Source organism: Thalassophryne amazonica, chromosome 9, assembly GCF_902500255.1.
Source record: "Thalassophryne amazonica chromosome 9, fThaAma1.1, whole genome shotgun sequence".
Lineage (NCBI taxonomy): Eukaryota > Metazoa > Chordata > Actinopteri > Batrachoidiformes > Batrachoididae > Thalassophryne > Thalassophryne amazonica.
Window position 1 is genome coordinate 112,444,931 of NC_047111.1, and position 72,089 is coordinate 112,517,019.

General features: G+C 42.7%; 1 long non-coding RNA gene across 1 annotated transcript; it reads left to right on the forward strand.

The window, feature by feature from the left end:
• Window positions 1–5,367: 5,367 nt before the first annotated feature.
• On the forward strand, window positions 5,368–31,052 carry LOC117517847. Its single transcript, XR_004562869.1, has 4 exons — window positions 5,368–5,476; window positions 5,678–5,682; window positions 28,402–28,405; window positions 31,042–31,052. It is a non-coding gene; the product is annotated as an uncharacterized LOC117517847 (long non-coding RNA).
• The last annotated feature ends 41,037 nt before the right edge of the window (window positions 31,053–72,089 follow it).

Below are 72,089 nucleotides of genomic sequence, written 5' to 3' on the forward strand. Positions count from 1 at the left end.
TGAAAAATTTGGAGAAGATCTGTATGGAGGAGTGGACCAAAATCCCTGCTGCAGTGTGTGAAAACCTGGTGAAAAACTACAGGAAACGTTTGACCTCTGTAATGGCAGACAAATGCTTCTGTACCAGTTGTTAAGCTCTGTTTTGCTAGGGGGTCAAATACTTATTTTATGCAATAAAATGCAAATTAATTATTTAAAAAACATACAATGTGATTTTCTGGATTTTTTTCTTTAGATTCTGTCTCTCACAGTTGAAGTGCACCTACGATAAAAATTACAGACCTCTACATTCTTTGTAGGTGGGAAAACCTGCAAAGTTGACAGGGGGTCAAATACTTATTTTCCCCACTGTATATCATTAACATTTTAAATAAATATGTGAATGAAAGCTGATTCAAAAGCATAAAGCACAAAGTATTTTTATGATGGACAAACAATATCATGTTGTCATTTTTAATATTTTGTGTGACTACTGTAGAATCCCCTCAGCAGTGAGGAAGTGACAATGTCTTCTAGATATCAATATGGAGACATGCCACTATGATAATGTGATGTGAGATTTCCTCACAATTACTTATCACCTCATTAACAAAACACAGATTACTGATGATGCTTATTCATAAATACAAGTGGTGCATTGCAGCGTGCAGAGGAGACGTGCTGACATGAATGGAAGAAGGTGCTTCACTTTATACAGACACAAACTCAATACAGAATGCAAGCAATCAAATCAAATCAATTTTATTTATATAGCGCCAAATCACAACAAACAGTTGCCCCAAGGCGCTTTATATTGTAAGGCAAAGCCATACAATAATTACGGAAAAACCCCAACTGTCAAAACGACCCCCTGTGAGCAAGCACTTGGCGACAGTGGGAAGGAAAATGAATGAAAGCCAGCTACACCTCAACCTATTTCAGACTACAGTATATTACGCTGCACACACTGGAAGCGACAAATCAGCAGAATAAATGTTGCAAACTGGTTTCTTTCATTTCATGCCACATATGATTGAATTCATGGTGAAATTAATGACTGCAGACCTGCACAGCACTTTCTTACTAAGCTCAAACATGAAAAATGTACTTCAACAAAACCCATCCGGACAAAGTAAATGCCAGCAGATCAAAAGAAATCACACTACACCCCATCTGACAGCTGAGACTATGAACTGAACCAGTGTCTTATTGGTCTTGCCAGTGTCTCAAGAGGCAGCGTGGTTATAGCCACGCTCTTTTCGTGCATACGGTAAGATCTGTGACTTTACAAGGAGACATTTACATGGAGATTCACCTGAGTTTCAGAATCAAGACAATTATTCTGCTCTGTGTTACGGGATGCACAGGACAATTTCTACTGAAAACAAAAACATGCACACCCACACATTCAATGCAGATTCAAAGACAAATGTGAGGAATTACTTATTCCTTATTATAGGGCATTGTAATTAAATCATTTTCATTTTTTGTCAAGAAGTTTTCAAAATAATTTTAACAAACTGGCATCACAGCTTGAACAAAAGTCCACTGGTAACAGTTCTGGCTGTAACACCTCGACACCAAATGTAGACAACAAAAATGGCTGACTGGGCATTATCACCGTTATGAACCATGTGTTTGCGAAGAAATTGGTTTTATGCAGTTAGCGGATTTATGTATATTGGCTCCATATTGTCTCGACAGAGGTCTTTGATGATGCCAGTACCTTTGAAAGAGAACCAAAGGCCAAGTCTTTAATGTCCTGGGGCTGCCCGTCTAACTGTATGATGGTGAGTGTCAGGGATGTGGCCCGGTCAGGGCGCTGAGACCATGGTTCCCCCCTTTCTGTTGTTCTTTTCTGCTTTATTTTCATCATGATTTATTCTGTTATGTTTTTCTTATCACTTTGTTGTTTTTTGTTATGATTTACTTTTGTTCTAGTTTCTGCAGCCAGTTGTGCTTTCATTAATTAATCACTTGTTTGTCTGGTTCTTTTTATTTGTTGTATTGTATATCTGGATTTGTTTTCTGTTTCACTTTGTTTTTTTTATACTTTAGTCACTGTCCAGTTCCGTTCTAGTTTTGTTCTGCCAGATTGTGTTTACATTACTGATCATTATTTATGACTTGTTTATTTTGCTTTTCTTATTTGTGTTATCAATTATGCTTTATACCGTGGTTTTGCTTTCTGTTTTCATGTAGTTTGTTTTTTCTTATAGTTCGTTCGTCACCTTGTTTTCCTAGTTTAGTTTTGCTCTCGTATTTATGTTTCCGATCAGTTCTCATGTTCTTGCCTGCTTCCAGTCATATTATGTTCTGTTCATAGTTAACTAGTTTTCCTCACGCCCCTCTGAGTTCTGTTTCACTCCGCGCCCTGCACCTGCTCTGTTTTCATCCCTCTTGCATCTCCGTCTGTGTTGTCATGTCACTCCACTAGCTCTGTGTCCTCCTCTCACACTCTCAGGCCACTTTGTTTTCATGTACTCACGCTCTTGACATCGGTTCACATATCTTTGTCTATTACATCACTCCGCTTTGTGCACTCCCTTCCTCACCATCTTGCACAGTGTTTATTCTTTCTTCACTAGCCAGGTCTTGTCCCTTGCCAGATTGTTGTCGCTTCCAGCACTCTCCAGCCTTCTTGTTTTCAGTCCTGATTAGTCTTGCCATGTACCAATACCTTGCTCAGTGTTTCTTGACCGCGCCTTTTTGCTTCAGCCTATATGCCAGTGTTTGCTCGTGCCTCAGACCCCTGCCTGGAGATGACTGTGTTTTTGCCTCACCCTGCTTGTACCTCTGCTCCGTTTTCTGACAACCTGTGTACCGAACCTCTGCCTGAAATAAACTCGACAACAATTTGTACCTCAAGGCCTGGTTTGGGAGTTTGTATTGTGGGTCCACCCGCTCCGGGTGACGGGCTCCCGCCCGATCTGACAGTGAGACTTTCACACTAACCAGGGATCAAACACAACAACTAGATGTGTTTGGTACAAAGCTTCTTCAGAGGATCCTTGGGCACCACTGGAATGACTTTGTGTCACCAACCTGTTACTTAAACCCCATTTCCACAGGAATGGGGTCTGTGCAGTGGTCCTTGTGCGGTCATGCAATCGTGTTGAACACTGCCTGACACCAAAGCAGTGCTTAGTTGCTGCCAGGACCTTACAAAGTCCTCTTACTTGACTCAACTCAACCTTTATTTATATCACCGAAAGCGTGTCACATCAGACACATTAATCTGCACCTTGTTTACTGCTATGATGACAACCTGGAGCTCTAACTAAAAACCTGTCACCACAGAAAACAAAACCAGCTAAATATTAAATGAATCCTTTTTTCCACATTTCTGTATGTGCACATTTAGTTTGTAGTATGTGTGTGTGTGTGTGTGTGTGTGTGTTTTTGGTTTTTTTTTACCACTGCCTTGCACTGGTTAGCATCTAGTAAATGTAAACACCTCCTGTGGAAAGTTTTAATAGTAGGTACATTAAGTTCATTGTGGACTCACCACAGTTTTGTTCCATGAAGTGTATAATCCAGAGTTTAACTCACATAATGCCAAGAAAACAAAAGAGAATAGAATAGTCTTTATTGTCACTGTGCAGGGGGTACCACAAAAGTGGTGGTGCTCCGCCAGAGCTATTGGTCACCACAAAAATGACAAAAAATAAGGTATTGTCTTAAAACAGAGCTATGAAGAGTGAAGGTATAATATACACTGTGAGGTGCAACGTGCACAAACTGAAATATGTACTGCATTTTGGGGGGTTATGGGAATAAGTCTGTAGGTGAGTGTGTGTGTGTGTGTCCACGGGTGGTGTTTGCAGTACGTATGGCCCAGGGGAAGCAGCTGTTTCTAAGCCTGCTGGTATGGGACTTTGTTGACCTGTAGCATCTCCCAGAGGGCAACAGATCAAACAGGTGATAGGGGTGTGACAGTTTCCATCTGTTCTCCATTGATGAGAGGGGGGAGTGGTCCTATCTGTTCTTCCTGAAGTCCATGATGAACATTCCATTCATTCAGGGTTAGGTTGTTCTCTGGGCACCAGAGCGACAGTTCCTCAACCTCAGCCCTGTACACTCTCGTCCCCGTCACATATGAGTCCAACCACTGTAGTATCATGTGCATATTTTATAATGTGGCTGGTTGGGTGGGTTGGAGAGCAGTCGTAGGTGTACAGGGCGTATAGTAGAGGGCTCAGAACACAGACTTGAGAAGAATCAGTGCTGAGTGTGAGTGTGAGGGAGTGGTGGAGGCCGAGTCTCACGGACTATGGGTGGCTCCTCAGAAAGTTTTTAACCCAGTTACAGATGGGGAGGGGGATTTGTAATTTCAGCAGTTTAATGTCAGGTATGATGGTGTTAAACGCTGAGCTGTAGTCCATCAAGAGCATCCTCACATAGCTCTTCTTGTTCTCCAGGTGGCTCAGTGCTGTGTGGAGAGTAAGGGTGATGCTGTCCTCCATAGACTGGTTTGCCCTGTAAGCAAACTGGTGGGGGTTGAGGGAGGGAGGGAGGGCAGTCTCTGATGTGCCCGAAGATTGGCACAGACTGGGACTGGGTTTGTAATCACAGTCCAGACTTCCTTTGCCATCCAGTGCTTCCTGTTTGGAAAGACCAGGATGCATCTGATGTTTTGTACACAGCACCTGATGTAGAAGAGGACAAACTTGGTGTGTGTGTGTGTGTGTGTGTGTGTGTGTGTGTGTGTGTGTGTGTGTGTGTGTGTGTGTGTGTGTGTGTGTCCAGGCCCTGATCTTCAAAAAAATGCTCCACTCTGTGCAGGCAAAGCAGTCCTGCAGCTGGGCGATGGCATTTCCATGACAGGCTTTGATGGTCTGGGTGGCTGGTTTTATTTACCTCCTGAAGGGGGTGTGGTCTGGAAAGAGGAGCAGAGAGAGGTGGTCTGATTGTCCAAGGTGGGGGAGGGGGCATGTCATAGAGTTACATATATGAAAGTTAGAGTGAGGACTCACACCTGGTCATGTGCTGGCAAGGAGCATGCTGTGCCATTACCAGAGGACAAACAGTTGTGTCTGTGTTGGGTTTTTATTTTTATTTCTTTGTTGTTTTTGTTTTCTTTCTGTCCTAGACAACATGATCTGACACGAGATCAAAAGTGTGTTTTCTGAAGAGGACAACAGTGACAGAAACAACAACTTTTTTCAGTCTTTTGTTTTCCAGCCATAGAAAGTCCAGTGAAAGGTGTTATTTGTCCAGTGACGCTGCCTGTGAAAGACGGAGAAATGCACACACACATGCATACACACAAGATAAATCCAAACTGATGTGCACGAAAAATGAACTCTTTAATATTCAGCTCATTCTGTCCGCTCTCTCCGTCTGTCGCTCTCTCACTCTGTGTGCACACAGTGAGGAGGAATGACGGCAAACCACTTAAAATACAGCATATATGTCAAAAAAGTGGCAGATCTACGTGGAAATGTGATGTCATCTGTAGTGCACAAACTCAACGGGAGACAACAAGGATGCACAAGTTACACAGAAAGATATTTTCACATCACCTCTGCGGATCAGACGCATTTTAAGCCACAGAACAGACTCACAACTGCCACCGTCCTGTCTCAAGGGGGCCTTAAGCCCCGTTTACACATAGACGGTAAGAGCTCCCGGAAGCATCCCGGAAGAATTTTTGGCCGTCTTAAGGATCAAACGCCGTTGTTAACGCCGGCACTAGGGGGCGTGGCTTAGTTCCGGCTTTACCGGGAATCGTCGAAAAATTATTCAACATGTCGAATAATTACAGGAGCGCTCCCAGAGAATTCACGTGATGATGGAGACAACGCAAACAACGGCGTTTGATACTTTTTAATCGCCGTTTCATCCTGACCCTTCCTGTAATGCCGCAGTTTACACCAACGTAATTGGCGGCCGGCGTTGTATCCCTAATAAACGGCATGTAAAACAGCGATAGAGCCCACATCGGCGTCCTCAAGGGTGTTTTAACCGGCGACAGAGACAGACAAAACGGCAGCACTAGTGGACAGTATGCCATTCTAAACGCCACCTCCTGGTTATTAACCGTGTTCCAAACGGCCGATAGGCGGAGGTCAGTATAAAAACGCTAGCGCGCTGCATGCAGGCCTCTCACTCGCTGCCAGCTCCAGATATTTTTGCAAAGAAGCTCCAGTATGCCTCCTAAAAGAAAATTGGCAGCGGCAAGGACTTACCAAGAGGTCTGGTTCAGCAGCAGAGGGGAGGTGGAGACGGAGCAACACGTTGAGGAGGTGGAAAAGGAAAAGAAAAGGCTGAGTATGATCTCCCTCCCCCGGCAGTGACAGAGGCATGTATTCCTGCTGTTTCAGCCTATTATACTCTGGGGGCGGTGCCTATATGCAAAAGTTCCTGGAGTAACGCAGGATTTGCCTGGATGAAACCAGTGGTACACAGGGCATTATTGGCGGCAGCAGAACACCGCCGTTTTCACACATGTGTTAACCTGCGATTGTAAAGGATAGAACTGGGTATTAACCCCCATTGCCTGATGTGTGCCGGATGCTACGGCGTCAAAACGCCGCTTTATTCGGTGGATTTAGCGGCGTTTTATCCGCGTATTTGCGGCTAGTATGGTGGTCAAAACGCCGGCGAAATGCTCCGCCCCTTTCCACCATGAAAACAGCCGGAACTACCGCGAACTTCGGTCTACGTACTACCCGCCGACAAATCCGTCTGTGTAAACGGGGCTTAAGGAAGACAGACAAGAAGTACAGAATGTAGAGGCCCACCAGCGGCCTCTTCTAATGGCACCGTTTAAGATCATGGGCTGTTATGGACTGACGTGGATACCAGAGGACTTGTAATCATTGCTGGGTGTTTTGAGAAACAGAATTGTTGGCTGACTATCTGATTCCACTTCATAGGTTCATGAGCTCTACTGCTTGTTCATGAGCTCTACTGCCTCTACTGGTGGTTGGCTCTCACTGCGGTATTGTATCACTTCCTGTTCCGGAGCACAGCAGTGTTTTGCTGTATCTGTTAGCTGTTTAATCTGCGCAGTTAGATTGATCTAGTTAACTAGATAACGATTTGTTTCACAGTGTAATCTTCACGTGCCTTAACTAAAGCACTCCCTCTGCTGAATCACCTCTAAATTATTTACACATTATTCACTTTGTATGTTTTTAGGAATCCGCTAGCTTAGCGCAGCTACTAGCTCTTAGCCAATTTAGGATGGCGGCTTGTCCTGTCTCTCCTGCACTTTTCTGCTCTGGGTGTGAAATGTTTAGTTATTCCTCGGCCTCCTTTAGCAGTAATGGTACTTGTAATAAGTGTAGCTTATTCGTAGCTTTGGAGGCCAGGCTGGGCGAATCGGAGACTCGGCTCCGCACCGTGGAAAATTCTACAGCTAGCCAGGCCCTTGTAGTCGGTGCGGACCAAGGTAGCTTAGCCGCCGTTAGTTCCCTTCCAGCAGATCCCGAACAGCCGGGAAAGCAGGCCGACTGGGTGACTGTGAGGAAGAAGCGTAGTTCTAAACAGAAGCCCCGTGTACACCGCCAACCCGTTCACATTTCTAACCGTTATTCCCCACTCGGCGACACACCCACCGAGGATCAAACTCTGGTTATTGGCGACTCTGTTTTGAGAAATGTGAAGTTAGCGACACCAGCAACCATAGTCAATTGCCTTCCGGGGGCCAGAGCAGGCGACATTGAAGGAAATTTGAAACTGCTGGCTAAGGCTAAGCGTAAATTTGGTAAGACTGTAATTCACGTCGGCAGTAATGACACCCGGTTACGCCAATTGGAGGTCACTAAAATTAACATTGAATCGGTGTGTAACTTTGCAAAAACAATGTCGGACTCTGTAGTTTTCTCTGGGCCCCTCCCCAATCGGACCGGGAGTGACATGTTTAGCCGCATGTTCTCCTTGAATTGCTGGCTGTCTAAGTGGTGTCCAAAAAATGAGGTGGGCTTCATAGATAATTGGCAAAGCTTCTGGGGAAAACCTGGTCTTGTTAGGAGAGACGGCATCCATCCCACTTTGGATGGAGCAGCTCTCATTTCTAGAAATCTGGCCAATTTTCTTAAATCCTCCAAACCGTGACTATCCAGGGTTGGGACCAGGAAGCAGAGTTGTAGTCTTACACACCTCTCTGCAGCTTCTCTCCCCCTGCCCTCCCCTCATTACCCCATCCCCGTAGAGATGGTGCCAGCTCCCAGGACCACCATAACCAGCAAAAATCTATTTAAGCATAAAAATTCAAAAAGAAAAAATAATATAGCACCTTCAATTGCACCACAGACTAAAACAGTTAAATGTGGTCTATTAAACATTAGGTCTCTCTCTTCTAAGTCCCTGTTAGTAAATGATATAATAATTGATCAACATATTGATTTATTCTGCCTTACAGAAACCTGGTTACAGCAGGATCAATATGGTAGTTTAAATGAGTCAACACCCCCGAGTCACACTAATGCCAGAATGCTCGTTAGCATGGGCCGAGGAGGAGGAATTAGCAGCAATCTTCCATTCCAGCTTATTAATTAATCAAAAATCCAGACAGAGCTTTAATTCATTTGAAAGCTGACTCTTAGTCTTGTCCATCCAAATTGGAAGTCCCAAAAACCAGTTTTATTGTTATTATCTATCGTCCACCTGGTCGTTACTGTGAGTTTCTCTGTGAATTTTCAGACCTTTTGTTTGACTTAGTGCTTAGCTCAGATAAGATAATTATAGTGGGCGATTTTAACATCCACACAGATGCTGAGAATGACAGCCTCAACACTGCATTTAATCTATTATTAGACTCAATGGCTTTGCTCAAATGTAAATGAGTCCACCCACCACTTTAATCATCTCTAGATCTTGTTCTGACTTATGGTATGGAAATTGAAGACTTAACAGTATTCCCTGCAAACTCCCTTCTGTCTGATCATTCTTAATAACATTTACATTTACTCTGATGGACTATCCAGCAGTGGGGAATAAGTTTCATTACACTAGAAGTCTTCAGAAAGCGCTGTAACTAGGTTTAAGGATATGATTCCTTCTTTATGTTCTCTAATGCCATATACCAACACAGTGCAGAGTAGCTACCTAAACTCTGTAAGTGAGATAGAGTATCTCGTCAATAGTTTTACATCCTCATTGAAGACAACTTTGGATGCTGTAGCTCCTCTGAAAAGAGAGCTTTAAATCAGAAGTGCCTGACTCGTGGTATAACTCACAAACTCGCAGCTTAAAGCAGATAACCCGTAAGTTGGAGAGGAAATGGCGTCTCACTAATTTAGAAGATCTTCACTTAGCCTGGAAAAAGAGTCTGTTGCTTTATAAAAAGCCCTCCGTAAAGCTAGGACATCTTACTACTCATCACTAATGAAGAAAATCAGAACAACCCCAGGTTTCTTTTCAGCACTGTAGCCAGGCTGACAAAGAGTCAGAGCTCTATTGAGCCGAGTATCCTTTAACTTTAACTAGTAATGACTTCATGACTTTCTCTGCTAATAAAATTTAACTATTAGAGAAAAAATTACTCATAACCATCCCAAAGACGTATCGTTATCTTTGGCTGCTTTCAGTGATGCCGGTATTTGGTTAGACTCTTTTTCTCCGATTGTTCTGTCTGAGTTATTTTCATTAGTTACTTCCTCCAAACCATCAACATGTCTATTAGACCCCATTCCTACCAGGCTGCTCAAGGAAGCCCTACCATTAATTAATGCTTCGATCTTAAATATGATCAATCTATCTTTATTAGTTGGCTATGTACCACAGGCTTTTAAGGTGGCAGTAATTAAACCATTACTTAAAAAGCCATCACTTGACCCAGCTATCTTAGCTAATTATAGGCCAATCTCCAACCTTCCTTTTCTCTCAAAAATTCTTGAAAGGGTAGTTGTAAAACAGCTAACTGATCATCTGCAGAGGAATGGTCTATTTGAAGAGTTTCAGTCAGGTTTTAGAATTCATCATAGTACAGAAACAGCATTAGTGAAGGTTACAAATGATCTTCTTATGGCCTCAGACAGTGGACTCATCTCTGTGCTTGTTCTGTTAGACCTCAGTGCTGCTTTTGATACTGTTGACCATAAAATTTTATTACAGAGATTAGAGCATGCCACAGGTATTAAAGGCACTGTGTTGCGGTGGTTTGAATCATATTTATCTAATAGATTACAATTTGTTCATGTAAATGGGGAATCTTCTTCACAGACTAAGGTTAATTATGGAGTTCCACAAGGTTCTGTGCTAGGACCAATTTTATTCACTTTATACATGTTTCCCTTAGGCAGTATTATTAGACGGCACTGCTTAAATTTTCATTGTTACGCAGATGATACCCAGCTTTATCTATCCATGAAGCCAGAGGACACACACCAATTAGCTAAACTGCAGGATTGTCTTACAGACATAAAGACATGGATGACCTCTAATTTCCTGCTTTTAAACTCAGATAAAACTGAAGTTATTGTACTTGGCCCCACAAATCTTAGAAACACGGTGTCTAACCAGATCCTTACTCTGGATGGCATTACCCTGACCTCTAGTAATACTGTGAGAAATCTTGGAGTCATTTTTGATCAGGATATGTCATTCAATGCGCATATTAAACAAATATGTAGGACTGCTTTTTTGCATTTGCGCAATATCTCTAAAATTAGAAAGGTCTTGTCTCAGAGTGATGCTGAAAAACTAATTCATGCATGTATTTCCTCTAGGCTGGACTATTGTAATTCATTATTATCAGGTTGTCCTAAAAGTTCCTTGAAAAGCCTTCAGTTAATTCAAAATGCTGCAGCTAGAGTACTGACAGGGACTAGAAGGAGAGAGTATATCTCACCCATATTGGCCTCTCTTCATTGGCTTCCTGTTAATTCTAGAATAGAATTTAAATTTATTCTTCTTACTTATAAGGTTTTGAATAATCAGGTCCCATCTTATCTTAGGGACCTCATAGTACCATATCACCCCAATAGAGCGCTTCACTCTCAGACTGCAGGCTTACTTGTAGTTCCAAGGGTTTGTAAGAGTAGAATGGGAGGCAGAGCCTTCAGCTTTCAGGCTCCTCTCCTGTGGAACCAGCTCCCAATTCAGATCAGGGAGACAGACACCCTCTCTACTTTTAAGATTAGGCTTAAAACTTTCCTTTTTGCTAAAGCTTATAGTTAGGGCTGGATCAGGTGACCCTGAACCATCCCTTAGTTATGCTGCTATAGACTTAGACTGCTGGGGGGTTCCCATGATGCACTGAGTGTTTCTTTCTGTTTTTGCTCTGTATGCACCACTCTGCATTTAATCTTTAGTGATTGATCTCTGCTCTCTTCCACAACATGTCTTTTTCCTGGTTTTCTCCCTCAGCCCCAACCAGTCCCAGCAGAAGACTGCCCCTCCTTGAGCCTGGTTCTGCTGGAGGTTTCTTCCTGTTAAAAGGGAGTTTTTCATTCCCACTGTTGCCAAGTGCTTGCTCACAGGGGTCGTTTTGACTGTTGGGGTTTTTCCGTAATTATTGTATGGCCTTGCCTTACAATATAAGGCGCCTTGGGGCAACTGTTTGTTGTGATTTGGCGCTATATAAATAAAATTGATTTGATTTGTTTGGACTACTGGTCTCTACGACCACTGAACTTCACAAGTACCTGGAGTCTTTCATGTGTGACAATTTTTTCTTGTGCTTAGTTTGATCTTTTTGTTTTATTTTTTGTTACTGGTAGTATGGTCAAAGCAGCTGCTCACCCCTCTGTGTCTGGTCTGCTTGTGATTTCTTTCTTCTTTCAGAGTTCTCTCCTTACCACTGTTGTCTATGTGTTTGCATGGGGGAGGAATTGCCTTGGGGGTGACTTATGTTGTGATTTGGAGCTATACTGTATAAATAAACTTAACTGAGTGAAATTTTCATGTTATTTAATTTGTATGTTAGCACTGTTAGTAAGCATCTGTAGATTTGTGATTTTAGCGTCCTGCTCAGGTCATGCACAGACTTGCCCGTGTTCCACCTCTTTATCCATTTATGATACACTATTTGAGCTTAAAAACTGCTCTTCAGAACACCTATGGGTGACATCATGGAGGTTTTGTCTAGTGTATAGACACACACACACACACACACACACACACACACACACACACACACACACACACACACACACACACACACACACACACACACACACAGCTGATGGATAAACCCAAGCACATGGCTATGCGCCAGCGTTTCCTAACAGCTTATACAGAAAAGTGCACTCTGACACATTCCAAATGGGACTGCACCCTCTGCATACCGTAAGTCCTTTTTGCATTCACTGTCAAAATAGGGCCCATCATGCTTTCAAACAGGAGGGTTGGAGTCATTTATCTGTGCACTCGCTGCATTTCACAGGGATTTCACATGTCAAAAGGATTATCCAAAAGCTTGAAATAAACACCTGTTGATTCACAAACTTCTTCATGTCTACAGCTGTTCAATAGCTTAACTCAGTGTTTTTCAACCTTTTTTGAGTCGCGGCACCCTTTTTATATTTACAAAATCCTGCGGCACACCACCAACTAAAATAATATTATAATGCTATTACCTCTGGTTTTGCGCAAAACCCAATTATCGCAATAGAAAATCGATACAGAAAACATCGTATTTCAAAAATCCTCAAGCATTTTGCGCTCTGATCTCAAGTAGGGCTGTCACGATTAGGAATTTCTGGAGACGATTAATTGTCAGACAAATAATTGCGATTGACGAATATATTGTCTATTTTTTTTTCTTTTTTTCCCCTTCTTTATATTCTACTATTGTAGTATAATTACACAACTCTGGAAGAACGTTTGGCTTCTGTGAGTGGAGAAACTGGGAATGGTGCAACATTTTTATTTTTATCTTCATTTTACATACAGTCCCAACTTTTTCTGATTTGTGGTTGTTTCTGTTGCATTTCTGAAATTGTTTCTCCTCATCAGTCACGTTTTGTGCTTAAACACTGCATTAAGCTCAAGACTGAACAAATAAATACCTTTGGAAAATAACAGCTGTTAAAGTTCAGAGTTCTCACCTGCTTTTTGTGATCTGTGCGTCTGAACATTTTTTTTTTTTGTGTGTATCTCAGTTCATTCATATATTCTCATTTTTTAAATATGTTTTTAAAGATATTTGACCGTTTATTTCATCTCATGGTCTCATAAATTCAGCATACGACGCGCACATGGTGTGAACAGGACGGTAACGGCAGAATCACACCTTTAGAGAAAGTTCAGAGAGAAGTAAAAGCTTCACGTTTTCGTTTTGTTAACATCAATCAATCAATCAATCAATTTTTTTATATAGCGCCAAATCACAACAAACAGTTGCCCCAAGGCGCTTTATATTGTAAGGCAAGGCCATACAATAATTATGTAAAACCCCAACAGTCAAAACGACCCCCTGTGAGCAAGCACTTGGCTACAGTGGGAAGGAAAAACTCCCTTTTAACAGGAAGAAACCTCCAGCAGAACCAGGCTCAGGGAGGGGCAGTCTTCTGCTGGGACTGGTTGGGGCTGGGGGAGAGAACCAGGAAAAAGACATGCTGTGGAGGGGAGCAGAGATCGATCACTAATGATTAAATGCAGAGTGGTGCATACAGAGCAAAAAGAGAAAGAAACAGTGCATCATGGGAACCCCCCAGCAGTCTACGTCTATAGCAGCATAACTAAGGGATGGTTCAGGGTCACCTGATCCAGCCCTAACTATAAGCTTTAGCAAAAAGGAAAGTTTTAAGCCTAATCTTAAAAGTAGAGAGGGTGTCTGTCTCCCTGATCTGAATTGGGAGCTGGTTCCACAGGAGAGGAGCCTGAAAGCTGAAGGCTCTGCCTCCCATTCTACTCTTACAAACCCTAGGAACTACAAGTAAGCCTGCAGTCTGAGAGCGAAGCGCTCTATTGGGGTGATATGGTACTACGAGGTCCCTAAGATAAGATGGGACCTGATTATTCAAAACCTTATAAGTAAGAAGAAGAATTTTAAATTCTATTCTAGAATTAACAGGAAGCCAATGAAGAGAGGCCAATATGGGTGAGATATGCTCTCTCCTTCTAGTCCCTGTCAGTACTCTAGCTGCAGCATTTTGAATTAACTGAAGGCTTTTTAGGGAACTTTTAGGACAACCTGATAATAATGAATTACAATAGTCCAGCCTAGAGGAAATACATGCATGAATTAGTTTTTCAGCATCACTCTGAGACAAGACCTTTCTGATTTTAGAGATATTGCGTAAATGCAAAAAAGCAGTCCTACATATTTGTTTAATATGCGCTTTGAATGACATATCCTGATCAAAAATGACTCCAAGATTTCTCACAGTATTACTAGAGGTCAGGGTAATGCCATCCAGAGTAAGGATCTGGTTAGACACCATGTTTCTAAGATTTGTGGGGCCAAGTACAATAACTTCAGTTTTATCTGAGTTTAAAAGCAGGAAATTAGAGGTCATCCATGTCTTTATGTCTATAAGACAATCCTGCAGTTTAGCTAATTGGTGTGTGTCCTCTGGCTTCATGGATAGATAAAGCTGGGTATCATCTGCGTAACAATGAAAATTTAAGCAATACCGTCTAATAATACTGCCTAAGGGAAGCATGTATAAAGTGAATAAAATTGGTCCTAGCACAGAACCTTGTGGAACTCCATAATTAACTTTAGTCTGTGAAGAAGATTCCCCATTTACATGAACAAATTGTAATCTATTAGACAAATATGATTCAAACCACCGCAGCGCAGTGCCTTTAATACCTATGGCATGCTCTAATCTCTGTAATAAAATTTTATGGTCAACAGTATCAAAAGCAGCACTGAGGTCTAACAGAACAAGCACAGAGATGAGTCCACTGTCCGAGGCCATAAGAAGATCATTTGTAACCTTCACTAATGCTGTTTCTGTACTATGATGAATTCTAAAACCTGACTGAAACTCTTCAAATAGACCATTCCTCTGCAGATGATCAGTTAGCTGTTTTACAACTACCCTTTCAAGAATTTTTGAGAGAAAAGGAAGGTTGGAGATTGGCCTATAATTAGCTAAGATAGCTGGGTCAAGTGATGGCTTTTTAAGTAATGGTTTAATTACTGCCACCTTAAAAGCCTGTGGTACATAGCCAACTAACAAAGATAGATTGATCATATTTAAGATCGAAGCATTAAATAATGGTAAGGCTTCCTTGAACAGCCTGGTAGGAATGGGGTCTAATAAACATGTTGATGGTTTGGATGAAGTAACTAATGAGAATAACTCAGACAGAACAATCGGAGAGAAAGAGTCTAACCAAATACCGGCATCACTGAAAGCAGCCAAAGATAACGATACGTCTTTGGGATGGTTATGAGTAATTTTTTCTCTAATAGTTAAAATTTTGTTAGCAAAGAAAGTCATGAAGTCATTACTAGTTAAAGTTAATGGAATACTCAGCTCAATAGAGCTCTGACTCTTTGTCAGCCTGGCTACAGTGCTGAAAAGAAACCTGGGGTTGTTCTTATTTTCTTCAATTAGTGATGAGTAGAAAGATGTCCTAGCTTTACGGAGGGCTTTTTTATAGAGCAACAGACTCTTTTTCCAGGCTAAGTGAAGATCTTCTAAATTAGTGAGACGCCATTTCCTCTCCAACTTACGGGTTATCTGCTTTAAGCTACGAGTTTGTGAGTTATACCACGGAGTCAGACACTTCTGATTTAAAGCTCTCTTTTTCAGAGGAGCTACAGCATCCAAAGTTGTCTTCAATGAGGATGTAAAACTATTGACGAGATACTCTATCTCCCTTACAGAGTTTAGGTAGCTACTCTGCACTGTGTTGGTATATGGCATTAGAGAACATAAAGAAGGAATCATATCCTTAAACCTAGTTACAGCGCTTTCTGAAAGACTTCTAGTGTAATGAAACTTATTCCCCACTGCTGGGTAGTCCATCAGAGTAAATGTAAATGTTATTAAGAAATGATCAGACAGAAGGGAGTTTTCAGGGAATACTGTTGTCTTCTATTTCCATACCATAAGTCAGAACAAGATCTAAGATATGATTAAAGTGGTGGGTGGACTCATTTACTTTTTGAGCAAAGCCATAGAGGTCTAATAATAGATTAAATGCAGTGTTGAGGCTGTCATTCTCAGCATCTGTGTGGATGTTAAAATCGCCCACTATAATTATCTTATCTGAGCTAAGCACTAAGTCAGACAAAAGGTCTGAAAATTCACAGAGAAACTCACAGTAACGACCAGGTGGACGATAGATAATAACAAATAAAACTGGTTTTTGGGACTTCCAATTTGGATGGACAAGACTAAGAGACAAGCTTTCAAATGAATTAAAGCTCTGTCTGGGTTTTGGATTAATTAATAAGCTGGAATGGAAGATTGCTGCTAATCCTCCACCCCGGCCCGTGCTACGAGCATTCTGACAGTTAGTGTGACTCGGGGGTGTTGCCTCATTTAAACTAACATATTCATCCTGCTGTAACCAGGTTTCTGTTAGGCAGAATAAATCAATATGTTGATCAATTATTATATCATTTACCAACAGGGACTTAGAAGAGAGAGACCTAATGTTTAATAGACCACATTTAACTGTTTTAGTCTGTGGTGCAGTTGAAGGTGCTATATTATTTTTTCTTTTTGAATTTTTATGCTTAAATAGATTTTTGCTGGTTATTGGTAGTCTGGGAGCAGGCACCGTCTCTACGGGGATGGGGTAATGAGGGGATGGCAGGGGGAGAGAAGCTGCAGAGAGGTGTGTAAGACTACAACTCTGCTTCCTGGTCCCAACCCTGGATAGTCACGGTTCACTCCATTTAAAATCCTCTCTGCTCCGCGCTCGATGCGCACTGAACGTGTCGCGCCTGCATTCAGGAATCTCCCTCACCCACCCCCTCCCCTCCCCTCCCTCACCCCCTCCCCTCCCTGACCCACCCCCTCCCCTCCCCTCCCTCACCCACCCCCTCCCTGACCCACCCCCTCCCCTCCCTGACTCACCCCCTCCCCTCCCTCACCCCCTCCCCTCCCTGACTCACCCCCTCCCCTCCCTCACCCCCTCCCCTCCCTCGCAGTCTGCAGCCTGTTAACTCCGCGCGCGTGCACACACAGGCACAGACACACACACCGACAGCTCCGCATTTTAGACGGCTTTTGAAGGAGACGGTACTGTTTTAATCGGCCGTCAGCCTCCTTGTTATTGTCCCGCCTTAAGACGAGAGCGAGGCTGCAGAACAATGACGTCAGATTCTGAGTCGTTTTATGCTTTGTGGATAAAATAAATAATTCACGGTAATCGCAAATATGAAAAATAATCGCGAATATGAAAAATACCCACGGCACCCCTGACGATCAATCACGGCACCCTAGGGTGCCGCGGCACCCCGGTTGAGAATCACTGGCTTAACTGATGATTGTGATATGACAAACGTAATGATAAACTGATGTGCAGTAAGTAAAAACAAATATTTCAGTGCTTTGCCTGCAGTGTTAATATTCTAGGCAGCAAAGAAACATCTTTACTAAGAACCAACTACAGTGTTTCAGGCAGTCAGCACCTCGTTAGAAAACAATGAAGTAAATACAGTTTAACTAAAACTGAATGTCACTTGCAGCCTCATAGCCACATTTAATAACATCACATTATATCTGTAAATCGACGGCCATCTCATCTGCCTCGATATCAAACTGCAGCTTTTCACTGAGCCCACAGATTGATCCTGATTCTCCGGCTGCCTTTTTCCATCATGTTTCATCTCGCTCAAATGGAGGACAGTGCACATTAAGTGAAAAGAGAGAAGCGGCTGGAAAACCCTGCAGGGACGGCGGCTGATGGTCTCTGATGGATAACCGAGTGATCGTCGCGGGGGGGCTTGCATTTGCATTTTTGTGCACGTACGCACACGTCACCACACAAACATTTGGCTGCGTTTTGTGAATAAATACACATGCACATTAGAATGAGCTTTTTTCCCTCCGCACATGTTCCTCCTGTTGTGTGTGATTATCATGTGTGAGCCTCGTGCACGCCACCTTCAGGGCCTGTGGACGCGCTGTGAGCACAGTCATCAAGTGTCAACTGTGATCATGAAAATTCTTCATGTGAACACTGAAGAATGAGTATTTTTAGAGACAACAACAGATGTACATTGACACATGGGTATCTGAAATGCCTCTTCAGAATCACTGATACTCCATCACACGTGGAGCTGAAAGAAAAGCCTTCAACGCAGTGCCATCTTCAAATGATATGTGAATATGGGCGCGACTGCCATGACCTGGGCAGCTCGAATGAAGTCTGAATACACCCACCAATCCTGAACTTACCTAACTAGCTAAAGCAAACAGCGTAGGTCACCGAAATTCAGATAATTAACGCACAATGTTGCCATATTAACCAATGGTTATTGTAATGGGTATGTATTAAAAAAAGATGACTGGCGTATTGCTTCTATAACCTGAGCACTATCACTGTGGCTAACGCCACTAACTTATTTAAACCTGCTAATCGGTGATAATGACAACAACATACAAGTTACAGTAGTGTTCACAGTAATAGTAGCATCTGCTGTTGACGCTACAAACTCAAAACTATTATATTCAAACTGCTTTTTTATCAATCCTCTGAATCACTAAACTAGCATTTAGTTGTATAACCACAGTTTTTCATGATTTCTTCACATCTGCAAGGCATTAATTTTGTTGGTTTGGAACCACGATTTTGCTCGTTTACTAGTGTGCTTGGGGTCATTGTCTTGTTGAAACACCCATTTCAAGGGCATGTCCTCTTCAGCAAAAGGCAACATGACCTCTTCAAGTATTTTGACATATCCAAACTGATCCATGATACCTGGTATGTGATATATAGGCCCAACACCATAGTAGGAGAAACATGCCCATATCATGATGCCTGCACCACCATGCTTCACTGTCTTCACTGTGAACTGTGGCTTGAATTCAGAGTTTGGGGGTCGTCTCACAAACTGTCTGCACCCCTTGGACCCAAAAATAACAATTTTACTCTCATCAGTCCACAAAATATTCCTCCATTTCTCTTTAGGCCAGTTGATGTGTTCTTTGGCAAATTGTAACCTCTTCTGCACATGTCTTTTATTTAACAGAGGGACTTTGTGGGGGATTCTTGCAAATAAATTAGCTTCACACAGGCATCTTCTGTCACAGCACTTACAGGTAACTCCAGACTGTCTTTGATCATCCTGGAGCTGATCAATGGGTGAGCCTTTGCCATTCTGGTTATTCTTCTATCCATTTTGATGGTTGTTTTCCGCTTTCTTCCACGCGTCTCTGGTTTTTTGTCCATTTTAAAGCATTAGCCCATACTTTTTTGCACCTGCGTATAAGTTTTCCCCTCTCCAATCAACTTTTTGTCAGGACGGGAGGGAGTCCGTCACCAGGAGTGGCTGGACCCGCAATGCAAACCCCCAGACAAGGCTTTGGTGTGGGAGAAATCATGGTCTTTATTCCAGGCTTGGTTTTGGTACACATGTAATCAGTCAGCGTGGCAGAGGTACAAGCAGGATAAGGCTGAGACGCAGTCACAAACGAGCAGGGTTCAGAGGCAAACTCAGACATCCGAGATGAAGCAAAAGGCATGTTCGAGGTACAGAGCAAAGTTCAGAACATGGCAAGACAAAAACAGGACTGTGAGGGGCGCTGGAAAGAGTACAAAGACTACAATCTGGCGAAGAAGTGAAGGACTGTGGAGTTTAAATACTTGTGAACTAATTAGGGAGAAGTGAGGGACAGGTGGTGTAGAGGTGCACGTGAGGAACAATCTAGAAGGGGTGTGGCTTCTGGCTAAAGAGTAAGACAGGGCAAAAGTGTGAGGAAGGGAGTGAGCAAAGTGGCGTGATGTAAAAGACAAAGACACGGGAGCAGGTGCAAGAGTGTGAGCGAACAGAAACAAACAGCAAAAGCAGAACAGAGTAAAATGGAAATCAGGGTCAGAATGAAATACAACAACAGGAACCAAAATCAAACATGAGCATAAATACAAGAGCCACTAGAACTGATCAGAAAATCAATACAAAAGCAGAATCAAACAGGAACAGACTAATCAACAGAAATCAAAACCCGATATAAAAGTATAACAGAAAACATATACAGATGAAAGCTAAATGAAAAACAATGAAAACACAAACTGGCTGAACAAAACTAGAACAGAACTTGACAAAGGCTAAAGTATAGAAAGTAACAAAGTGATAGGAAAAACATAACGGAATAACTCATGATGAAAATCATTACTGATAAACAGAAATTGCAATACATAACAAATAGAACATAATCAGATAAAAAACACTGACGATAAATAATAACAAAACCCTGTGACTAAAGCATAATATAATAAATGTGATAAACAATTAAACTAAGACTAAAGTAACTAAGGGACCAAGAGTGAAAGCAAATAATAAACAATAAAGCAAAACAAAATATGTGGCAAAGAAAAGATACACAGAGAATAAATGAAACAAAAGCAAACATAACATGAACATGACAATGATAATAAGACATGGCATAGAGGCTCAGAACATGGAAAAAAGGGCCAAAATCAGCTGGCCCCAAGAGGGCCAGACCATGACACTTTTTAATCAAACTACGCTGTTCTTCTGAACAATGTCTTGAACGTCCTGTTTTCCTCAGGCTTTCAAAGAGAAAAGCATGTTTAACAGGTGCTGGCTTCATCCTTAAATAGGGGACACCTGATTCACACCTGTTTGTTCCACAAAATTGATGAACTCACTGACTGAATGTCACACTACTATTATTGTGAACACCCCCTTTTCTACTTTTTTTTTACTAATAGCCCAATTTCATAGCCTTAAGAGTGTGCATATCATGAATGCTTGGTCTTGTTGGATTTGTGAGAATCTACTGAATCTACTGGTACCTTGTTTCCCATGTAACAATAAGAAATATACTCAAAACCTGGATTCATCTTTTTAGTCACATAGCACTACTATTATTCTGAACACTACTGTATATAGTACTAAAATTTCACTAAGTGGAAATACTGGAACACAAACTTTTCAGATAGCTCGTTAGTACAATTACCACATACTAAACCATATTATCTCAGATATAATATTATATAACACCTAAAAAGATCCTTGTCATTTCATTGGTGTTTAGTAGGTCACGTGATATTGATCACTCATCCGATTTGTCATTGTGTTCCATTTACCATGCAAATTTGGTTCTATTGGTTTTGTACCACTATTTGTGTTTCTTTCTCTTTTTGCTCTGTATGCACCACTCTGCATTTAATCATTAGTGATCGATCTCTGCTCCCCTCCACAGCATGTCTTTTCCCTGATTCTCTCCCTCAGCCCCAACCAGTCCCAGCAGAAGACTGCCCCTCCCTGAGCCTGGTTCTGCTGGAGGTTTCTTCCTGTTAAAAGGGAGTTTTTTCTTCCCACTGTCGCCAAGTGCTTGCTCACAGGGGGTCGTTTTGACCGTTGGGGTTTTTCCGTAATTATTGTATGGCTTTGCCTTACAATATAAAGCGCCTTGGGGCAACTGTTTGTTGTGATTTGGCGCTATATAAATAAAATTGATTTGATTTGATTATTGCCGCCATGCAGTTACACTGGCAGTGACGGCGCTTAGCTTAAAAACAAACATGACAAGAGCTTATTGATGGTGCTCATTCTTTTAACACACACACACACACAAAACAAATCCAGTATGCCGTAACCCATCTGGAGGCATTTGCAGTATTCACTGGGACGTCCCCCGCTGAAGTGGAACTGCTGTGGGATGAAGAACTGCACAAATTTCTGTCCCAATTTTTCACTGGACTGAGGAAAGCAGACGGGAGTATGTACACAAAGAAGTCAATGCACGGCATCAGGTACACATTACATCGCCAGGATTGTTTTTGAACTATCTAACTGTTTTTGCAAGTTGACAGTGTTGAATAAAACAAATAATGACTTTTTTTTTAATTTGTGCAATGGTAAATAAACTAACAACATTTATACAGCGCTTTCCCATCTGCATCAGACGCTCAAAGCGCCTTACAATTATGCCCTATTGCTCCCTGTGTGTAGTGAGCGCCTTGTCTGGCAGCACCCTGACATTGGGGTGAATATGAGGCATAATTGTAAAGCGCTTTGAGCGTCTGATGCAGATGGAAAAGCGCTATATAAATTTAGTCCATTTACCATTTATGCATCATATTCACCCATTCGCACAAACACACTCGCACACCGATGTCAGCCTGCTGCCATGCAAGGCGCTCACTGGGAGCAACTTGGGGATTAAGGACCTTGCCCAAGGTCCCTTAGTGATTTTCTGGTCAGGCTGGGGGTTTGAACCAGGGATCCTCTGGTGTCAAGCCCAACGCTTAACCATTTGTTGAAAAATGGAACGTTCCATGCTTCACCTCATGAAATATTCTTACCATTGCACTCATAAACATTCATTATTTGTATATTATATAACACCTGAGTGGATCCTTGTCATTTGATTGGTGCTTTGTATGTCACATGACATGGATTAATTCGTCCCATTTGTGTTGCATTGTATTTAGAGTGCAGTTTCTTTCCATTTTGAATGCAAATTTGGTTCCATACGATTGGTACCATTGCACTCTGCATGCACACACACCCACGCGCCTGGACACATACTCGCAAGCGCACGCACACACACAACGCACGCACGCACTCACAAAACAAATCCACTGTGCTGTCTGGAGGCTATTAGCAGGAAGTTAGAATGAAAAGCTGGACTAATTTCTGACTTTATTTTTTTTCGCTGCACTGAGGATGCACACAGTCTTTTTTTGGTAGTACAGACGTGCACAAGCACTGACCCGGCTGTGTGAGCGCACTCACACACACGCATGGGACAATTACACAAGTAAGACGACCATTTGATTGAGCTAACTGACGGTGCTAATTCTTGTAACACACACACACACAAAATCCACTCCGCTGTAAGCCAGCTGGATGCATGAAGAGCTGTTCAGATGAAAAGTTGGCTGGACTGAGGAACTACACAGTCTTTTTTTATGGAAGTCTGAAGTTAGTGCACAGCATCACTGGACTACACGTCACAATTTGGACTTTAGCAGTGGTGGAACACCAAAACGTAAGTCCGTATCTGTTGTTTAGAAATTAATAAAATATGAAATAACAAGGATCTATTTTAGCCATTATATAAAACAAATAATGTTTTTACATTCTTTCAATGGAACAAATATTTAATTTGTTGAAACATACAATTCAACTCAGCTTCATTATTTGTATAATATGGTACACTAGCTGTCACTCAATGCACCCACACCCTTATTTTAACATGGTTTAAAATAGCTTAAACTGATTAGGTGTCTACAGATTCACCACCTGTATTGTTGTCATGTAGGAGGAAACTAATTATAGAGACCAAAGCCTTTGGTGTACAAGGTTGTAAAACTTTTATTATTTCCTATAAAGTTAGATATTTTAACATGGCATTCTATAAGGAATGGCTTCCTTTTGCAGCCAGTCTCAAGAGGCCATTCAAGGAGCCACACGTGTTGGCACTATCTTGTTGGTGTGATTTTTCAGTATAGAAGGTTGTGGCTTGGTAAATATGTGTCCATACACATCGCACAAATACCTGTATAATGTAGTCCAGCAGTCGTTCCAAAGCAGTTTTTTCAGTTGGGCATGTGGTTAGCATGCTTGTCTCCCAAACAAGGCCAATGCAGAGTCCTGCTTATGTTTAGACGAAAATGGCCGTGGGTGCCCAAGTAACCATAGTTCTACTTGCAATTTACACAATCTATGTGCTGGACATGAAAATTACAACCTCATTACTGTAGAACATGAACGACACACTGCACCGTGCACTATTACTGTGCTGGGTAAACAATACACCCCCAAAATACAACACGTCCATAAGATGGCATAATTTGTCTTGTGGGCAGAGAAAAACAGAGAAGAAGTAGCCCCCAGCCAGAACAAGAATGATGTAAAATTGTGTTCCCAACTACACTTGTCTCAATGTTGCCTACAAGACTTCCATGTGTCACTTTTCAGAGTTGGCCTGAGATTGCCAACATCATCATATCTTGGTATCAGCTGGCCAGAAGTGACTGGACCTAGAAAGGACACACATTTTACCCCCTCAGTCTCACAGAAGACATTTACGTCTCTGGATCCTCAACCTTGGGAGACACCTGCGAAGCGCTTAGGGAGGAGGTCTTTGGTGATGCACATATCTTTATAAAAGTCCAAGTCCTTAGTGTCCCAGTGCTTCCTGTCTTTCTGAAAGGTTGTGAGAGTTGGATGCTGACCAGTGACATAAAATAACAAGTGGATGTCTTTGGTACAAGGTCTCTTCAGAGGATCCATAGGTTAACAATGGAATGACTGTAGCAAACAAGTAGTTTATGGTTAAGATGAGTATCACTTGTGACAGAGCATCAGCTACAACAGTTTGTCCATGTAGCCGGTTTCTCTGTTTGATTCAGTTTGTCCAGGTGCCTCAGTGTTGAGGACTCCAGTGGCTGGGGATGTCCAAAGGGATGACTACCTCATGCTTCACCTGGCTGAGGGAGATAGGTGGTTGCTGTGGAGAGGTGGGAATGGACCATGCAGTTGTCTGCCTGGGTGGTTCAGTAGTGTGGTGAGTGCAGGGATGTGGCACACTAGCGTGTGCTCACAGACCTGGTTTAAGTCAGACAGATGGTACATAAGCAAGTATATGAACACTGGTCCCGTGCATGTTTGTCATAGAGTGAAAGAGTGCAAGTTGACTGATACACACACGCACACACACTACTAAGCTCTTTCTAGTGTGCTCAATTGACAGACTAATCCTCAGAACCGTTTAATTCAGTCCAAAGGATTAGCTGCCAACTGTACAAGACACCAAGACCCATCTATGCCTCTGAACCAGATTATCACATACGATAGCCAATCTGTGTGACATGATTGGTGAACAGGCAGAGGTGTCAAATCCAGCTTCAGAAAGTAAAAAGTCCAGTCACATATTTGTTCCATCTTCCCAATAAACCAGCTGATTGTAATTAGTCTAGCTCTTCAGGCAGGTGGATGAGCTAATTACTGAGATCACCTGTTTTAGGTGCACAGGGAGAAGCAACACATGAGAGGGTTTTTACTTTCTGAAGCCGGATTTGACACCTCTGTGAATACGCATCATGCTACTCCCAGGAAGCCTCCACAAATATCAATCAATCAGACCAACCAAAAATACGCTTTGAAAGAATCCCAACTAGATCCACTGCCACCCCTTCAGCGGTCGCCTGCTTCGAGCAATAATAACAGGATTACGCAGGATATAAGAGGGCACACTAGCAAGTGGGATGATCCAATTATTCCCCCCTACTCACACAGACAGTCTCCATCTCCCAGCATGGCTGAAATCCCAGGAATCCTAGTACTCAAGAGAAGTTGCTATGTTTATAGAGGTGGAAACAGACAGTGACTCCACCATCTGACCATGTGACAATACCCAAACAGTGCAGTCCCTGAAGAACTAGTTGATGGCCTCCTCCGTTCCCCCAGAGGTTAGTGAGCAGGCAGTCTAGCTATGCAAAATAGGGACAATTAGCTGTCAATCCTTTGTATTGAGTTAGTTGAGGCGTATCTAGAGCAGGTAAAATAAGAATCAAATACATCACCACTTTTCTCAGTAAATATATTTCTAAAGATGCTAGAGGAGACCATAGCCTCATTTGAACCCTCCGTGATATCGCGGGATTTGACCACTTATGGGGACCTCCATTTAATATACAGTAGTGTTCAGAATAATAGTAGTGCTATGTGACTAAAAAGATTAATCCAGGCTTTGAGTATATTTCTTACTGTTACATGGGAAACAAGGTACCAGTAGATTCAGTAGATTCTCACAAATCCAACAAGACCAAGCATTCATGATATGCACACTCTTAAGGCTATGAGGGTGTTCACAATAATAGTAGTGTCTAGTGCAGGGGTGGGCAATCATGTGCCATAAAGGGCCGAGACACTGCAGGTTTTCCGTGCAACCAGTCACCTCAGCAGGTGATTTTATTAATGATCAGGTTTCTCAGCAGGTGATTTCATTGACAACCAGGTGTTTACCTGGATTCACCATGCTGAGAGCGGACAGGGACGCGATGCGAAGCAGCAAGCGTAAAGGCGGGGGACTCACACTGTTTATTAACAACAGATGGTGCAACCCTAGTCATGTAAACATAAAGGAGATTGTCTGTTGTCGGGACATTGAACTGATGGCGGTGAGTCTCCGACCGTATTACATGCTGAGGGAGTTCACACACGCCATCTTTACGTGTGTTTACATTCCTCCACGGGCTGATGCGCAGGTGGCTTGTGACGTCATCCACTCCACCATCGCAGCGCTGCAGACACAACACCCTGAGGCTTTCTTCGCGATCTCTGGTGATTTTAATCATGTTACACTGAACTCCACTCTTCCTGCTTTTCATCAGTTTGTGGACTGTCCCACCAGAAAGAACAGGTCTACTGATCTGATGTATGCCAACGTGAGGGAAGCATACACAGCTACTCCATTATCACCACTGGGAAAATCAGATCACAATCTGGTTTTTCTACAGCCTCAGTACAAACCACTGGTACTGAGGCAGCCCATTATTACACGCTCATTCAGAGTCTGGTCTCCTGAGGCAGAAGAAGCCCTCAGGGACTGCTTCGAGACTACTGACTGCAGGACACACATGGTGAGGACATTGATGGGGTGACACACTGCATTATGGGCTACCTGAATTTCTGTAGGGACGTTGCTGTTCCCATAAAAACTGTATGTTGCTTTCCAAACAAAAAGCCCTGGATCACCAGCGATGTCAAGAATCTTCTAAACCAAAAGAAGAGGGCGTTCAGAGACGGAGATGGGTCAGAGCTTAGGCGTGTACAGTGGGAACTAAAGGCTCGCCTTAAAGAGGCCAAGGAGTCCTACAGGAAGAAGGTGGAGAGAAAGCTGCAAGACAACAACATGAAGGAGGTCTGGGATGCAATGAAAACCATCACAGGCTGCAAAAACAGCAGCTGCAGCCCAGTAGATGGGGGTGTGGACAGAGCAAACCAGTTTAACGACTTCTTTAACAGGTTTGATTGTTCTACCTCTGCAAACCCCCCATCAACCCTTCCCGCAGCAGTTATCACTTCATCACCATCAAAACCCCCAGCAGATCAGCCCTCACCCTCACCATCCTCATCATCACTGTCAGCATCAAAACCCACAATAGATCAGCCCTCATCCTCAACCTCACCATCCTCACCACCATCATCATCATCATCATCATCATCACAGTCAGCCGGAACAAACACTCACTCTCACCACCCTCCCTCCTTCACGGCAGACCAGGTCAGGAGAGAGCTAAGGAGACTCCACCCAGGAAGGCAGCAGGCCCAGATAAAGTGTGTCCCAAAATGCTTAAGGCCTGCGCCAACCAACTGGGGGAGCCCCTCCAGCATGTTTTCAACCTGAGCCTGCATCTCGGAAAGGTCCCAGTCATGTGGAAGACATCCTGTGTCATTCCAGTTCCTAAGAAGGCACACCCAAAGGAGCTGAATGACTACAGGCCGGTCGCTTTGACATCCCACGTGATGAAGACCATGGAGCGACTGCTGCTGAGCGTCCTCAGACCTCAGGTTAGACATGCTGAGGACTCACTGCAGTTTGCATACAGGGAGAAGATGGGCGTGGAGGACGCCATCCTCTACCTCCTTCACAGGGCCCACTCTCATCTGGACAGGGGTAACAGCGCTGTGAGGGTCATGTTTTTTGACTTCTCCAGCGCCTTCAATACCATCCAGCCCCTGCTACTGAGAGACAAGCTCATGGAGATGGAGGTGGACACTCATCTGGTCACCTGGATCACTGATTATCTAACTGGAAGACCACAATATGTTAGATTCAGTAACTGCACCTTGGACACAGTGATCAACAGCACTGGAGCACCACAAGGAACTGTGCTCTCTCCAGTTCTGTTCACTCTGTACACATCAGACTTCAATTACAACTCGGAGTCGTGCCACATGCAGAAGTTTTCGGACAACACTGCTATTGTGGGATGTGTGCGAGAGGGACAGGAAAGAGAGTACAGGGACCTGATACAGGACTTTGTGGAGTGGTGCAAATCAAACCACCTGCAACTGAACATTACCAAAACAAAGGAGATGGTAGTGGACTTTAGAAGGTCCAGGCCCACTCTGCAGCCAGTCTCCATTGAGGGGGTCGATGTGGAGGTGGTCCAGACTTACAAATATCTGGGGACACTTATGGACGATAGATTGGACTGGTCAGCCAATACTGACACCCTCTACAGGAAGGGACAGAGCAGACTGTACTTCCTGAAGAGGTTAGGGTCCTTCAGGATCTGCCATAAACTCCTGCGAATGTTCTACCAGTCTGCGTCAGCCAGTGTCCTCTGCTCTGTGGTGGTCTGCTGGGGGAGCAGCATGAAGAGGAGGGATGCCGGGCGACTGGACAGGCTGGTGAGGAAAGCTGGTTTAGTGCTGGGAACAGAGCTGGAGACACTAACATCAGTGGCAGAGAGAAGGACCCTTAGTAAACTGCTGGCCATCATGGACAATGTTGAGCACCCTCTGCACAGCGCCATCATCAGGCAGAGGAGCTCATTCAGCGGCAGACTGCTGTCCCAGTCCTGCCACATGGACAGATTTAGGAAGTCTTTTGTCCCTCAGGCCATCAGACTGTTTAACTCTTCCCAACACAGCAAAAAATAATCCTGTGATACATCTGATTAGACCTTTTATTGCTTTTTTTGTTTACACTACCAACAATGTTTACACTGTTTACTTCTTTGCACAACCTACACTGTTTATATTGTGTACTGTTTACATCTGCACTACCTCCTTATTACTGCATTATTACATTATATTTACTCCTCCATTATATTCTGTGAGACTGGATGCTGACAAAATTTTATTTTTATTTTTAGTTTAGTTAGTGGTTTTTATTGAGTGGTTTATTTTGTTTTATTTATTTAATCTTATTTGTGTGTCTGGTGTAATGTGTGTGTCTTGTCTAATGTGCAAGCTGCTGGATGCCTTGAATTTCCCTCTGGGATCAATAAAGTATCTATCTATCTATCTATCTAGTGTGGCATTCAGTCAGTGAGTTTGTCAATTTTGTGGAACAAACAGGTGTGAAATTGGTTTCCCCTATGTAAGGATGAAGCCAGCCGCCATTGAACATGCTTTTCTCTTCAAAAGCCTGAGGAAAATGGGACGTTCAAGACATTGTTGCCACTCTGACACACTGTGCTAATGAGCTTGCCCCAGTGTTTACAGACATATTCAACTCCTCACTGGAGGCTTGCCACGTGCCTGACTGTTTCAAAACCTCCATCATTGTTCCTGTTCCCAAGAAACCGAGGATCACTGGACTCAATGACTACAGACCGGTGGCACTGACGTCTGTAGTCATGAAGTCATTTGAGCGTCTGGTTCTGTTCCACCTCAAATCTCTCACGGCCTCCCTCTTGCAGCCCTTGCAGTTTGCTTACAGAGCCAATATGTTTGTGGATGATGCCGTCAACCTGGCTTTGCACTTCGTTCTGCAGCATCTGGACTCCCCAGGAACCTACCCTAGGATCCTTTTTGTGGACTTCAGCTCTGCCTTCAATACCATCCTCCCAGATCTTCTCCAAGATAAGCTTTCCCAGATGAACGTGCCTGATTCTACCTGCAGGTGGATTGCCAAATTCCTGAAGGATAGGAAGCAGCACGTGAGGCTGGGGAAAAAATGTCTCGGACTCCCGAACAACCAGTATCGGTACTCCTCAGGGCTGTGTCCTCTCTCCTCTGGTTTTCGCCCTGTACACAAACTGCTGCACCTCTGATCACCAGTCTGTCGAGCTTATCAAGTGTGCAGTTTGCACACCACCCTTATCGGACTCATCTCTGATGGGGATGAGTCCGCCTATAGGCTGGAGGTCCAACGACTGGTGTCCTGGTGCAGCTATAACAACTTGGTGCTGAACACCGAGAAGACAGTGGAGATTATTGTGGACTTTAGGAAGAACACAGGCCCTCTCTCTATCATTACCCTGGCAGACACCCCCATCACCATAGTGGACACCTTCTGTTTCCTGGGAATCACTCTAACCCAGGACCTCAGGTGGGAGTCCACCATTACTTCTGTTGTCAAGAAGGCCCAGCAGAGGATGTACTTCCTGCGGCAGTTGAAGAAATTCAACCTGCCAGCAAGGATCATGGTGCAGTTTTACACTGCCATCATGGAGTCCATCCTCACCACCTCCATCACCGTATGGTACGCTGGAGCCACCACCAGGGACATACAGAGACTACAGCACATTGTACGCTCTGCTGAGAAAGTGATTGGCTGCAACCTTCCATCTCTTCAGGACCTGTACACCTCCAGGACACTGGGGCATTCAGGTCGGATCAGAGCTGATCCTTCTCACCCTGGATATAGCCTTTTTGACCTCCTCCCCTCAGGCAGGAGGCTACGGTCCCTTCAGACCAGAACCTCCTGCCATAAGAACAGTTTTTGCTGCTGTTAGTCTGCTAAACAATAACCTTTAGAACTCTAGATTGTTGTTATCACCATTTATCATCACCATTTATTTATCTTAGCTCATACATTCTGTACATTTTGTAACATTGCTATAGTGTTAAGTTTTATTATATATTACTTGTTTTACTACTCTTTTTTTTTTTAATGTTAGCACCAGGTACCGCAGCAATTTCCTAATGTTGTGAACTTGTTCACTCATATGTCAATAAAACGTTTCTGATTCTGATTCTGATTGTTCAGAACAGCGTAGTTTGATTAAAAAGTTGACTGGAGAGCGGAAAACATATACACAGGTGCAAAAAATTATAGGCTGTTCATCTACAATGATTTCCAATGCTTTAAAATGGAAAAAAAAAACAGACGCGTGGAAGAAAATGGAAAACAACCATCAAAATGGATAGAAGAATAACCAGAATGGCAAAGGCTCACCCATTGATCAGCTCCAGGATGATCAAAGACAGTCTGGAGGTACCTGTAAGTGCTGTGACAGTTAGAAGACACCTGTGTGAAGCTAATTTATTTGCAAGAATCCCCCACAAAGTCCCTCTGTTAAATAAAAGACGTGCAGAAGAGGTTACAATTTGCCAAAGAACACATCAACTGGCCTAAAGAGAAATGGAGGAACATTTTGTGGACTGATGAGAGTAAAATTGTTCTTTTTGGGTCCAAGGGCCGCAGACAGTTTGTGAGACGACCCCCAAACTCTGAATTCAAGCCACAGTTCACAGTGAAGACAATGAAGCATGGTGGTGCAAGCATCATGATATGGGCATGTTTCTCCTACTATGGTGTTGAGCCTATATATCACATACCAGGTATCATGGATCAGTTTGGATATGTCAAAATACTTGAAGAGGTCATGTTGCCTTATGCTGAAGAGGACATGCCCTTGAAATGGGTGTTTCAACAAGACAATGACCCCAAGCACACTAGTAAACCAACAAAATTAATGCCTCCCAGATATGAAGAAATCATGAAAAACTGTGGTTATACAACTAAATACTAGTTTAGTGATTCACAGGATTGCTAAAAAAGCAGTTTGAACATAATAGTTTTGAGTTTGTAGCGTCAACAGCAGATGCTACTATTACTGTGAACACCCCCTTTTCTACTTTTTTTTTACTAATAGCCCAATTTCATAGTCTTAAGAGTGTGCATATCATGAATGCTTGGTCTTGTTGGATTTGTGAGAATCTACTGAATCTACTGGTACCTTGTTTCCCATGTAACAATAAGAAATATACTCAAAACCTGGATTAATCTTTTTAGTCACATAGCACTATTATTCTGAACTTCACACGGATAAATGTGTATGGTTTTGTTTTCGGCTGCAATCACCGAAGCAGTCACGAAAAGTTTTTTTTTCAGTTCCCTGTGGAGAAGAAAATGCAAGGAGGTAGGAGACGTTGTGTGGTGTTAGCCTACACAGCTAACCAGAGTAGCTCCGTTCTCTCGCCTGCAAAACCGCCTCAACATGTTTGTGCTCCGGATCATAAACAAACCACAACACATTGTCCACTATCCCACTGTTTGCATGTAATTTGCCCAAAACCCCATTGAAAATGCAGTGGTTTGTACCCTGGAAGCAGAGAAATTACATCATATGTGTCATATTTCACCCCTTTAGCACCCGCCCTCAAACGAGACTGCTCTGCCTTATTGACTTGAAATTTTCACCAGATGATGTTAACAACCTAAGTAATCCATAGATGCAAAGAAACCAAAACAAATACGTACAGAAATTAAGTTATGCATAATAATGTGAAATGACAGAAAAAAAAACATACTGAACACACTTACTGAAATTTATTTATACTGCTTACAAAAGCCTTTGTTGGTAATGAAGCTTCAAGGCACCTCCTGTATGGAGAAACTAGTTGTATACATTGGTCAGGTGTAATTTTGGCCCATTCTTCCACACAAAGTCTTCAAATCTTGAAGGATCTGTTCTATGAACTCGGATCTTTAGTTCTTTCCATTGATTTTTATTGGATTCAAGTCAGGTGATTTGCTGGAACATTGTAGCAGCTTTATTTTTGTTCTCTCAAACCATCTGAGTTTCCTTGACTGTATGTTTGCTTTGTCTTACTGAAATGTCCACCCTCGTTTCATCTTCATCATCCTGGCAGATTTTCATCAAGAATGTCTCGGTACATTTTTCCATTCATTCTTCCTTCAATTATAGGAAGTTTGCAGAGCTGTACGCTGAAAAACAGCCCCACACCCTGATGTTCCACCTAAACGGAAATCTTGATCCAGAATCTGGATCTGGATCACCTCCAAAACTGAATGGAGTCTTCCATGGCCTAATATGTGTTGAAAATTTCATCAAAATCTGTGCAGTTTTTATGTAATTCTGCTAACAGTAACCCTTCAAAGCCTATATAAAGTGAAATTTGATACATAATCATAATTTACATAATAATAATTATGTATAATTTACATAATACATAATTTCAGCTTGGGACTCCGACAAGGGCAGTCGCATCTCCTCCACTCTCCCTTATCTCTCTGCTTTTAAGCTTCAAGTTCCTACTCCACCAGACTGTGAATTCCTCAAAACTATATTGGATTCTGGATCTATTGGACTAACTATTGGATCTATTGGATTAACCATGGAATTGATCAGCTGGTCTCTGAACGCTATTGACACCATTTTTTCTACAAGAAGGTCAGGACCGGGGGATCCTGCCTGCCCAGATGGAACGTATCCCGCGGGCTATGTCCTCGACCCCTGGAGTTCCTGGCATGTGGCATGCTTGGCGCCTTTCTCCGTTGAGGATTTATTCATTTTTGGTCTCATGGCAGCAGGGTTGGTACTTTTTGGCTTATGTGCTGCCCTGATCTACCAGAAAATTGGCAAGACGGCGGCATCAAGAACCATGGCCCCTCGCTTGTCTGTCATGATTAATGAGGTTGGCAAGGCAGTGCATTCTCAGACTGCGATGACTCTTGAACTCAGACGCAAACTGGATGACACCTTGGAGCTGATGCGTGCCTTGAAGTTGAAGCTGAAGGTTTTGGAGGCCGGTGAATATTCTTAATTCAATATTGGGAATATTCTTAATTCATAATTGGGATTTGGCTGTGCGAGTGGAACTGTTAATAGTGTTTTTCACTGCTCGGCTGCAACACTACAGGCTATCTAGCCTCAAGGTCAATTGCCCACTGTTTACCTCCAGAGGAATTTATTCAGACCTTGGTGAGATTATTCGGCTCCATTCTTATCTCAACCCACAAAGACAATAACTGACTTACACACGGACTGAAGCATGCTCCAGTTTTCTCCTCTCACCTCTTTTCCTGCCCCTCCCTTCCTGTGGCTGGCCTCCGTTCTTTCCCAAGCTGGCAGGCAGCGCGACTTGATAGTTGCAGCAGCTACCAACACACCCACATCGCCTCAATTGGAAAACGGACTGTTTCAGGTTTAGTGCGCATAAACAATGTCAAATGTATATGTGTTGTCCTAATTCTGATGTGTTCCATTATTACAGTAAACAAGTAATAATTGTAGATCAATTGCTGTTTGTATATCGAATGTGAGTGTGGAAATCTGAAATTTCCCCATTGAGAGATGAATAAAGGTTTATCTAATCTAATCTAATCTAATCCAGATCACCTCCAACATTTAATGGGTTCTTCCATGGCCCTATATCTATCTGTGGTGAAAATGTCATCAAAATCTGTGCAGTAGTTTTGATGTAATCCTGCTAACAGACAGACAGACAAATAAACACTGATGATTTTATTACATCCTTGGCAGATGTAAAAAGTTTAGAGATATTTGCAAATTAATTAAAATAATGAACCTAAGAAATCACACGTACAGTGCCTTGCAAAAGCATTAGGCCCCTTGGTATTTCACACATTTTAATTTATTTATGAAATTTCAAATACAAAAAGTAAATAAGGCTTCTCAATATAAAAAAAATCTAAAATTATCTTCTTTAAATTCAAACTCAAAGCAAATCTCTACAACTTGACACAAATTAATTAAAAATATAAAAGCCAAGATTGTTATGTGTCGGACGCAGCTCGGAGAACCGACCAGCGTTTGAAGGACCCACGATCTCACCCGTCTGGTCACAAGGTCGAGTCTCTGGCAAATACACACTATACTCCAGTCTTAAATGCCACCATGTTCCAATCCATATAGATGCACCACAGCTGTGAGTCCTGACGAGCCGCAGGTGATCAGGGTGAGGTCCTGATAACCTCAGCTACACAGCCACTCAGTCCCAAATGCAAGCCACCTGGAAGGAAAACCAAAAGACAGAAACAAAAAGGCAGCCAGGCCCCCCAGCCATACAACAGTACCCCACCCTCACGGGAAGCCTCCCGGCGACCACACAAACCTGGCCCAGGAGAAACACCCCCCTCCAGGGACCATGGCTGGAAACCGCATCTGCATTCGTCTTCCAACAGAATGGTTGATGTCCTCTCCTCTGGCTGCATCCTTGCCTTTGTTTCAGTCAGTCACTTAGCACAGGTGTGGCCAGGAGTTCTTAAACCTGTGCGGTCAGCCTTTATCCAACCATGTGCGGTCATTAGTCATAAAACAAAAAAGACAAACACAAACAACCAAACCACCCCCCCCTCCCCAGGGGACCGTCCTATCAAACCCCAGGAAGAGGAGAAAAGAAAAACCCCAAACTTAAGCTTACAAATAAAAGCGCTAAAACACCCCCCCCCCCCCCCAAACGACATGTAGGGACCAACACCCCCCAGAGGACTTCCCGCCAGCTCCAGGAGTAATAACCACAGCCGAGGTCCCTCTGGGATCCAACGTCACCCACGGGGACTCCCAGCGCCTCCCAGAGGACCACTCGTCAACCCCAGGAGACGCCTCCCCTCATGACCAACGGACCCAGCCCCGGCCGTCTATGGCTAGATGGACCCACAGCCCTTTCCCCCCCAGAGGACACCACAGTCAAACCCTGAGGGCGGAAACTGGGGGGAAAAACAAGAAGAGAGAAAAAAAAAAAACATACAAACAAAACAACCCCAACCCCACCCCCTTGGCGCAGTGGAAACTGGAAGCACGTCCAGTGTCACCAACCGTGACTATACCCCAGAAGCCAACCGGGAGGAGTGGAACAGCGGTTATGGCAAACGGCACAAAACGGCGCCACTCCTCCGACTTCTACACCAGCCACTAGCTGCGGGTATATCCCACTGCCCCAAACCTCAGCCACGCCGATGGCAGACGGCCAAAGACGTGCTGAAGCCGGAGGTGGAACAGGGAATCAAACCCCCCCCCCCCAGGTGCAGAGGTTACCCGGGAAACGCCCAGTATAACCAAACTGCACCACTCCAGCAACGCCGACACTACGGCTCACCCGGCTGGAGCCAGAGGAGAAGAGAGGGCATAACAAAAACAAACAAAAAAAAAAAGAAAAAAAAAACCCAAGTACCACCCCATCACCCCCCAGGGGACCGTCCCATCAAACCCTGGGGAGGTGAAACAAAAAGAAAGACTAACAGACCAACATACAGTTGTTTGGGTCCTCTTTTTTTTTTTTTTTTTTCTTAGACAGGCTGCAGGGTCACAACCCCAGACACAAACAGTGGAAAAAAATAAATAAATCCCACACAAAAACCAACTCAAAAAACACCCACACGAAATGAACTAACACAAAACAAATCAGTGACGTATACCGTTAAGCTCAAACAAATCGAACACACCTGTTCTAATTTAAGAGCTTAACGGTAATGTGACTAAGTCACCAAAAGAGGGAGCCAAAGTGCTAAAAATGAAAAAAAACCCCTTTGGTGACAGAAAACAAACGAGCTGCATCTCCGTGCGCAGCTGTGTGCAACACACAACCAAAATGTGCTCAACTAAATAACGCCGGAGCTGATACAACAGACGCAGTAGTTATCTTTATCCGGGGAAACGGGGCTACAACTGTAACACAGGAAGCTCAGCGACCCGTGCCACAGAGCTCCGCCGTGCGCGTGCACCCATTACAGACACACTCTTGCAGCTCCTGTTTAAACCTCTTATCCGGTCGGAGCGTGACGCGAAGCCGTCGCCAGTCACACTCCACCACGACCCACGGATAAGGCACAAACACAGGAACACGGCTGCAAGAGAGCACAAATCAGTATTCAGTAATGGCTCTCAAACACGCACCATCCGGGCGGAGAGCACCCGCAACTGATCCGGATAACTACTGAACGTCTGCTGCCGCCTTCCCGGCGCGTTACCATCTCTGCTACCGCTGGGTCCGTGATGTTTGGCCAGAGACTACTGTTATGTGTCGGACGCAGCTCGGAGAACCGACCAGCGTTTGAAGGACCCAGTATAAAATAAGCAGAGCACGGTACAAAGGCTAACTGAATTTAATACATAACAGTGATGTGATACAATACAACAAAAGAGTGTGCGGTCTGGCATGGTGGTGATACGGTGCGCTCCCAGCAGCGCTAACGGTCCGGAGCCAGAAGCCGTTCGGACCCAAGGACCCCGCCGACACCCCCCAGGTGGCCGCAACAAACCGAGTCTGTGAAAGAAGGAACCATTATGTGAGTCCACACTCTACACACAGAGAGACCACTCAAAGGTGTACATAAACAGCAAACACTTCCTGGCTTAATTACTAATCAGCTTCCCAACCTGCAGGCATGGAACATCCAGTTCACAAAACTCCACCGCAGTGGAAGCCGATACATGACTAACGTACAGCTCAATATAATAAGGTGTGAGGGACACCACATTTACTGACTGTATAAACGTTAGTCACAAAATCTAACGTACCTCAGGAAGTGTGCTGACGAGCGTGAGACCTCACCCCCTCCTCTTTCACAGACCGTGCATCAAACCCTGGACGTTCTCTGCATCCACTGATGATGAGATGGCTCCCGAGACGACGATCTCACCCGTCTGGTCACAAGGTCGAGTCTCTGGCAAATACACACTATACTCCAGTCTTAAATGCCACCATGTTCCAATCCATATAGATGCACCACAGCTGTGAGTCCTGACGAGCCGCAGGTGATCAGGGTGAGGTCCTGATAACCTCAGCTACACAGCCACTCAGTCCCAAATGCAAGCCACCTGGAAGGAAAACCAAAAGACAGAAACAAAAAGGCAGCCAGGCCCCCCAGCCATACAACAAAGATGATGGGTTGCATAAGTAATCAGCCCCTTTGGTATAATACCTCTAAATAATCAGTTCTATTGCCAGTTTTCTTCAGACAAGTCCTCTAAACCACTTCATCATGAAGCTGTACAATATTCCATAGAATCGCTATGGAATATTGTGACACTATCACTATCCTACCACAATGCAATACTTCAGTTATGATGTATTGTTTTCATTTTTTTCTGCAAATAAATAAAATGCAAAGATATAAAAGGTAACATGCATTTTACATGACATAACATACAAGGTAATCGGTGAGCGTTTTTTGCTTTCGTTTTGGTAAATATCAAATTCCATACCTTACTACCTAACTATACCATACCTTATTATATTAAGGAATGTACTAAATATGAAGAACCCTAAAACAACCATTTCTATAGACATATTCCAATATAAAGTCAATGGGGTCATAAATAACCCCACTCTGTCATATTAGTGGCTAAAGCCCCGGTCAGATGGCACTAACGAAGGACACCGAAGCCAAAACGAAACAAGAAATCTGGACTTACGCTGACTTCTGGAGACATCGTTTAACTGTCGTCCAGCCTTGTTCCTATAGCTGGTGCTTCGTCAGAATTTTCAAACGGTTGAAAAATGTGAACGAATCCCGACAACAACCTAAATTCATCTGTATTCCATTTTGCTTTCTGTGTTGACAGTTCCTCATTGTTTGCATCAGGGCTGTGAAATGAAAATTGTGAAATCCGAGGAAAATTTTTAGGGGGTCAAGCCGGGGTCCAGAAACCAAATTAATTTTGTATCTAATGATACATTTTCAGCATCTCCTTTTAAATGATCCTTGACTCAACCTTTCATTTGAATTGTCAATGATCATGTTGAAATAACAGAATATGATGTGGATGTAGGACCTGGAATGATTTTCCTTTTAATTGTAAATCAAATTATGCATTAACTCAGAACAATTAAACTACATGAAATTCATGAAGACTGAAAAGACTGTTAAAGCATTTCAAAAATCACAGCTAAAGCTTGTACAATATTTTGAAAATCAGGCTAAAATATCAATAACATATCTTATAGTAAAAAAGTCACATATGTAAATCCACAGTGTCTTTTTTGCAATGAACGAAAGTCTAGATTAATAATAAAAAAGTCACATAATCTTATCTAAAATCCTGTTTGAACAGCAGAATGTTTATTTTCCAGTGAGAGGAAAATTCTTACAGTGTTTCCTGATGGCACAGTTCACTTTTCCCGTTTATCTTTCAGGTGTGTTCATGAAGCCAGCAACAATTCCACGGTTTCTTATCTTTCAGGTGTGTTCATGAAGCCAGCAACAATTCCATGGTTTCTTATCTTTCAGGTGTGTTCATGAAGCCAGCAACAATTCCATGGTTTCTTATCCTTATCAAACCGCCTTTCTCGCCATCTTCTCTCTGTGTGACGTCGCTCCGTGACACAGACATGCTGCAAAATTTTTCTTTTAAAAACCTCTAAAGGTCTGCGATGTCCACATGCTATGTTTAGCTTAAGCGTCTTGCAGGAGCCACACAGCGTCATCGCAGCAACCAACCAGTCCCGCTTTACGACAACTGTCACAACAGCCAGGCTGTGAGTGGCATTTTTCATCCACAAACTTCCGCGGATCCGAAGACATTGATTTGTAACTGTAACACACAGATCAGTGTCCGCGGACTTATAAAACATGCACGATGTCGTAAAAAAAAAAGGAAATGCTTTGCCATAAGCATTTTAAAAACTAAGTGATGATCAAAGAGTAAAACACGAACACCCTCCCTCCTCCACACGATGAAATCCGCGGAATTCCTCAGAGCCGCTAAGTTTTCACAGCCCTGTTGCATAGTTCCCGTACCTTCAGCATTCCGCTTGATTGTCAACATCTGAAAGGATGAATAACTAAAGCTCAGACAAGCTGAACGTGACTCCTCCTTGTGTGGGACGAAAAGCAACGCTGTCATGCAGAAACAATAGTGGTAAGAACGTTTTATCAACTAATTGAACTATTTACGCACGTTCCAGCCTTTTGTGGCTGGAACGTGCGTGTGCGCACACGTTATTGTTGTGAAGACAAACCTGTTGTCAAGACAACCAGATCCCGCATCTGCAGGTGCTGCAGACTTGAGCACAGGCTGGCGTTCAGTCTGATACCCACTGTCAAGTCACGTCATCGTGATTGTTTCATTCTGATTTTGTTTAAAGCGTCAAGGTCAACGTTCGCTTCATTTTTCTTTTGTTAGTTTTGGTTTTGTTTCATTCTTTTATGAGCTCCTGACTCACAGGCTTTTCAGTGATGGGAGGAGTGCAGGATCATTAGTCCACAGTTCTTGGACTCTTTCATGGCAACTGTACAGGACTGCAGTTCAACACCAAAACATCTGAACTTCAGAGCAAAGGTTTGGAGAAGTCTTCAGGATCCTAGTGCTTCCAACATGGACATTAATTAGTGATAGATATTGGATAGATGTCTATGGTTGTCGGTCTCTTGAGGACCCCAGTGTTTGCTGCAAATTAACAGTAGGGAGACTTCCATTAGGTATGCAACCTGAATTGTGAGGGAACGTCAGCTATGACATCATGGCTAGGGCTGTCACGATTAGGAATTTCTGGAGACGATTAATTGTCAGACAAATAACTGCGATTGACAAATATATTGTCTATTATTTTTTCCTTTTTTCCCTTCTTTATATTCTACTATCATAGTACAAGGCTACACAACTCTGGAAGAACGTTTGGCTTCTGTGAGTGGAGAAACTGGGAATAGTGCAACATTTTTATTTTTATCTTCATTTTACATACAGTCCCAACTTTTTCTGATTTGTGGTTGTTTCTGTTGCATTTCTGAAATTGTTTCTCATCAGTCACGTTTTGTGCTTAAACACTACATTAAGCTCAAGATTGAACAAATAAATACCTTTGGAAAATAACAGCTGTTAAAGTTCAGACTTCTGACCTGCTTTTTGTGATATGTGCGTCTGAACATCACCACAGCTTCTCCACATTCATTCATATATTCTCATTTTTAAAATGTGTTTTTAAAAGATATCTGACCGTTTATTTCATCTCATGATCTCATAAATTCAGTATACGACGCGCACATGGTGTGAACAGGACGGTAACGGCAGAATCACACCGGGAGAGAAAGTTCAGAGAGAAGTAAAGGCAGCTCCACGTTTTGGTTTTGTTTTTTAACATGTTCACTCGGGTTAAAATCCTCTCTCTGCTCTGCGCTCGCTGTCTCACGTGCACTGATGGTTCTCAGACTGTAACGTGTCGTGCCTCCATTCAGGAATCTCCCCCTCCCTCGCAGTCTGCAGCCTGTTGACTGTTGCCTGTTGTTATTGTCTTAAGACGAGAGTGAAACAGAGTGAGTGTGGCTGCAGCACAATGACGTCAGATTCTGAGTCGTTTTATGTTTTGTGGATAAAATAAATAATTCATGGAAATCGCGAATATGAAAAATAATTGCAAATATGAAAAATAATCCCGATTGGCGAATATTGTAATAATTGTGACTGCCCTAATCATGGCTATGTAGCACTGTTCTCTGTGTATGATCCAGAGAACAGGTGCCTCAGTGTTGACGATCTCAAAAACTGTAAAAGGCTGCCTTCAGGAGGTGGCGATGGTGGCAAGTTGTCTGCCTGGCCTTTTGCCAACCAGGACTCAGGGCGGTTTGTAGTGCAAAGTCATTCTGTAAGTCAACCAAAAATTGAAGAAAATGTTTTGGGGTTTTTTTTTCCCCACCGGAGTCTCGCAGTCACTCATCAAAGCAGTCTGTCATTTTTCAGTATTTCTGTTGTTTCCCTGAACGCGTTGCAGTGTTCAGGTGCATCAGTGCTGCAAACCCCAGCAATGAGGCCAGAGAGACGCCCACATATCAGCTGGTTTGGCTACTTTCCAGCGTGCCTGAGTGGCTGTCAATCAGGAGCCAGGATGGTTCTGCAGGATGGTGGGTGCAGCAGCAGCAGATGCCCCCAAATCTGCCCTTTAAAACAAAGAAACTCTCAGGCAGAAAAATAAGCAGAAAAACTGAAGAGCACTCACACCCACTTCCTCCAGGTGTGTTTGCATCACTTTGGCACTAATCCATATTGCTGCAGAAATGATTTATGTGTCCATTCTAGTAGCTCCTGCATGACGCCTTTGGTCCCATTCATGTTAACTGCAGTTGTTCCGATGCAAAGTGTTTCGTGCACATAAAGTACAACCCAGCCTTCAGGCTCAGTGTTTGACATTTTGTCATTTGTGTGTGTGATACCACCGTTAATTACAGACACCTTCAGGGGCAGGGTGTGAGAACCAAAACACAGAGCAAAAATGCAAATTCCACTTGTTAGCAAAAGAGCAATATTGATCTTGTGTCTTTTTAGCAAACATGTTGTTGCTGTTGGGTGCCTTCTGCCACCAACTCTATTCATGTAGGGGCAATTATGATGCATGATGAGGTTTCGGGTAAAGAATCATGGCTTTCACATGCACTGAAATCCTGCACATATGGACCAAGCACAACCTCCAGTGCTGCTGATGATTCAACACAAAAGTGCTAAAACCTTCAGTACCTCAAATGGCCACTTGAGACTGACTCCAAAAGAGAGTTGATCCCCATAGAAGTACATGTTAAAATGTCCAACTTGGTTACAGCCTAGTACAAAAATAGTTTTGGTTTGTATAGCTGGTTTCCAAAGGACAGGTGGTGGTGGGGCATTTTTAGATATAACTCAACTAAAGCCATTTTAAACCATAAAGGCATGCATAATTAGGGGCATGATCAAAAATAAAATGTTTAGAAGGGCCAGTCTGGTCCTGGGATGCCTCCTTGACCTAGTGCATGTGGTGTGTGAGAGGAGGCTGTTATACTCTCTGCAGCAGAATCAGTCTCACCCCTACAGAACAACCATGGGCACAATTTGGTGGGGGGTAGGGGGGACATGTCCCCCCCCACCTTTTCAACCAGGGGAGACAGAATATGGTATGCTCCCCCCCCCACCTTCTGACATATATGTGTGTACTTGAAACATGCTATGTCAGTCTTATGTGCAAAACCATGTCAGATTAGTATCTTTGTTTTTGCAAGTTTGTATTTTTAGCAGCATTGACTTGTTTCCAACACCTGTTTCTTGTTTCTCACATTCGAAATTTTCTGGGACTGCATTTGCCCAGATTTGAAACCAAAAATAGATGCCTCTAGGGACTAGTGTCTACACATAAGTATCAATGGACCATATGCTAATTTACTAAACTGAAAGTTAGAAAAGGAAATCAGAAAGTCTATCTGGGACCTCAGAAAGCCCATCTGCAATTATTGCTTTATCTCCAAAATCAGTCTATGCAAGTGAAATTATGTTCAGTATGAGTGTTGCCATTAGTGCCACTTCGAAAATTAAATTCATGATAAGTAATTTATCCTAAACTTATGATCTGTTGTTTTTTCAAACTTGTGCAAAAACAAATCTTGAAAAAAAAAATACAGTATGTGATAGTTAATAATTATTATTAAGAGCCTGTTCTTTCATATTTATGAATACATTTTACCACATTGCAGTTGTTTTTTTTTAATGAAAACTCAACCTATCATTCTTTTTGAGTTCTACACATGTGGTGATACCTTATTTACACCAGGATGTTAATAAAATCAATGCTGGCTATTCTCAGAATAAAGTTCTTATATCCACAGTTTCAAATTGCATAAGTCAAATGGTGTCCACTTTATGGTCTTCTCAAAACATTAAAATTACTGTTCTGGATGCTCTGAATGCATCTGAGCTTATCTAGAAACTGTTGGCTTCTGAGGGCCTAAAGTGGCCCCCAGACCCCCGGCCTATGGGCTTCAGCCCTGCAGGCCTCACACTTTGTCCCCCCAATTTCTAGTTCTAAAGTGCGCCCATGAGAACAACAGCACAGCTCTTTCAGTGACCTGGGGCCTCATGTACAAAGACACGTGGATAGTCTACTAAAACATGGCATACGCCAAAACCCAGAAACTGGCGTAAGCACAAAATTTTTCAGATGTATCAAAGTGTGCGTAGGCATGGATCCAAACACGTTCTGTTTGTACAGCCCAATCAACGTGGAAATGAGCGCACATGCACACGCACCAAGCTCCTCCCTTTCCACACCCCCTATTTAAATATGCAAATCCATATAAATAGGCCTTGGAATTGGGATTCCCCCCGTTGTCACATCAGTCAACATGAACACAGAAAAGAAATTAAACCGAGTGTGAGCTATAGATGACTGGAAGTGACGTGGACAAACGCAGTGATAGTTTATTTGCTACCCCGTTAAACAGAATACATGGGAAATATGTTACTGGGAGCGCACGTGTGTGTGTGTGGCCGTAGCTGCAGCTCATAGCAGCGTTGACATACGTAGGCTAAGAGAAATGTGGTGCTCCGCAGCTGAAAATAAAACATATTTGAATGCGTACATTCTGGTTTTCATTCGGAACAATTACATGAATAAACTATTTACACAGCAAGCAGCCACCCATTGCGCACGGTGCCAGCCTCCAGCCGGTTTCCAACCCAACCCAACACATTTGTACATCACGTGTGATTTCACCACTGATGGAATGAAAATGTTTCCCATTAACACAAACAAATTCATCATGTGATGGCGCCTTTATAGCAATATGTGTGCAGTCAGTAGCTCCGATTCCATTAGGTAAACCGGCTCTTGCGGCATGGCTTGGCACAAGCTGACCAAGCAGCCAGTTCCCACTGGAATGGCCCTGCTGCCAGGAAGCCCAGCATGGTCAACACCTGTGTGGGCACAGATAACCCCTGGGTCCTCGCCGTATTGCGTTGTGGGCTGGCTGCAGTTCTGTGCACAACTCCAGTAACAATGACCTCAGTAATCCACATCGCCTTATGAGCCAATTATTGTCATTTGCAAATAAATCCTCGTGTTCCCTGAATGCATGGTCACGTCGGATTGCACCATTTGCAAGGTCCACTAACAATGTAAATGCAGCCACTGTTAGTGCCATTTTACGTATCACTTTGTGCGTGCTTTTATATCCACCCATATAACTGCAAACACATGGGTGTGTTAATTGTTCATCAGTGTGGCTCTGATGTGGACATCACTCTGATGATTTCATGTTTTCACACTATTGCGTCACCTCTGCGTGTTGGCGGTGGTACAATAGCTGTAGAAACGTGCCGTACCAAGCACAGAGGATTTATCTGAGCTCAGCGTCCCCTCAAATGTCAAAAATTAAATGGTCAAATATACACAGTTGCTTTAACATTCCACTGACTGCAAATACGTTAGAACATGTTCATCTCAAAGACGAGTTTGTTCAGAATCAGCTACATATCACAAATAGACTGACTCGATTTTGTTAACTTCTCTTACATTCCTGTAGCATCAATGCCACAGATTTCAAGAAATCGTTTTCTTATGGAGTCTACGGTCAATGCATTTAGCCGTAGAAGCTGAGCATCCGTTCACTTCAATGGGACTGCATGGAATAGTTTATTTCCACTGCCTCAAAAATCGAGGGGTAACGTGAACCTTTAGCTGACTAAGCTCTTTGTAGAGCCCAACCGATATATCGGCCGTGCAATATTATTGGCCGATATAAGCCCTTTACAAATTTCTCACTATCGGTCTAATTTTTGCCAATAGAACGCTGATAATGTGTCATAAACAGAACGGTTACTGAAATAATGTTTGTGTCGGCAATTTAAAATGTCCTTGTGCCATTTGTCCAGTAGATGGAGCTCTGACTCCATTCAACTGAGAGCTGCTTACACCCCTGCTTAAATGTGTTCATCACCGGCCCCTGTAGTTCGCCGTCACACTGCACTGATCGGCTGAAAAAAGCATACAAGTAAGTTTCTAAGGATCTATATCCTTATCCTGAACGTATATCTAAGTTGCAGCAACAAGAGGTACAAGATCAGATGTATTTCACAACTCTTTTTAAGGATATGTATTTGTTAAATGCACAAAGGTTTAATTCTTGATTGCATTTTTTGAACTTGAAAATTCTTCTGTGTTATAAAGTTAATCAATATGAGGACAAAGCTTCAGCTTTTAGCTTATACCTTTTTTTGTTAAGGGTCCAAAAAAAGAACATTTTATTAATTAAAAAAAATATATATATATATATCGGCTATTGGCAAATCAGCCGATTTATCGATTATCTGCATTTTTTTCATCCAAATATCGTTATTGGCATCGGCCTCAAAAAATCCATATCGGTCGGGCTCTAGCTCTTTGTGCAACAACTAATGTCAAAAAATGATTCAACTCAAGTGAGTTTATTGGACTAAACAACATTCGACCGCTTTATGAAACTGGCCCTGTAATCAAATGAGATATATGCCGATGATCATTCATTATACCTTCATGCAAGCCACCGCCCAGTACACAAAAATACACATTAATCACCTGAACCCAGGCTACCTAGCTCAGTTTTAGCTGAATACCTTCAAGATAGGTGGGCGTGTTCAGACTTCATTTGTTCCAAACTTTTCTATGCTCCTCCCCTTCATCCAGCAGTTAGGTGGTGTCAGTCTCCTTCAAAATGGTGACATCTAGAGCCGCCCACACTTTAACTTCAAGCCCACTCTTCAGAAAAGTGGCAGCAGACATCACAGAGGGTTTGCCAAATATTTTTACAATCTATGATTTAGACTAGGGATGGGTATTGACAGGATTTTACTGATATCAATGCCATTATCGTTTCCGCATCAATTCCTTTATCAATAACTCCTGTGAATTTTCTGTGTATAAAAGTAGGCTTTACAGGTTTTCTCTGTCAACAAAATTTTAGAGTCTTAAAGTAAACAAATGAAATTGGTCAGTGGATCCTTGACCTCTGGACATAAACAGAAATAAAGTAAATCTGTAGTTTTTGTTAAAAGCATTTCCTTTCAGACATTAATGACACAAATCTAACTCCATACCTCTGAGCTGAGCTCTTACAGCTGACTGTGCTGCACGGCAATATCAATGTAATTCATAAAGAATGCAGGACGTCTCATTTTGGGAGGAAAAAAAATGTTTTAGTCTGTTGTAGTTTGTTGTCTGTATTACAGCGTTTGGAAAGAGGTGTCATTTGACTTAAAATGGTGATTCGCTTTGAAGTTAGTGATGTTGATCAGCACAAAAGTGACTCACGATTGACATCTTTAAATGGCCTTGAGAGGCGTTCTGAAAAGCAGCGAAGCAGAGAACCAACGAAGCAGCGGTTCGGAGCACTGCTTCGTTGCTTCAACCTTCAAGCGGAGCCGCTGCAGAAACGGTGTTGTGTGTTGGGGGGGTGTGGCTGGACATTTTGGTGTTCTTTTCTTTTCTTTGCTCTCCAGGTGGTATGCAAACTGATTTATTGTCTGTGGAGAAGGTGCTGGCAGAAGAGTCCTTCACCGTCATCAACGTTATGTGCAGCACCTGTGGATGGTGCTCACGTGCAACCTTAAAGACTTTCAGCTGAAGCAGATAATGAGATGGCGTTCTGCATTTAAGCCATGTGTGATTCAAGCAGAATTGCCGGGAACTCGACCTTGTGATGTTCGTTTGTGAGACGCTGAGGACCGCGCCTGGGTTTGACACATCGTGCCTGTGAAGGAGGAAGGGTGAGGGACACATGCTGTCAGCACACATCAGAGGTGATTAATTGTTTGACTAATTGTTGATAGTAACTTGGTATTTTGTTACGCAGTATATTTGAATTGTGATGAGAAGCTGCTCATTTACATAAAGCTTAAATACAGACCTGAATGTGTTGCTGATAGTGTGTGCCTTTTGAAGGATATTGGTTGTAGCTGCTGACTTACCTCACCTTTTCTATCCTTCGCAGAGAGTCGGTTTGTCGTGTCCACCTGGGGGGTGTTTGGCGGTAAATGTGGGTCCAGAAGCGTCGGGCTTCGATCCTTTTAGGCGCTGGAGAGCGTGCCAGCCTTCACTCCACCAGACTGACGCATTTTTTGTTCATACACTTTGTTATGCACCAGAGGGTGGAAAAATAAATTGTTTTGTTATTGGAACCGCTTTCTGGTTATTTTAGCGCTGGGTTCCGTCAGACGCAGGTCCGCTCCTCAACCCGCATCGACACATAACAGTAGTTCCCGGCCATTCCATAATGGACCCAGCGGCAGAGGCGGTTCCATTCGCCGAAAGAGTTCAAGAACACTTGGAGAAAATATGGGAGCAATTACAGCATCTCGCAAACCAAATTGAACCAACAGACGCCCGTGTTACGGAGCTTGCAGCGCAAGCCGTTCCGCTTCCTGCTGCTCCAGCTGCGGCACCATCGATACCGGTGCAGATAACTCCGTCTCCCAGAGATTCGGCGTCCGAACTGATTATTTGTCATCCGGAGCCTTATGCGGGAGACGTTGAAGCCTGTGCTTCATTTTGATGCAATGTTCTCCGGTGACGTATCTCCAGGTGTTCTGGGACAGGCGAAATAATACACAAAAAAAAAAAAAAAAGACTTGTATGGGCTAATGTTTTGTTTCTTTGAATAGGGGTTATAATTTGTTTGGGGAGTCAGAGGCGTGTCTGGTGAAGTGAACGATAGGTGGTTAGAAGCCCGTCTGGACTCACTTGATTGTTGTTTTATGTGTATTTAGGTATTTTCTGTTTGGGTTCGTTTGTTTTGTTGTTTTTATTTCCCTACTTCCCTAACCCCAACCTCACTCGCCCCAAGACCGTTCGTCTTGTGGGTTGTGGGGTGGTGCAGGTTGGTCACGCTGAGCGTTCTCAGAAGACCTCTGCACCTAGGGGGGGGGTTGTTAGGGGCGTTTTTTTTGGTTTGGTTAGGGCCCGGTTCCGCTCCAGCCTCGGTGGGCCTTTGTACCGTTCGTCATTGGTGTTGCCGGGGTGTGGTGCAGCGGGAACATACCTCAGTCGGAGGGGTGGGCCGATCTGTTGCCGTTCGCCATTTCGGTAGTTCCACCCCTCCCGAGGGGCTGGGGTATGGTCGAGTTGGGGCACCGGACGTATTTCCGGTTTTCCGCTGCGCCTTGGGGTTGGGGCCGGATTAGTTTTTCCTGTTCCCTTCCCCGGCTTGATGTTTTGTGCCGTTCGCCAAAATTGAGCCGCCGGGGGCTCTGGGAGGGACCTGGGGTCTTTCGGGGTGCCGGGGAAGGTAACAGGGCTTACCGGTTGTTTTATTTGCCCCCGGGATTGTTTAATGTAGTCCTCCAGGGGTTGGACTTTGATTTTGTTTTGTTTCCTTCCGGGTTCCTCCTCCAGGGTTGATGGGGGGGGGGGGAATTGGCTTGTGGGGCCGACTAGCCAAGTGTGGCCGGGTTTGGGGTTCCGGGGTTGTGGGGAGGGTGCCTCCTGGGGTTTGATGGTACGGTCCTCTGGGGGGCGCCGTTTGCTCCATGTGTACCTGGGGACCTTTGTGGGATTCCGGTTCTGGCTATTCCTCCTGGAACCGGCGGTAAAGGCCTTCTGGGGGGTGTTGGGCTCTGCAAGTCGTTCTGGGGGGGTTGTTTGTTATTTTTCTTTTATGTATTTATGTTTGTATTGTGTTGGTGGGGCTGTGTTGGGTTTTTGCATTTGGGAATTTTTCTTTTCTTCCCGGGGTTGGATGGGACGGTCCCCTGGGGAGGTTTTGGGTGGGTTTTATGTTTTTCTTGTATGTTGGATTGTACTAGGGACTGTTTTGGGGTTTTTGTTAATGCCAGCCGGCCTTCCAGCTGCAGTGCCCTGTCCTGCTGTCTGTGGTGGACCTTGGGAGCGTGGTGCTGTCTGCTTCCTGACAAGGACCCCGGAGGGAGGTGCTGTTCTCGGACCTGGTCTGTTCGGTCGCCGGGAGGCTTCCCGTTAAAGGGGGGGTACTGTTGTGTGTTGGGGGGGTGTGGCTGGACATTTTGGTGTTCTTTTCTTTTCTTTGCTCTCCAGGTGGTATGCAAACTGATTTATTGTCTGTGGAGAAGGTGCTGGCAGAGGAGTCCTTCACCTCATCAACATTATGTGCAGCACCTGTGGATGGTGCTCACGTGCAACCTTAAAGACTTTCAGCTGAAGCAGATAATGAGATGGCGTTCTGCATTTAAGCCATGTGTGATTCAAGCAGAATTGCCGGGAACTCGACCTTGTGATGTTCGTTTGTGAGACGCTGAGGACCGCGCCTGGGTTTGACACATCGTGCCTGTGAAGGAGGAAGGGTGAGGGACACATGTTGTCAGCACACATCAGAGGTGATTAATTGTTTGACTAATTGTTGATAGTAACTTGGTATTTTGTTACGCAGTATATTTGATTTGTGATGAGAATTGTGCAGCTCGCTTCTCACTGCCGTGGCGTGCGGACTGGTGATCCTCCACCTGTTGTGAGAAGCTGCTCATTTACATAAAGCTTAAATACAGACCTGAATGTGTTGCTGATAGTGTGTGCCTTTTGAAGGATATTGGTTGTAGTTGCTGACTTACCTCACCTTTTCTATCCTTCGCACAGAGTCGGTTTGTCGTGTCCACCTGGGGGGTGTTTGGCGGTAAATGTGGGTCCAGAAGTGCCGGGCTTCGATCCTTTTAGGCGCTGGAGAGCGTGCCAGCCTTCACTCCACCAGACTGACGCATTTTTTGTTCATACACTTTGTTATGCACCAGAGGGTGGAAAAATAAATTGTTTTGTTATTGGAACCGCGTTCTGGTTATTTTAGTGCTGGGTTCCGTCAGACGCAGGTCCGCTCCTCAACCCGCGTCGACACATAACAAACGGTTGATTACAAACCCGCTGCAGGGTTTGTAATCAACATGGAGAAATGAACATCAGACGCTCAAAGTGATTTACAATAATGCCTCACATTCACCCCAATATCAAGGTGCTGCCATATAAGGCGCTCACAACACACTGGGAGCTACTTGGGGATTAAGGATCTTGCCCAAGGGCCCCTAGTGATTTTCCGGTCAGGCTGGGATTTGAACCGAGAATCCTCTGGTCTCAAGCTCAATGCTTAACCACTAAACCATCACCTCCCAAAATGATCATTTTCGCAATAAAACACCCCCCCCCCCCCCCCCCCAAAAAAAACGGGCGCTCTGAAGGACCAATAAGAGAATCATTAAGCAAAAAGCCTGTTGATGTCAGTGGATCAAATCATTTCTTAACAATTCTCTAAAAGAACCAGTTCTCAATACCCATCCCTAGTGCAGACTGATCTGCAGACCTTCCAGCATCACTATGTGGACATGTTACGATGACACCTGGTTGCAAAGCAAACATCAAACCACAGCATGACATGAAACACTCCAACGCTGTATATCTGTACATTCTGCAGCATCGTGTTAAAGAATTTTATGACCAGAAATGAATACATTTAAATCAAACAGGGCTTCAAACATGTTTTTTCTGTTTTTAAACCTGTTGACCTTCACTTTTTGTAGGACACTAAAACCTTCATCTCCTGCTCCTGAGTAGATGAGCATATAAAAAACATTCACGGGTTTAATCCCTCACTCACCCTGTGGAGGCTGGCGTGCAGAATCGATTTTCTGAAGAACTGCTGTTGTGCACGGCTTGAAAGTGATCTGCACTGACGTGCAAACAGAAGCAAGCATGCGCTCATAAACAGCGTGCAGGCACAGGCTTAGTTTAACCCCAAAACACTTGTGCATGTGTATTAACGTGTGCAGGTGCACAATGCATGCACGTGTAAAAGGCAACACGCCTAATATAGTGACAGGATAGTTTCTGACTGTGGATAATGATTTAATGACTGCAATTAGCCACATAGTTACAGTTGTGACATTAAATTAGCAAATATTGTCGTCAATAAGTTGAACGCGTTACAACACAGATGTTATTTCTGTCAGCAAGATGCATCAATATAAGATTACATTAAGCTATGATAATCACTTTACAAAATAAGAAATAATGTGCCGCCCCAACAAATAATAACAATAAAAAACAGCCAATCATCTTCATCAACCGACAGAGTTAAGGAAGATATAAATACCAGGAAAAAGATTCATGATTTAAAAAAAAAAAAAAATCTGAATCAACTCTGCCTCAAAATATAATCTATATATCCCTGACTCACTCTTCAGCCCGTGACAGGACCAGAAAGGTGGGCAGACATGAAAGTCTGAGGTCTACTCTCTGGACCTCGCGTCGGGTCCTCGCAGAGATGACATTGGCAGGCATTAATATTTCCTGTGTTTTATTTTGTTAATTATTTAGTTTTAATGATGTGTGAGTGTGTGTGGGACATTTATGAAAATATGGAACAATTTACGTCCTATATTGATCCAATACGGGACGCAACAATTAATTGTCAAATAAAGGACAATTCTGTGTTTTAAGGGAGGGGTGGCAACCCTACTCACACCCACATGCACAACTTAAAAGTCTCCAATCCATCTAACCATCTTTAGATGTGGGAGAAAGTCGGAGCACCCGGAGGGAACCCATGCAAACACTGGGAGAACATGCAAACTCCACACAGAAAGGCCACAGGTGGGAATCGATCCCATGACCTTCTTGCTGTGAGGCAATAGTGCTAACCACTAAGCCACTGTGCTGCCCTAATTAAAAACAATGATTTCAAAATCATAAAACATTTAGGTAATGTGTGTGTGTGTTTATATATATATATATATATATATATATATATATATATATATATATATATATATATATATATATATATATATATATATATATATATATATATACACTAGGGTGTCCCAAAAAAATATACAACATTTAAAACACTCGGTTTGACCCTTAAATGCTACAAACGTAATCACTTACATATGTTTCGTTTTTACTTGCAGAGACCCTGAAGTTTATGTTGATGCCAAGCAAGACTCAGGAAAATGCCAAGATTAACTTTACAACGGCGAACAAAAATGATTGAGTTTTGGCACCAGACCAAGAGTGTGGTGCAGCGACTTTATGCTAGACTGACAAAATGCAGGGACAATATTGACATTGGTATGAAAAACGTCAACCTTTCACCTTTCTATCCATCCATAAATTTATTTCCTAGACATATGCTTTGACCATTTTCTTTGCTGATAAAATGTTGCATATTTTTTCTATCTTATGGAATCTATCCAGTAATGATCAATAATAACGATAATAGTCCCTGTTGTTACATGTTTATAGAAAATGTGCTATGTAGCCTTCAGCTTGTAATATAATAATGCATACATGTCAACCTGTACGGATTGTCCGTAAATGATTTTTCCGAGTTTCAGTGTCATACGGACGTACAAATAAAGTCTTATGGATATTCCAGGTTTGGTCTGCAGCAGGTCTGTAATCAGCTGTTTCTGCAGTGTGACCCCACTTTGATGCGTGAACCAAATGAAGCAATGCTTCGATCCACTAGCTCGTTGGTTCTTTGATTCGCTGCTCTTCAGAAACGGCAAGTCCGCCTTCTTAACGCCTCTCAAAGCCATTAAAATATCCGTGAGTCACTTTTATGTGGATTAAAGTCACTAACTGGGACTCTTGTCTTGTTGTAGTCAAGAAGCGAGAATCGTCCTTGGTTCCGTTGTCTGCTGAGACAGATTCTGGGTCGGAATTAATACTTCAAAACGATTGCCGCTTTAAATAAAATGACACCTCTTTAAAACGTTGTATTACAGACACGAAACTACAATCGACTAAAACATTTTTCTTCCCAAAATGAGACGTCCTGCATTCTTTATGAATTAAACTGAAGCTGACGTGAAGCACAGTGAGTGAGCTCAGACGTATGGAAAGACATTCATGCCAATAATGACTGACAGGAAATGCTTTTGACAAAAACTACAGATTTTGTTTATTCCTATTTATGTCCAGAGATCAAGGATCCACCATGAAGAGTTTATTATGTCCAAAGTTTAAGGATCCAGTGAGCAATTTCATATTTATTTACTTTAGTCAATTTATTTTTTATGATTTTATTAATGTATTTCCATTAGTGACAGACAGTTCTTGTTTCTGTAAAAATAACTCAATTTGACACATTTAGTTCGATAAAATTCAGCTTAACGCATGAATACTAGATCGCTATTGTTTGAAAATTCAGCTGTGGAGGAAATACTAATGATCCTGACTTTAATGTCATTGTGGCACCTCATAATTTGTGGACAAAAACCCAGTTATGTGACACCGCTATGCGGTTGTGTGTACTGTAATAAAACTGATTTTGGTGCAATTTGGAGGTTATAAGGATTTTGTGTTGATTTTATGGATTTTCTCACTTGGTTATACAGGTGGACCTTCAAAGGGCAACGTTGACATGTATGATAATGTGTAAATCTTATATAGGCCCCGAGGCTCATCTCCAGATTCTGCAGTGTGAAGCGGGTTAGAGTCTGACTCCCCCTGGGCAAGACACCATTTGAACACAGATTACATCCTCAGCCAAGGCTGGTCCCCATTCACAGCTGTGTGGACTGAGACAATGAAAATTAAGTGTGTCGTTCAAGAACACAGACAGGTAGCATGAGCAGCATCCCACTCAATATAGTAAGTGTGATATACACTGTTTGACCAGCAATTGTCAGTAGTCTCTAATGAGCCATTACATTGGATTTGGAGTAATGAAGCTGTAAATTAATAGTGAGCTATTGTTCTATTGCTCAATTAAGTACATTATTGATGGTCAAACTGACACTGCAAAAGTAAGTATATCCAGTCATCATCTACAAGTTAATGGTTCTGTTATTACAACAACTGCTGGTTTTTTGGCCGCCACCATGTGCAAGGAAAATAAGCCATCAAGACTAATCCAGGGGACTTCTTTGTTTGTTTGTTTTAAGATAAAGAACACATGGATGAATGGCAAAATGTCTGAAGACTACAGTGTGAAGGCTTTAGCAGAAATGGAATATAGCAATTTCTATTTAATTTATTTTAATTTATATAGCGCCAAATCACAACAAAGTTGCCTCAAGGCACTTCACACAAGTAAGTCTAACCTTACCAACCCCCAGAGCAAACACACAGGCGACAGTGGTAAGGAAAAACTCCCTCTGATGATGTGAGGAAGAAACCTCAAGCAGACCAGACGTAAGGGGGTGACCCTCTGCTTGGGCCAACACATTTTACAGAACAATTCACAAAACAAAAATGCAGGAAATGTTGCCGGTGCACAGGACAGGAGGGTACAGAAACAGAAAACAGACACCACACCCATCTCCGGATGGAGCCGCACCTCAAACAGAGAGAGAGAGAGAGAGAGAGAGAGAGAAAAAAACAGAATCAGGCATCAGAAACACAGCAAATACAGTAAAATTTGAAGAAGAAAAACAAAGGAAATACTAAGGTGATCGCTGGTCACTAGCCCTAAGCGTCACTAAAAGACCCAGAATTTAGATAAAGCTGAAGCCGCGGTCCGCTCCATTTACTAATAAAATTTATTAAAAGAGTAAAAAGCATAGTGACATACTATACCAGTATGCTAGGCTAGCCATACAAAATGGAGTGCGTCTTAAGTCTGGACTTGAAAGTCTCTAAAGAATGTGACTGTTTTATTGATCATTTAAGATCATTCCACAGAACAGGGGCATGATAAGAGAAAGCTCTGTGACTCTGTGATATAGCATTCGTAAACATCTATTCATTAGTAGGGTTGGGTATCGAGAACCGGTTCTTTGCGGGTATCGTTAAGAAATGATTCGATCCACCGACATCAATAGTCTTTTTGCTTAACGAATCCCTTATCGGTCCTTCAGAGCAGCCATTGTTTTTGAGGGTGTTTGTCGGGAAAATTATCATTCCTCTATATTGATTACAGACCCTGCATCAGGTCTGTAATCAACCATTTCTGCGGCACGACTCCAGTTTGAAGCGTGATTCAATGAAGCAATGCTTCGATCCACTGGGTCATAGGTTCTTTGATTCACTTCTCTTCAGAAGTGGAAAGTCCACTTCTTAACCCCTCTCAAAGCCATTAAAAATTGTTACTCGTGAGTCACTTTTGTGTGGATTAAAGTCACTAAGTGGGACTCTTGTCTTGTTGCAGTCAAGAAATGAGAATAGTCCTCCGTTTCGTTGTCGCAGCTCCAAAGGCTGCGCAGCTCGCTGCAGAGACAGAGTCCAGTCGGAATTAAGAATTTCAAAATGAACTGTCACTTTAAATAAAATGACACCTCTTTCCAAACGCTGTAATACAGACAATAAACTACAATCCACTAAAACGTTTTTTCCTCCCAAAATGAGACGTCTTCCATTCTTTATGAATTACATCCTGACGTGCAGCACAGCCAGCTGTAAGAGCTCAGCTCAGATGTATGGAAAGACATTCATGCCAGTAATGTCTGAAAGGAAATGCTTTTGACAAAAACTACAGATTTTGTTTATTTCTATTTATGTCCAGAGATCAAGGATTCACCATGTAGAGTTTATTATGTCCAGAGTTAAAGGATCCAGTGACCAATTTCATATAGGAATCGGATCGATAAGCGGACTCGATAATGGTATCGATATCGATAAAATCTTATCAATACCCATCTGTATTCATTAGCGTATAATCACTTGCAACAATGAATCAATGCAATTTTAATGAGCCCTTCATATCTACATGGGAGCAGACCACCCAAAAAACAATATGCATACTTCACCTTCAGCATTCTGCAGCACGGCCAGAAGAAGAAAGAAAAAAAGAAAAGAAATGTGCTCAAAACACTGTCTCTGGTTGCTAGTAGAGGCTAAGGGCCCTGTCCCACTGGAGAGAGGAGTAATTGCGCGTGAATTGAGTATACAAATTGCGGGCGTTCGTTGTCGTCCACAACAAACATGGCCAAAAATGACAAATGCCCCAGTATGAATTAGGGATATATTAATAATATATAGCGAATATTTGATGAACAATCACGGTTATATAACGCATGTAGTGAGGAAACGGATCCGACACATTGAGATTATCACGGCAGTATTACGGGTGTATTATGAATGCATCGTGCACGTATTGTGCGTGCACGGCATCTGCATTGCGGTCATAAAATAAGCGCACTCAGGCCGTCGGCATCACTATTCACACCAACAATACAGGCTCTGGAGCATTTGCTGGACTTGGACAAGTTGATCACAGAGTTATTGTTCATTTTGTCATGCGAGGGTTAACTGTTCATGAGTTTGGGGAGCGGGAGGGGAAAAGCCGCTCGGGGTGTGAGACGGTGTTTTTTTTTTTTTTTTGAGAGTGTCACAGGAAACAGACTTCAGCGTGAGTTGTGGCTAAACAGCAACTCTTCCTTTTGTTGGTGTCAAATAAAAGTCCTGGATTGAAGTAGCTATTACGTCTTTGTGGATCTACACAGCCGGACCGGCACTGACTGGCATGTATGTCACTTTCTGCCACATATAGTACTTTGGGTTTACGTGACGTGTTTGTTATGCATTCACAGATTGTCCGCAAATCAGCTGCAAAGCAGATGTAATAAAAAACGCTTTATTCGTGGCCAATTTGTATGCATTTGCTACAACATATTTTAGTTTGTGATGTGGACATGATGGGCACGCAATATATCTGTTTTACACACTGTCCCGGTCCGCTGCCAAGCCGCAAATCCCCGTCAGTTGCGGATATCAGCAGTTAACGGCAGATATACAGCGCATAGAGTGAGTATATATTGTGTATGAATTGAGTATGTATGGAGTATGTAAGGCGGATGTCATCCGCATTCAGATTTTTGAACAGCTCAAAAATCCTGGCTGTGGACATGTGTGCCTCTGCGGATGATCATGGACGTGTTCGGATGACGGCCGACTCATACAGGCATGTTACACGGATATTGCGGATGTTTGGCGAATATGGGCCAATTTTGTGCGCAATCCATACACAAATCCTCCTAAACGCCAGTGGGACAGGGCCGTAACAGGCTTCAGAACTGAGGTTCATACATGATAAGTCAAGGGAGCATGAATCCCCATCGCCAAAGAAGCAAAACTGTGAACAGCAATGGTGTTGTGCCATCTGCAACCTCACCACTAGATGCCACTATAAACTACACACTGTAGATTTAACCTACACACTGTCGCTGATAATATATTCATAAAAAATGGTGTTGCAGAAAAGGTGTTTGGTCCTAAAACAAGAAGATGTGTATGTGGTGAGTTGTGCGTCAGTGCAAAGGGACTGAACTGCATTTTACTTTCTACAGCATTATAACATCCAAGCAAAATGTTGGATTTTAGAGTTTTTATCTCTTCAAAGCCAAACACAACTATACACTTTTTTTTTCGGGGGGGGGGGTGCTAAAGGTCAGGACTGGAGGACTATAGAGGCAGTGTCTTTAGCAAGCATCAGTAATGGAGCTGATGTTTAATCTGGCGCCTTTTCTGTGACTCACGTTGAAGCTGTTACAGCCTAAAGACAAACACATCAGTATTTACACGAACCACAGCTCCTTTAATCTCGATGTCAAAAAGAACACCTTTTCAGACGTATAATTTCATACGCGTCACCGGGAAGTTAGATTTCTGAAAGTGTGATAACATTTTGCAAGACCGTTCAGAGTAAACATGTTCATGAAGCATAAATTTACAGTTTGCTGCCAGTGCATCATCTCAGAACATCTTCCTGCAACAGTTATTTTGTCCGCCCCTGCAGGAACGCTGACTAGAACCACAATGCCTTTTTATATTTTCTGCACTTATGAATCAGCACACGGTGTCCAGAAGCAGACTTTCACCTCTGACAGCTTTTAAAGGGACTTTTATTTTTTCTTTGTTTAAAAAAGGCAGATTCCTTGTGAGAAATCCAACAACAAATACAAGAAGAACTGTGTTCTCCATTCATCAATAATGTTAGGCGTATGACTGGAGGGCTTCTTTTTAAACCCTCGCACAGGCTCCAAAGAGGAGTTCTGCAGCAGGACCCAGGAGAGGGGAGTAGAGGCTTGTCAGTTCTTCAGAAATGGACTGGATGTTCACTAAAACAGGTTTCCTTCTCAAAAGAAAGCAGAGGTGTCAGCTGGCCCCGGGTTCAGCTCCTGCCTCTCACTCCTCCAGGATTTCATCGGCTATGCTCTTTCATGCAATTCAGAGTACACGGACGTATTTCTACCTGCCCACAGAAAGCAGACCTGAGCAGATAGACAAAATGCAGCCGAGGAGGGGAGCAAGCAGAGATCTCAGTAAACCAAACAAATACCAAACCAAACCCAAGAAGCATCACCAAAGAAACAGGACGTGGCACAAAATCTGTTACTTCAACATACTTCTGCTCACAATTTACAATGCAGCACTGAAATGCATTTCAACCTGAATGCTGGAGAGAATGTGGGAAGACAGATGCAGACCATTCTCACATTTTCTGGAAATGCCCAAAACGTTTAGATTTTTGGAAAGCTGTCAGTAATGTCCTGTATCAAGTTTTGGGATATGTAATTCCATTGAAACCTGAATTTGTTTATTTGATTAATTTCCCAGATGGCACCATTGACAAATGTGATGAATATTTGGTAAAGGTAATGTTAACAGCAGCAAGGAAATGTATAACGAGGAAGTGGGGGAAGGCAGACGTGCCATCAAAGGACCAGTGGATGACGACGATAGAGGATATATTCTTAATGGAAAAATGAACACATAGATTGAGACTATGGGAACCACAAATGGACAAAAAAAAAAGGAAAAAATGGACATTGTTTAAACAAAAAATTAATAATACTGTGTTACCCAGACATATGTATGTTGATGCTGATTTGTCCAATTGTGTGATAAAGTTTATTAAAATTATAAGTTTAAAAAAGAAAGAAAGAAATGCATTTCTACCTGCAAAAAAAACCAAATGAACCAGGAGAAACTCTAAAGCCCCCATCACACAAAAAGCAAGAACGAGCAGAAAACCATGCCCGACACAGCAAATATTGCCATAATCTGATGCAGTCAGGAGGAAAAGAGGCGTGGTCAGCAGTGTCGGAGTGCAGACAGACTGCCTCGTCCACACCTGTCAGATCGCATCCAGAGCGCATGTAGACGACACAGACTGCTGTCAGACGGCCATAAAAGGCACTGCAGACTGCCCGGTCTCCAAATGTCTGGATGGAAAACAAGGACCTGAGCGCTGTGTTCCACACATGCGTGCGAGTGTGCAGTGCGTGTGTGTGCATGGTGCACGTACGATCAGCGCACAAGCATGGGCCTGCAATTATCACTCAGCCATGTGTGTGTGTGTGTGTGTGTGTGTGTGTGTGTGTGTGTGTGTGTGTGTGTGTGTGTGTATGCATAACATTGCATGGGCCACTAAGTGCGCGTGCAGGGCGCACATGTGCATGCCTGTTACTGGGCAGCTTCGCTCAAAGTTTGCTGGCAGTTGGGCCATGCTGTCCGCTGCTTCAGATAGAGCGCCTTTCCAGGGAACTTTCTCTTTTCTTGTTTGGCCACTTCAGGAGCACAACACAACTCTGGACACCACAATGGTTGGATTATCACATGGAATTTTTTTTCTTTTGGGTAAGACGATTTTAACCGCAGGCTGCTGTCGCGGCTTCATGCCCACTTCCATGCTGTGAAACAGTCCTGGACCGCTGTTGGAGATGAGATTTTTTTATTAATGGTGTCACGGCCTGGCACAACAGTTCTATGTCATATCTCCTACAGAGATGGAAGGTGATTATTTTTTGGGAAAACCCAGAAGACTCTTGCCCACATTTACACTTACAGGATGAGGAGGAAAGCTGAGAGAGTCCTGGCAGACAGCTCTCATCCTCTGTCCTGTCAGTTTAAGCTCTTGAAGTCTGGGAGGCGCTACAGAGCTCCTCTGGCCAAAGGTTCTTTCAAAAAATCTTTTATACCAAATGCCATCACCATAATGAACACAAAAAAGTGACCACTCCACAAATTAAACCTGAACTGCTTTACTTCTGTTTATTTGATTTTATTAGTCTTACTGTACATTTTATTTATCTTACTAGGTCTTATTCTATTTCTTCTTTACTTCCATGTATTTTATGTATCTTATTTTTATTTTATTCGTGTGTTTGTATGAATGTTTTATGACTGTTTTTTTTTTGTCTTTTTTGTGCTGGTGAGCCAAAGACAATTTTCCACATCGGTGGACAATAAAGAATTATTCTATTCTATTCTATTCTATTACAGTGTGAGGTCCGTTCAGCTCCGAGCCTGACACGTCCAATATCGTGTTACTGCGCATGACAGAGAAATGCAGCTGCCCGTGTTATATGCAGTTTTGATGGAGACAATAGTTCACATTATTTACATCACCCATGGGAAGGAATGGACAAATATCTGTACTGTAAGGTCTACTGTGGATATAACAGCTTATTCAGATTTATGGCAGCGTGCCTGCAGTAGCGCACAGAGCTTTCGGTGTGATAGCTGCTGTTCACATTTACTGTACATGATAATAATTGATAATTATTATCATGATGAAGTGTGCCACATACATTCAACAGATTCTTTGCGCCGGGAGGGGTGCAGGTGGCACGTGCAGGTCATACCGGCAGGCTTTGCGGTGCCAGATCTATCTCAAGGTTCCCTCATATGCGCTCAAATCGTTACGGATCCCGTTTTGCCATCGGAATATGTAAACTGTGGTCACATGGCCCTCAGACTGCACATGGACCGCTGTCGGATAGGTGTCCCATCTCGACGGTGCCTGGAGAGTTTTGAACATGTGCATCACACTCGGGGCCGCCGGCCGGTTTTGACCATCTGTGTCGACTTCCACAGATGGCTGTCAGAACATTTTGGACTGAAATCCTGACACTTTTCGGATGTGCAATCGATTCATAATTTCCGATTACATTTTGCATGATTATTATCATCTGTCAGTTTTCATGCAATAGGGCAGCGCAGTCTCATTTGAACCCTGTGTGATATCGCGGGATTGACCACTATGGGAACAGCCACTCCCGTGTGACAGGGGTATAAGTACGTGCTGACTCCAACTGAGGTAAACCCACTTCACAAATTTGAAAAAGTTGTTTTATTGCTTTTTAATAATTGGTCTGATGTCAGAAGAAATCAACCGATATTATTATTATTATTATTATTATTATTTTAATGAATAAAACATTCTTTTTTGGACCCTTAACAAAAAAGGTATGAGCTAAAAGCTGAAGCTTTGTCCTCATATTGATTAACTTTATAACAGAGAAGAATTTTCAAGTTCAAAAAATGCAATCAAGAATTAAACCTTTGTGAAATTAGCAAATATCGTTAAAAAGAGTTGTGAAATACATCTTATCTTGTACCTCTTGTTGCTGCAACTTAGATATAGGTTCAGGATAAGGATATAGATCCTTATAAACTTGTATGCTTTTGTCAGCCGATCAGTGCAGTGTGATGGCGAACTACGGGGGGTGGTGATGAAAACATTTAAGCAGGGGTGTAAGCAGCTCTCAGCTGAATGGAGTCAGAGCTCCATCTACTGGACAAATGGTGCAAGGACATTTTACATTGCCGACACAAACATTATTTCGTAACTGTTCTGTTTATGAGAAATTATCAGCGTTCTGTCAGCAAAATTTCGGCCGATAGTGAGTACTTTGAAAAGGGCTTATATCGGCTGATAATATCGGCTGGCCAATATATCAGTCAGGCTCTACGCCTTACCGCCCACCCTCAAACAAGACTGCCTTACCCAATTCTGCCAACAAGCAATCCGGCAGATGGTGGTGATCAGAAACGGCCTGGTGCAGGTCATAAAACCTTTCTCAATGTACAAACAGATTCTACCAAACTACAGTTCTAAAATCTGAACATGAAGACGGGATATTCACACACATCTATTAGTCACCCTGCAAGAGGCAACTCACAAAGGCTGATCTAACTTGTAGAATTATGAACAGTTTCCACCACTGTCAAGCTAATCGCCACTTACAGGCGACAGACGAAATAACGGCCGTCACCGGAGTCTCCCTGAAGAACTGGTGAACTACCCCGTCGGGGTGTTTGCGACTGTTCCTGTTTTGACGAAGCCGTTATGTTGAAGATGAGTTGTGTTCCCAGTGTGGGTGTGCAGCTCCTCTCACCTTCTAACACTGCACACAATGAAGAACCAACAAATATAACCATCTCCATATTACTACAGTATACAAATATAATCAGCACGTGGGTTTGGACGCATACAATAAAAGCCGTTTTAAGTGTGTGTGGGCATTTTGCTGGAAATCACACAGACAACTTGCTTCACCTCAGCCAAGATTTTATTCTTTTTTTCTGTCTGCAGACAAGAGACAAGATGTGGCTGCTTTGAAAAATTTTAATTTTCAAGTGTTTGAATTGCAGGAGGGATTGGACACAAGTGATTTGGTCGGTTTCTTTAATACTGCATTTCAAGATTTTAACAAGCACCCTTCTAATAAAAAAAAAAAAAAAAACAGAACGCAAGTGTCAAACTCACAACAAAAGCCTGGATTCTCAGCTGCCACTTTTTTGGTGTTGGGATAGTTGAAGCTATGTGTCACATACAAACTGATCACCTGTTACAACCCCTGGCAATAATTATGGAATCACCGGCCTTGGAGGATGTTCATTCAGTTGTTTAATTTTGTAGAAAAAAAGCAGATCACAGACATGACACAAAACTAAAGTCATTTCAAATGGCAACTTTCTGGCTTTAAGAAACACTATAAGAAATCAGGAAAAATAATTGTGGCAGTCAGTAACGGTTACTTTTTTAGACCAAGCAGATGGAAAAAAATGTGGACTCACTCAATTCTGAGGAATAAATTATGGAATCACCCTGTAAATTTTCATCCCCAAAACTAATGCCTGCATCAAATCAGATCTGCTCGTTAGTCTGCATCTAAAAAGGAGTGATCACACCTTGGAGAGCTGTTGCACCAAGTGGACTGACATGAATCATGGCTCCAACATGAGAGATGTCAATTGAAACAAAGGAGAGGATTATCAAACTCTTAAAAGAGGGTAAATCATCACACAATGTTGCAAAAGATGTTGGTTGTTCACAGTCAGCTGTGTCTAAACTCTGGACCAAATACAAACAACATGGGAAGGTTGTTAAAGGCAAACATACTGGTAGACCAAGGAAGACATCAAAGCGTCAAGACAGAAAACTTAAAGCAATATGTCTCAAAAATCGAAAATGCACAACAAAACAAATGAGGAACGAATGGGAGGAAACTGGAGTCAACGTCTGTGACAGAACTGTAAGAAACCGCCTAAAGACATGGGATTACATACAGAAAAGCTAAACGAAAGCCATCATTTACTGTGAGTTTCTCTGTGAATTTTCAGACCTTTTGTCTGACTTAGTGCTTAGCTCAGATAAGATAATTATAGTGGGCGATTTTAATATCCACACAGATGCTGAGAATTACAGCCTCAACACTGCATTTAATCTATTATTAGACTCTATCGGCTTTGCTCAAAAAGTAAATGAGTCCACCCACCACTTTAATCATATCTTAGATCTTGTTCTGACTTATGGTATGGAAATAGAAGACTTAACAGTATTCCCCTGAAAACTCCCTTCTGTCTGATCATTTTTTAATAACATTTACATTTACCCTGATGGACTACCCAGCAGTGGGGAATAAGTTTCATTACACTAGAAGTCTTTCAGAAAGCGCTGCAACTAGGTTTAAGGATATGATTCCTTCGTTATGTTCTCTAATGTCATATACCAACACAGAGCAGAGCAGCTACCTAAACTCTGTAAGGGAGTTAGAGTATCTCGTCAATAGTTTTACATCCTCTTTGAAGACAACTTTGGATGCTGTAGCTCCTCTGAAAAAGAGAGCTTTAAATCAGAAGTGTCTGACTCCGTGGTATAACTCACAAACTCGTAGCTTAAAGCAGATAACCCGTAAGTTGGAGAGGAAATGGCGTCTCACTAATTTAGAAGATCTTCACTTAGCCTGGAAAAAGAGTTTGTTGCTCTATAAAAAAGCCCTCCGTAAAGCTAGGACATCTTTCTACTCATCACTAATTGAAGAAAATAAGAATAACCTCAGGTTTCTTTTCAGCACTGTAGCTAGGCTGACAAAGAGTCAGAGCTCTATTGAGCTGAGTATTCCATTAACTTTAACTAGTAATGACTTCATGACTTTCTTTGCTAACAAAATTTTGACTATTAGAGAAAAAATTACTCATAACCATCCCAAAGATGTATCGTTATCTTTGGCTGCTTTCAGTGATGCCGGTATTTGGTTAGACTCTTTCTCTCCGGTTGTTCTGTCTGAGTTATTTTCATTGGTTGCTTCGTCCAAACCATCGGCATGTTTATTGGACCCCATTCCTGCCAGGCTGCTCAAGGAAGTCTTACCATTATTTAATGCTTCAATCTTAAATATGATCAATCTATCTTTGTTAGTTGGTTATGTACCACAGGCCTTTAAGGTGGCAGTAATTAAACCATTACTTAAAAAGCCATCACTTGACCCAGCTATCTTAGCTAATTATAGGCCAATTTCCAACCTTCCTTTTCTCTCAAAGATTCTTGAGAGGGTAGTTGTAAAACAGCTAACTGATCACCTGCAGAGGAATGGTCTATTTGAAGAGTTTCAGTCAGGTTTTAGAATTCATCATAGTACAGAAACAGCATTAGTGAAGGTTACAAATGATCTTCTTATGGCTTCGGACAGTGGACTTATCTCTGTGCTTGTTCTGTTGGACCTCAGTGCTGCTTTTGATACTGTTGACCATAAATTTTATTACAGAGATTAGAGCATGTCATAGGTATTAAAGGCACTGTGCTGCGGTGGTTTGAATCATATTTGTCTAATAGATTACAGTTTGTTCATGTAAATGGGGAATCTTCTTCACAGACTAAAGTTAATTATGGAGTTCCACAAGGTTCTGTGCTAGGACCAATTTTATTCACTTTATACATGCTTCCCTTAGGCAGTATTATTAGACGGTTATTGCTTAAATTTTCATTGTTACGCAGATGATACCCAGCTTTATCTATCCATGAAGCCAGAGGATACACACCAATTAGCTAAACTGCAGGATTGTCTTACAGACATAAAGACATGGATGACCTCTAATTTCCTGCTTTTAAACTCAGATAAAACTGAAGTTATTGTACTTGGCCCCACAAATCTTAGAAGCATGGTGTCTAACCAGATCGTTACTCTGGATGGCATTTCCCTGATCTCTAGTAATACTGTGAGAAATCTTGGAGTCATTTTTGATCAGGATATGTCATTCAAAGCGAATATTAAACAAATATGTAGGACTGCCTTTTTGCATTTACGCAATATCTCTAAAATCAGAAAGGTCTTGTCTCAGAGTGATGCTGAAAAACTAATTCATGCATTTATTTCCTCTAGGCTGGACTATGTAATTCATTATTATCAGGTTTGTCCTAAAAGTTCCCTAAAAAGCCTTCAGTTGGTTCAGAATGCTGCAGCTAGAGTATGACGGGGACTAGCAGGAGAGAGTATATCTCACCCGTGTTGGCCTCTCTTCATTGGCTTCCTGTTAATTCTAGAATAGAATTTAAAATTCTTCTTCTTACTTATAAGGTTTTGAATAATCAGGTCCCATCTTATCTTAGGGACCTCGTAGTACCATATTACCCCATTAGAGCGCTTCGTTCTCAGACTGCGGGCTTACTTGTAGTTCCTAGGGTTTGTAAGAGTAGAATGGGAGGCAGAGCCTTCAGCTTTCAGGCTCCTCTCCTGTGGAACCAGCTCCCAATTCAGATCAGGGAGACAGATACCCTCTCTCTACTTTTAAGATTAGGCTTAAAACTTTCCTTTTCGCTAAGGCTTATAGTTAGGGCTGGATCGGGTGACCCTGGACCATCCCTTGGTTATGCTGCTTTAGACGTAGATTGTGGGGGGGTTCCCCATGATGCACTGTTCTTTCTCTTTTTGCTCCGTATGCATCACTCTGCATTTAATCATTAGTGATCGATCTCTGCCCCCCTTCACGGCATGTCTTTTTCCTGGTTTTTTCCCTCAGCCCCAACCAGTCTCAGCAGAAGACTGCCCCTCCCTGAGCCTGGTTCTGCTGGAGGTTTCTTCCTGTTAAAAGGGAGTTTTTCCTTCCCACTGTTGCCAAGTGCTTGCTCATAGGGGGTCGTTTTGACCGTTGGGGTTTTTCATAATTATTGTATGGCCTTGCCTTACAATATGGAGCGCCTTGGGGCAACTGTTTGTTGTGATTTGGCGCTATATAAGAAAAAAGTTGATTGAGTTCATTGATTGATCATTAACACCTAAACAGAAAAAAACAAGGTTACAATGGGAGAAGGAAAAGCAATCGTGGACTGTGGATGACTGGATGAAAGTCATATTCAGTGATGAATCTCGACTCTGCATTGGGCAAGGTGATGATGCTGGAACTTTTGTTTGGTGCCTTTCCAATGAGATTTATAAAGATGACTGCCTGAAGAGAATATGTAAATTTCCACAGTCATTGATGATATGGGGCTGCATGTCAGGTAAAGGCACTGGGGAGATGGCTGTCATTACATCATCAATAAATGCACAAGTTTACATTGATATTTTGGACACATTTCTTATCCCATGACAAGGCTCCAACCTGCAAAGCTGATCTGGCAACAGCAATCAGAGAAAGTTGGAGCCAGATTGATGAAGAGTACTGTTTGTCACTCATTAAGCCCATGCCTCAGAGACTGCAAGCTGTTAGAAAAGCCAGAGGTGGTGCAACAAAATACTAGTGATGTGTTCTTTTGTTTTTCATGATTCCATGATTTTTTCCTCAGAATTGAGTGATTCCATTTTTTTTTTTCCCTCTGCTTGGTCTAAAAAAGTAACCGTTACTGACTGCCACAATTTTTTTCTAGATTTCTTATAGTGTTTCTTAAAGCCAGAAAGTTGCCATTTGAAATGACTTTAGTTTTGTGTCATGTCTGTGATCTGCTTTTTTTCTACAAAATTAAACAACTGAATGAACATCCTCCGAGGCCGGTGATTCCATAATTTTTGCCAGGGGTTGTATTTTTGTATTTACAAATGCCTTCTCTCCATTTCTCTATTGGGTGTCTGTTTTACATTAGGTGAAATTACCATCCTTGGACCCAGTTTTTCCTATTTATTTATTTATCTGCCAAGCCTAATAATCTGTGATACACACAGCATTTTGATTACTTGAGGGAGTGTCCACATCCATTCATGACTAGAGATGGGAGTGGGCAGCAGGTTTGAGTCTGTACATACACACCTGTTGACTCACAACTCAAAAGAACTTTTGTATGTGGACACAATTTTATTTGTGCATCTATGCATATGGTCTCTGGTGACCACAGACTGTACATATTTAGTGCAGCAGATAACTGACACAATCCTTCAAATGATGATGCAAGCACCAAATTCGGCACAAATGCTATTTAGGGCCCTGTCCCACTGGCATTTAGGAGGATTTGCGCATGAAATGAGGAGACAAAAGCTGAGCGTCCGCAACAAAGGTGGGCAGAAATGACAAATGTCCCGGGGTGGATCAGCGAATACATGAGGAAGAAAAGCGGATATAACAGGGAACAGAAGCGAAGGCGACTCCAGAGGCGCCCCCATGAGGGGCACAGCGGCCGTGATGCACTCGCTCCATCCGTGCCCACTCTGTCTGCATGCGCGACTTACCATTTGCGACCGTGATGTGGCCGTGCTGGGCACGTGTCATATCTGTTTTGCATCTGTTTTGGATTTTTGAGCCGCTCAAAAATCCTGGCTGCGGACATGCGTGCCTCTGCGGATGATCACGGATGTGTTTGGATGGCGGCCGACTCATACAGGAATGTTACATGGTTATTGCGGTTGTTTGGCGGATGTGGGCCACTTTTGTGCGCATTCCATCTGCAAATCCTCCTAAACGCCAGTGGGACAGGGCCCTTAGACATTACTCTTTTGAAATATATCAACTGGCCACTTGAATTTTCAATAGGGGGGCAGGTAGGGGTCAAAAATGCTCCAATCATATTGAAAACGATACCACATTATTTGTCTGATCATAAAGATTTCTAAAGGTATAGTTACTCAACAAAAATATAAACGCAACACTTTTGGTTTTGCTCCCATTTTGTATGAGATGAACTCAAAGATCTAAAACTTTTTCCACATATACAATATTACCATTTCTCTCAAATATTGTTCACAAACCAGTCTAAATCTGTGATAGTGAGCACTTCTCCTTTGCTGAGATAATCCATCCCACCTCACAGGTGTGCCATATCAAGATGCTGATTAGACACCATGATTAGTGCACAGGTGTGCCTTAGACTGCCCACAATAAAAGGCCACTCTGAAAGGTGCACTTTTATCACACAGCACAATGCCACAGATGTCGCAAGATTTGAGGGAGCGTGCAATTGGCATGCTGACAGCAGGAATGTCAACCAGAACTGTTGCTCGTGTATTGAATGTTCATTTCTCTACCATAAGCCGTCTCCAAAGGCGTTTCAGAGAATTTGGCAGTACATCCAACCAGCCTCACAACCGCAGACCACGTGTAACCACACCAGCCCTGGACCTCCACATCCAGCATGTTCACCTCCAAGATCATCTGAGACCATCCACTCGGACAGCTACTGGAACAATCGGTTTGCATAACCAAAGAATTTCTGCACAAACTGTCAGAAACTGTCTCAGGGAAGCTCATCTGCATGCTCGTCGTCCTCATCGGGGTCTCGACCTGACTCCAGTTCGTCGTTGTAACCGATTTGAGTGGGCAAATGCTCACATTTGCTGCCGTTTGGCACGTTGGAGAGGTGTTCTCTTCACGGATGATGCGAAGGAGATGTGTTGCACTGCATGAGGCAAATGGTGGTCACACCAGATACTGACTGGTATCCCCCCCCCAATAAAACAAAACTGCACCTTTCAGAGTGGCCTTTTATTGTGGGCAGTCTAAGGCACCCCTGTGCACTAATCATGGTGTCTAATCAGCATCTTGATATGGCACACCTGTGAGGTGGGATGGATTATCTCAGCAAAGGAGAAGTGCTCAATATCACAGATTTAGACTGGTTTGTGCACAGTATTTGAGGGAAATGGTGATATTGTGTATGTGGAAAAAGTTTTAGATCGCTGAGTTAATCTCATACAAAATGGGAGCAAAACCAAAAGTGTTGCGTTTATATTTTTGTTGAGTATATGACTGAGTGTTATGGAGTTATGAGGTAAAAAAAACTTCAAGAATGGTGCCAAAGGTCAATTTCAGTTTGTACAGGGGTGAAAAGTTACAGTTGTTCCACTTTTGGTAAAAAAGTGATGCAAATTATTGGTTAAGCTAATAGGGTTAACAAATGGAATAAATAGTTTTGACTGTGTTGAATGTTTAATGTTAAATGTTCTTGAACCTTTGACCACTGTACAAACTGAAACTGACCTTTGGACTATCTGTGACTAAATGGTATGTGGTTATAAACAGTAAGAATAGTGACAAACTATATATTTTTGTAATCTTTATGATCAGACAAATAATGTGGTATCAGCCTGATCCCATCAGATCTCAGAAGCTCAGTGCGGGACCTGCTTAGTACCTGGATGGGAGACCTCTTTGGAACACCAGCGGCTGTGTGTGTTTCTCCAGGTAACACTGGAGTTGCGTCGGGAAGGGCATCCGGCGTAAAACCTGTGCTAAATATCAATGCGGATCTGGTTGTATCCGCTGTGGCGACCCCGAACACAAAACGGGAGCAGCCGAATGAACAACCAGTTTTCAATATGAATGGAGCATTTTAAAATTTTGATCCCTGTGTATTTCTTCAACTGACCCCAACCTGGCTGCTGATTGAAAATCCAAGTGGCCAATCTGTTTTTTTTTCCAAAAGAGTAATGTCTAAGGAGTATTTGAGCCATTTGAAGGATTCCTCTGTGAATATTCTGATATCTGCTGCATTAATTCTGGCCAACCTTCCATGACGCCACCCACAGGTTTTATTAAGAGTGACTTTGAAGGTTAAATGGAGTCACCATTGGATGTCACCATCTTAGCAGTGCTTCACTCCGCCTAAATCCTGGCCAACCCATAAATGTGTAAAGAGGTGGAATGTGGGAAAAACCAGTGCAATCTGGGTGAAACAAAGGATGTTGAACATCTTTCCCAGCTTGAGTTCCCAAACGAGAGACACTACAGCTAACAAGCTAACTTTCCTTTGGGTGTTTGATTAACACGTTTGTGGGCTGGGTGGTGGTTTTCGTAACAGTTGGCTTGGGTGGGGTGTTAAAGTATTTTCTTTGTAATTTCTGCATTATCAGTGGACCTAATGTTGCCATGCTACCTGCTAATTACTGCTAACCTTGCAGAAACGGTGCTAACATACAGATTAAATACTAAAATTTCACTCAAATGGAACAACAACAGCGTTTCTGACGGTCCACTATTGGGTTGTTAAGTGTGACGTAACGCATCACATGATTTTCAACTTCCGGGTCCAAACAAAAAAAAAAAATGCGTGCTTTGTCAGTTGTTTGTAGTCGTTGGTCGTCTGCATCAGCTGATAGTCAATATGCCACAGTGCTGTGTGCCAGAATGTTGTCACTTGATCGCGGCCACGTCACTGCCAGTTTACTTCCGCGCTAGTGTGAAACTCCGCAGCTGTCAGCGCGTTTTACCATAGAGATACATTGTGTATGTGGGAGTGGAATTTGCTCTTCAATTCCAGATTTAAGTAATTATTTTGTTATAGTTCTGTTGTTGGCACCTTAGTGTGGCCGATATATCGACCAGCCGATATTATTGACCGATATAAGCCCTTTTCAAAGTACTCACTATCGGCCGAAATTTTGCTGATAGAACGCTGATAATTTCTCATAAACAGAACAGTTACTGAAATAATGTTTGTGTCAGCAATGTAAAATGATCCTTGCACCATTTGTCCAGTAGATGGAGCTCTGACTCCATTCAACTGAGAGCTGCTTACACCCCTGCTTAAACGTGTTCATCACCGGCCCCCATAGTTCGCTCTCACACTGCACTGTTCGGCTGACAAAAGCATACATGTAACAACAGTGTTTCTGACGGTCCACTATTCGGTTGTTAAGTGTGACATAACGCATCACATGATTTTCAACTTCCGGGTCCAAACAGAAAGAGACAAACAGACAGAGAAGCTGCTACAACTGATCAGGTAGACCTCGTACCCTGGCCTTTTTGTTTTGATTGCTGACGCTGTAGCGGCTGTACCGACCATTTATGAAATGAATCTCGTCAATTTACATAACCATAAGTGTTTTGTTTGGACCCGGAAACAAATTTATCACGTGATGCATGACGTCAGAGCTTAACAGTCCCATGACAATTTAATGAACAGCAAGTGATCCCTCAGATATTTGTAATAATATGCTCAAAAAGACAAACTACAGACAAACACAGCAACTAGTTGCCACTGCTAGTACAGCCCAGACTCCAGCACACAGCTGTCAGTCAGACACCCCGCCCCTAATTATACATAGCTTAAACTGATACACACACCAATAATATGAATGTTATATAAACAAGCCTGTGAGTCCGAAAGGGTGTGGGCAGAAGCAAAGCTTATCAACGCCCACCCCTGCTAGAATGAGTCCAACAATTATAACAGTCATAACAACATATACACAAATTCACAACACACTACATATCAACACAGACATACACTTCAATATTCAATTACATTTCAATTCATGTATAAGTATGTTAT